The sequence below is a fragment of the Diabrotica virgifera genome, chromosome 9 (genome assembly GCF_917563875.1).
Source record: "Diabrotica virgifera virgifera chromosome 9, PGI_DIABVI_V3a".
Taxonomy (NCBI): domain Eukaryota; kingdom Metazoa; phylum Arthropoda; class Insecta; order Coleoptera; family Chrysomelidae; genus Diabrotica; species Diabrotica virgifera.
The window spans coordinates 69,599,751-69,671,839 of NC_065451.1; the positions used below are offsets into that span (position 1 = coordinate 69,599,751).

At 33.8% G+C, this 72,089-nt stretch overlaps 2 protein-coding genes across 2 annotated transcripts; one reads left to right on the forward strand and one right to left on the reverse strand.

Moving 5' to 3' along the window:
• Positions 1 to 5,263: 5,263 nt before the first annotated feature.
• LOC114338141 (cyclin-C) lies at positions 5,264 to 28,449 on the reverse strand. The gene is made up of 4 exons (XM_028288718.2): positions 28,286 to 28,449; positions 28,124 to 28,230; positions 27,860 to 28,066; positions 5,264 to 11,969 (listed from the first exon to the last, which is right to left on the reverse strand). The coding sequence occupies exons 1-4, from the start codon at positions 28,315 to 28,317 to the stop codon at positions 11,515 to 11,517; spliced, it is 801 nt and encodes a 266-aa protein (XP_028144519.1). The 5' UTR covers positions 28,318 to 28,449; the 3' UTR covers positions 5,264 to 11,514.
• A 299-nt stretch (positions 28,450 to 28,748) lies between these two features.
• On the forward strand, positions 28,749 to 50,068 carry LOC114338142 (uncharacterized). The gene is made up of 2 exons (XM_028288719.2): positions 28,749 to 29,416; positions 49,732 to 50,068. Exons 1-2 carry the CDS (start codon positions 28,981 to 28,983, stop codon positions 50,019 to 50,021), a joined length of 726 nt encoding a protein of 241 aa, XP_028144520.1. The 5' UTR covers positions 28,749 to 28,980; the 3' UTR covers positions 50,022 to 50,068.
• Positions 50,069 to 72,089: the final 22,021 nt, after the last annotated feature.

The following is a 72,089-nucleotide window of genomic DNA, read 5'->3' on the forward strand; positions in this document are numbered from 1 at the left end:
ACTATTTCGCTGCCTCTCCAAAACGAAATTTTTAAACATCACGAAGTGTTCTGAGGGACTAGAATCCTCAAATTGTTTTAGTGATAACAACTTTAGCATGGTTCTGATTAACATTCGTTCTATAAGATACAAAACTGATGAATTGTTTTTGTTCCTAGAGGAATTAGGATTTCCCCCGGTAGTTGCGGTTACAGAGCACTGGCTTGAAGTCAACGAGCCTTTGTTTGTAGATAAATACACCACAATTGCTAGGTATGATCGTCCAAGCTCAGCTTATGGGGGGACACTAATTTTGTCTACGAGTAATGATTTTTCTTTGGTAACAAAATATGACTTTCTGTTAAGTGAAGCCTCCTTTGAGTTTTCCTTATTTACAATAAGAATCTTAATCTTTATATTATTTGCATTTATAGATCACCTGCTTCTTCCGTGGAACTATTTTTTCAGAACCTGCTAAATTTGTTAGATGACCTGCCCCATAAAAGTAGAAAAATTTTATGCGGGGACTTTAACATTGATTATGCTGCTGTTTGTGCTACACGAATATCCTTAGTCAACATATTTGAATCGTATGGTCTAACAATGCACGTTGATTCTCCTACAAGGATTACAAAAACTTCATCTACCATAATTGATTATACAGTCTCAGATTTCTCACCACTTGATGTCCACTCTACAATTATTAATGCTGGACTATCTGATCATGAAGCAGTTTATACGAAGTTTAATATCTCCAGCAAACCCTCCTCGAAAACCCGACGTTTAGGCAGGATTTTTTCCACCCGGAACTTTCGTAAATTCCAAAATTTATGCTTAACCTCTGAGTGGCGCTTTCCTGCCATGGACGTGAATAATAATTTCAGTGAATTCTTAGATAAGCTTATCTGTAACTTCAATAAAGCATTTCCTTTAATTGCAATTAAGCCAAAACATCACAAACCCTGGACTACTAAAGGTATCCGAATATCTTCCAAGAATATGCGTTCTCTTCTCTATATCAAGAAATTTACTACCAACGTCTCTATCACTGAATATATCACCAAGTATAGGGCAACCTATCTTAAACTTATAAAATCAGCTAAAAAAGTCTACTACCAGAACCGTCTGGGAAGCTCCAAAAGTGTTGCAAAAGAAACTTGGTCCATAATAAACGATCTTCGAAATAAAACCCACACTGCTCAAACATTTTCCCTTCTAGACCCTGAAAATCTAAATGAATACTTTGTTAATGTGAGTAAAAATGTTACATCAACTATTTTGCCACAACAAGATCCCATTTCATATCTCCCTAATTCAAGAAAGGTCTCGAATTCATTCTTTATAAAACCAGTCGTTAAATCTGAACTAATCCAAACAATTAATAGTATCAAAAGCAAATCTTCCTGTAGTACTGATGGTCTATTGATCAAAATTTTTTCTAATCTTCCAGAAAATGTGTTAGAAGTCCTCATCTCACTAATTAATGATTCTTTTGAGAAAGGTAAATTTCCAGAGTGCCTGAAGACAGCCATCATTATTCCTCTTCATAAGGGTGGTGAAATATCTAATACCTGCAATTATAGACCTATTGCGCACTACTACCGGTACTCTCCAAAATTATTGAGAGACTCATAAAAGCCCGACTTATGTCCTTTCTAGTTGAAAACAACATTTTATCACAAAATCAGTTCGGCTTTTTAAATAATAAATGCACCACTGATGCCATGTTTTCTGTACTACATGAGGTTTATCAAGCACTGAACAATAATATTTACACTGCCACCGTTTTTTGTGACTATGCCAAAGCTTTTGATTGCGTAAATCACAACATTTTGATAAAAAAACTAAATTTCTACGGAATTCGAGGCATTTCTTTAGAATGGTTCCAATCTTACTTGGAAGATAGGAAACAACTGGTTAGAGCAAATAATAAAGACTCTAGTCTCAAAAACATTGTATGTGGGGTACCTCAAGGTTCAGTATTGGGTCCTCTACTTTTCCTTATCTTTATTAATGACATCACTAATTTAAAAATCGATGGAAACATCTTTCTTTTTGCTGATGATACCAGTATCACTTGGAGCAACTCAAATATTGCAACTCTTCATGTTACTAAAACTTCTGATCTACTTACAATAAAAACCTGGTCTGACTCAAATTTACTCTCGTTTAACGTAGATAAAACAGTAGCATTGTCTTATAAAGGAGCTCTTCAACCCTTACCTCTTAATAACAGCCAGATCAGTACCGTTGATTCTGTAAAATTTCTTGGCATTTTTTTAGACAGCAACCTTAAATGGTCCCTCCATATCGATTTGTTACGGAAGAAACTCTCTTCAGCCTGCTATGCTATAGATCTGTTTCAAATGAACTCAATTTAGCATCTTCCAAAATAACATATAGTTCTTTGTTCGAGTCACATCTTCGTTATGGTCTTCCTTTTTGGGGTTCTAGTACAGCTGCCCAATTCGATGTTATTTTCAAATTACAAAAAAGAGCTATAAGATATCTGTTTGGCCTCAGAAGAACAACACACTGCAGAAGTTACTTCAAAGATCACGGAATTTTAACCCTTCCATCTTTGTATATTTTAGAAACTGTTTGCTTAATTCGTAAACATCTACATGTCTTTCCACCAAGACCTAATCATCACTACTTCACGAGAAATTCTACGTTTGACGTCTATTTGCCGACCCCGTCCTCGGAGTTAGTAAAGAAATCGATATTATATTCCGCAAAAAAAATGTACAACCGTCTCCCCCTACAACTAAAATCTGCACCATCTTTTCCCAAATTCCGTAAACTGACAAAAGCCTACCTGTCTGAAAGACCATATTATTCAGTAGAAGATTATTTTAGTCAATATAACTAAGAAATTACAGTACAGTAGTATTTTTATTATTTTTTTTCTATATTTGGGTGTCATATGCAGCAGCTTAACTTTTTAACTTTTAAACCTTTTTTATTAATTATTAGGTAGACTATGGATTTGCAATTTATTTAAATTTTTGCAATTGATTATTTCTGTTTTAACTTCGATTTATTTATTTATTTTATTTAACTTATTGACGATTTATGTAATTTTAGTAAATTGGATTGTTACTGTTTTGTTTTTTTTTTTTACTATTTATAAGCTTTGTCGATAAAATTGTAAAATTTTTCATGGCAATAAAGCATATTTCTATTCTATTCTATTCTATTATTACCACCAACTTCTGCTTTAAATGAACGGGATTTCTCTTGTCCCAAAAGAATTAAAACATCTAAACACCATGAAACAAGAGAGAATGTCAAGTAAACCAAACAAAAAAATCTCCTATGATGATTTAAGCCTTTTAATTAGATGGTATACCTATATGAGGAGACAAAAAGACCTTGCCGACCCTGTCTCTAAGGCCACGAGCCGCCACTGGAGTCTTCAATCTTTCTTCCAGTGGCGCATCTAGAGATTTGCGTGGGGGGGGGGGGGGGGAATTCCAATGAAACACCAATCAAATGTCATAAAAAAGATAAACCCAAACTACATAAGACAAATACTTAAATGCATTAAGTTCACTTAATTTTGCTAACTAGCGTATTTATTGGGTTGAATTTGTCTGTCTGTGGTTTAAATTTCATGGCAGCTAATACCAGGGTGGGGGGGGGGATTTCCCCATTTTTCCTTCCCGTAGATCCGCCACTGCTTTCTTCCAGTTTTGGCGTTAAAATCTCCCATTATTATTATTTGCTTTATGAATCTTTGTTTTTTGATTCTGTAACTTTTTTAAGGTCTTTGTAAACAGCAACTATTTCGTCATTGTTTTTTCAGTTGAAGCATAAACTTGCACAATCTTTAATCTGGTTTGTCTGAAATGCTACTGTTTGAATTTGTGGTTTTATCTTCCAATTGATTCCTTCCTTCTACCGATGTTTTCCTTGCCTTTATAGTATAGAGCCTCTTGCCTGAATATTAGTTCACATACTTTTCGCACCTCTTCTTTTAACAACTGATATCCCATTTTTCTCCTAGTTTCTTTTATTTTGGATCAGGTTTTCATGTATTTGGATCAGGTCTTATTTGAAAATAATTTTTCTTTTCTGTTTTCTTCCAATATTTTAAATTTTATTTTTCTTGCAAGAACTCTCAAGATCAAATTATCCTACCTCAGTTTTATTCGCATATATCCTGTTTTATGTGCAATTTTGAAACCTAACAAGTAAATTGACTTCATAAGTCCTAGATTTTCACTTAAAGTGACTGAACCTAGAACTGGAAGTCGATGTTTGAACTCTTCGTGTAACTTTGCGTGGATTGATATACGATTTCACTAATTTTGAGTCTTTTTACTAAACTTTCGGTCATAATTGTTTAAACGGATATTATTTCAAAACCGGGACTAAAGAGTCAAACTCGACTTTTCAATACTCTTCGATTTATATATCACATGTACTATTTCTGCGACTATAATATGGCACTTCCGATTATAACTTTTTAACCGGAAATTATATAAAAACCGAAAGTACACATTTGTTCTTATATTGCTGAGGCACGTCGAATAATATATCGCTTATACTATTTCGGTAACTTTAAAACAGTACTTACGGTTGCAACTCTAAAACCCAAAGTCCGATACATTTCTCACCTTCAATACCATCATTGAGTTGTAAGCTTCATTCGACACTTCATTTGTCATTCTATCTGTAGGTATTAATAACGGAAGAATTCATGTTGTTCTGAGGCTATTTCCTTGTGGCATTTTTATGATTAACTATTTATATGGGAAATAAGCCACAAATCGAAAAAATCATTTTATTAGCGTTTCGACGCCCAAATCGGGCGTCGTTGTCGAAATATTTAGTAGTATTTTGTATTTTGACAACGACACTCGATTTGGGCATCGAAACGTTAATAAAATTATTTTTTTCAATTTAATTGTGGCTTATTTTCCATATAAATAGTTAACGGAAGAATTATATTCGCTGACGGACGGACAGACGGATAGGCAGTAATGAAACCGGCTGTATAATATATATTGGTCCTCGTCTTGCGAAAGGTGCCTATTCCAGTGACTTTAAAACAGTACTTCGGCTCGCATTTCTAAAACCGGAAGTCCTAGGTCAAATTTCTCACCTTTAGTACCATCCTTGGATTATAACTAATATAAGCTTACATTCGACACCTCATTTGTCATTCTACCTGGTATCATGACGGAGGAGTTGAGTTTACGGACAGCGAGACGGACGTGGATAATTCAACGTTTTCACATTTTTTCAAAATTGGGTGAAAACAATAAATAAAACACAATTTCAATTGAAATTTATATTACTAGAAATATTACACTGTTTAAAAAAAGTTCTATTAAAAACAATCAGACCCACACAGGATTATGACTCATCAAATTTTACAATTATTTAAAAAATATTGATCAGATTCATAGTCAGTCCAAATCCCTATTTAAAATTAAAATTAAGCGTACAATTGTAATACTTGCTTATAGTTTCCAATGACAATAAACTCAAATATTTATAATTACGTATTTTTTTTATGGGAAATAAGCCACAATTTTACTAAAAAATGAATTTATTAACGTTTCGAAGCCCAAATCGGGTTTCGTTGTCAAAATACAAAATACTATTAAAATAAAACAAACCTATTTCTTAATAAAAAAAATTCTTCTAATAATTTATTTAATCTGACTCATTTATATTGGCAATTCAGACGTATATTATACATTTTAAAGTAGAAGACTTTAAAATGATATCGCCAATATTTATGAGTTGCGTTCCTGGGACGACTTTACTAAAAGATAGTTCATTCGATTACATGAAATCAATCCCAACTCAAGAATATCCGTCGCAAAAAAATCATAGCATGTGATCTGTCTTTAAAAAGACAACCAAATGCAACGATGACAGTAAAATTCTCGCGTTAGAGATTTCGTAGTAAATCACGAGGGAAAACCAGGAAAAAACCTCGTGATACTATCCTGACATCGTAAGTATTTGGCCTTACATTTAATCTACCTTCAAAAAAAAAAAAAAAAAAAAACTAATACCAAATTCTGACTTTAATATGCTTAAATTATAAATAATATTAATATTACATAGATATACAATAAGTAATACTAAAATATAAAATTTTTATGGGCGATTCCATTTCAAACCACTCAATTTAGATACAAAAAAATTTTTGGTCTCCGATTTATCTGAAACTTGATGCATAGATTCTGCGCAACATAAAAAAATTAAGTGCTTTAAATATCATTTGAAGCAATTTAACAGTGATTTGGTATTTATTTAAATAAATTTGTATATTTTATCAGAAAGTATCAATAGGGAACTTGCACATTTTTTTTTTATTACATAATAATGTTCAGTTTTGTATAAAAATGAGATTTACAAAATTATAACTTAGAAGTACAAATTTAAAGTCTTCTTTATCTTAAAATAGTTCAAACGACCCGTGACGTCACAGAGTTTAACTATGTGGTTCTGTTTATGGTTATATTTACGTATATTTTTCTTCTTTAGTTTATTGGCCTCCACCTACTTGGGTATTTGGTCATCTCGTCGTCGGGGAATAAAGGAAAAATATTTATATTCTAATGACATTTATCGTATGTTGTTGTAATATTATACCAGTTTGTTGAGATTGGAGTTTGATACAGTTTTTGAAGGAAAGGAGGTTTACTATTGAAAATAAAACCATTTTGTAAAAGTACAAATTTTCTATGAATAGTTCAAACGATCAAAAACACTTTTAACGTCACATAACTGTATTTTTTACTGACGTTTATAATGTCTAATTTAAAATTATATATACAATAGACGGCCGGAGTGATGACGTAGAAGTGTCAATTTTTATTGACATATATGTCAGATTTTTACCAAACCTTTCCAAACAAACGTTGTTTAGTATGTTTTTTCAGTTTTTACACAGAATATTTCCGTTTTTTGCAATATGTAAGTATTGTTATAGTTACAATAACAATTTTACAAGGTTTTGTAAATAATAAAGCATGATGTTTTATATAAATAGCAATAAAATGTATGTATGGGTGAAGTAACGCCTAGGAGACCGAATTAAGGTAGTGAAATTAAAAAAACACTATAATTAAACATAAAAAATAGCACAGGAAGCAAAATTTTAACTTTATACTAATTAAAAAGTCTTGAGATTCGGTAAAATCTATCTTTTCAACGTGTTTACAATCTTTGTTTGGAAAGTGATAATAACACTGAATATAGCCGCAGTTGGCCGTGACGTCACACTCCAGCCGTCTATTGGTGTAGAATGTAAACATACAACCCTGTGACGTCACGACGCGTTTTGGGGTGGCTGGTATAAGTTGAATTTTTAGTCGTCTTTAGGGGCCAAACGAAAGACAAACAAAACTTTTTTATCTTTGATACAGGTTCTAAATTATGTCATGTTGTGATTTATACCTTTTTTTCGAATTTAAAATTTTATGCAAGTTCCCTATTAAAAAAGGGTTTTTATCATTTTACAATACAAAAAATTACATGCAATAATATCCGAGTCAAAAATATATAGTCCAGCCAGCCTTGACCTTGCATGCCAAGATGTCCAAAATTTAATTTTTCTAATCTTTAGGGGGTCAATAGTAGTGTAAATTTAAAATCGCGAATGAATTCCGCCTTTGCGTTAGCCGCCATGTTGAATTTAAAGAGAGCCGTTTTTGCTCAATATCTCCGTCATTTTCAACTTTTAGACAAAAAGTGTGACGACTGAAATTGTTGAAAATATGATTTTCTATAATGTCTTTTATTAGTAGTGTGACCAACTCCAATTCAGTCGAATTCGGGACATGGCTGAAAAATAGTACCTGAAGGGATTTTTCAATGAAAATCGAGCCATTTTTTTTTTAAATATTATAGAACCTTAAGATTTGATTATTTAACATTTTTATGTTGACAAAATTTTTTTTGATCGGATGGGTTGTAATGATAATCACATTTTTGTTAGTTTTTGACGTTTCGACTTCCTTTCCGGAAATCGTCCTCAAAAAAGCAAAAAATTAGAAAATCAACTGATGTTGGACTTCCATGTAAATAGAACCTTAGGTTAATATAAAAATATAATTATCATTATTACATATTCATGGTTTTGAATCGTCTTTTCGGAAGACGATAATTAAAATACGGAAACGGGAAAAAGTCCAGAGTTTTCGTAGGACTATAATACCACGAAATAAAATGCATGCGTTTTGAATGTGGTATTTTACACTCTAGAATTCTTAGAAGTATAACGTATTCAAAATTTAAAAATAGAATTTGAACGTTGAAAATTCGGATGGCCCGGAAGCCTTGTCCGGGACGCCGGGACACGACCTCGTAATTCGGACCATGTCTCGGATTTTTCGGGCTAGTTGGTCACACTATTTATTACACATTTTTTGTGCGGTCGATATTTTCCAAGTAATGGGGGAAAATAGTAACAGAGCAGAATTATTGAGTTATCTCGTTTATTATTAGTTTTACGACAAAAATGTACGCTCTTAAAGTACGCCTAACAAAATGTTACGTATATAGTGTACTATACTATAGACTGGAATCATGGACGTTAAATGTAGAGACAATGAGACAACTTAACGCCTTTGAAATGTGGACCTATAGAAGAATTATGAGGGTTTCCTGGGTAAATAGAGTTACGAACAATGAAGTACTGAGAAGAATAGGTAAAGAGAAGGAAGTTGAACTTACAATTAAAGAAAGAAAACTACAGTATCTCGGACATGTGATGCGGGGCGAGAAGTATGGCATCCTGCGACTCATAATGCAGGGAAAGATAGATGGCAGAAGAAGCATCGGTAGAAGACGAATTTCATGGCTGAAGAACCTCAGAGAATGGTTTGGATGCAGCTAAAAACAACTATTTAGAGCTACTGCCTCAAAAATTAAAATAGCTATGATGATTGCCAACCTCCGTAGCGGAGATGGCACCTGAAGAAGAGGAAGACAAAAATGAACCTATACAAAAATGAAGACAATTAAATTTTATACAATTTTTATCTCTTTCATTTTTTTGGTCGTCTAGCAGTTGTTTTTGTTCAATATCTCCGCCATTTTTAACTTTGTGACAAAAATGTTAGGAACTGAAATTGTTCCAAATAAATCGCATTTACAATATATTACAATGTCCTTTTAACAATTTTTTTTGTGCGGTCGATATTTTCCGAGTTAATTGTACTTACAGTAGACGCCTATATTTTGGACTCTGATATTATTGCATATAACTTTTTTTATTGTAAAATGATAAAAGTCCTTTTAACCGCTTAACCCATTCGCTGCTCATCACGCGCCAGCGCGTTATATGGTTACCTCAGTGAGGTGCCGTTCACACGCCAGCGAGTGATATTATTACGACTGTCAGGTGCAGTTCCACAAAATGGCCCACAAAATAAGTTCCATCATCTTCGATCGGCAGCGAACGGGTTAAGACCTATATTTTGGTTATCTGAAAAATATTTCCGTCATACACTAAAAGAATATCTAAATGCCAATAGAAATATTGTTTATCATCAAAGAATTTATATAGTCAGTTCGCTCAGCTTATTTTATTTTGACAGATTCATTGTTGGAAACATATAATATAAAGATTCCTACCTCTCACTATTAATAGCTCAACTTCTTTCATTGAGAAAGGCACACTTCTTTCTTTGAGAAAATAAGAATAATCGTGCATAATGGGAGTGTATCAACAACTTTTGTAGTTTTATTTTGTTATTAAAGTGCATGTAAATATTTTTTTGGTTTTTAAATTATAATTCAATCACTTCCAGCCAGTCAAAATGTATTTAATCAGCAAAAAAATTAATACAGTTTATCCCAAGCCCTTCTTTCAGAGCGTCATAGTTTGTCGAATTCGCTCTAACGCATTAAGCTCGAAGTGACGGAAAAAAAACGTACGTCCGTGATTATTATATATAGAATTTTGAAAATTATGTATTCGTTGAAGGGTATTTCTATATTAAAGGCGACGCATACTTATAGAGGTATACTTGGTTGACCCTTACAATACTCTAAATAGATAACCAATCCATGATGCGAATAAGACAGAAAGATAATTTGAAACAAAAGTAATCTATCGTGACAATACTTTCACAATGTTAATGGATAAAATGACAATTGCAATTCTAGGTTAGATATTTGTCAACGACGTAAATATAAATATTTTATGTCATTGGTATATTCGGACATTGTATTCTATATTTATTTTTTCCTTAAAATATTTTAAATATTAATATTCTGGCAAATTGATATTTATATAAACATAAATATAATTATTCTGACAACTGTCAGATTTAACTAAAATGTCATGCAGTGATTCGTGACAATAAAAGCTTATAGAACGTCAAAATTAAATGACGCACTGAAAAAAGGGTTTGGGATCACGGTTATTAGACTTTATTACGGTTGTCTTGCCGACGGTGGTGGGGAGACTTATATTTTTGACTTTACGTCACAAGAGTTTACATTCCCATATTTTTAAATGATTTTCGATCATTGAATGTGTGTTATTGTGTATATATGTGTATTATTTGTGTTATTATGAAATAACTAGACAAATAGTACACATTTTATCTTATACCGGGTGATGAATCGTAAAAAGGGCCATAGGAAACTCGATGTAAAATTCTGAATTGTTGAATTCCTGCTTCCCTAATTATTTTACATCAAAAGTCATGAGAGAATACTTGTAGAGAATTAAAATCTGTATTAAAATCAAAAGTTAAAATTGTTCTATGATTTAAATGCATTCCAAAATTTTGAAAAATATGATACATTTGCCACAATAGGTATGCGTGTAAAAGTAAGGCCACACGTTACTATTTAACTGACAGTGCTCACACCATTGACTGAATAAAAAAATCTTTATTATTAATCCTTTCTCCGCAACTGAGGGTATCTTATCAACTGTATTGTTTTTAAACAATAGATGATAAAATAAAAAATATTGACAGTTCAAAAATGTGAACATTATTGCATTGTGTGTGGCCTAAGATTGGGCTGAGAACTAAAATGTACCTATTACATTTTTACAAAATTTTGGAATATGTTTAATTACGTAGACCAACTTTAACAGTTATTTCCAATACAGATTTCAATCCTCTACAAATAGTTTCTAATGTCTTTTGATGTAAACTAATTATTAGGGAAGCTAGAATTCAACAGTTCAGAATTTTACATTCAGTTAATGCAAAATTTTGACGCATGTCAAAATTCTCAATGTGTTTTAATTGTATTCATTTTTTTCGAATCCTGAGAAAACTAATAAATATTTTTGAAAAATTTAAACTCAGAATGAAAGACTACATTATTACCGAGGGCTGAAAGTCCCTGAAAACTTTGATTAATATTGTCTGCTCAACAGACTAACTGAAGGAGTTTTATGGATGAGAGTGATATTTATGTACACGTATCATCCCAAGGTTCTTTTTTTGCTTGTATATTGGAAACTTTTGTTTTTATCCTTAATTGAAAAAATAAATTATTATTGTCAGTGAAAACTAGAAATCTACAAATTTATTGATTCTATCTTTGTGGAGCTGGCTTTGGTTTAGGCATTTTAGCTAAAAGTCCTTGTATTTCCTTCTTTTCATCGTAGGTTTTCCACAACTCAAAGAGATTAATGACATACCTCGCTATTTCTTGTATTTTCTCTATATCTACGTTCAACTCCGCAAACCAAGACTTATGGTCTTTCTGCAAAATAACGCAGGCGATCTGTAAACAACCTATAGCTATTTGATACGGTGGATAGAGTAGACAAAGGTCTGTTCGAAGGGAGTCATTCACTATCCTCCAAGCGAGAGTTAGTAGTTGTTCTTCGTGCCCCATATCTTGGACCAGTTGTAGTAGAGGCCTATAAGGTTGATAGACTATTAGGCAGCAATCCAGGTTTTCTAAGAGGTAGAATTCGCATTCTAGTATATGGTTAGTGCGGTAAGGAAATTCCTGGGTGTATGCATATCCAAATTTATTTTTTACTGAAAAGAAAAACAACTATATTAGTCCAGGAATCCAAGGTCTTCACCTCGCAATTTTTACAGAATAGATCAATTTGCTTGAAAATTTGAGAATAAGTAGTGGTAGTCAAAGAATCAAAGTCTATAATCCATATCGAGGGTGGAAATTTTTTTATTATATTTTGACCGCAAAAACTGGTAAAAAAATTAATTCTAAGCAAAAAATGTTCTATACATTTTTTTGATAAAATTAATATTTTTCGATTTATTGGCTATCGAAAGGGTTACTTTTTTACCGAAAAAATCAAGGTTTTTAATCAGTTTTCTGCTAATAACTCAAAAATTAATCGTATTATCAAAACAACTCTAATTGACAAAAATGTACCTTTTGAAAAAATAAACAAAATGATTTTTTTGTATTTTCTTTAAGACCAATAGTAACCGAGCTATACTTTATTATAGGTCAGCTGTTCTTCGCCAAATGCTAAATTTTAGAACAGGGGTTCAACAAGTCCAACTTGCAATGCCTCAAGGGCCAAAACTAAAACCTTTGATGTTGTCGCGGGCCATATAATAATTTTGTTACAAGTAATAACAAAATAAAGTGAGGTATAAAAATAATTAAAACAAAAAAGAGTATTATTTCTTTTATTGCTCAACAACTACATTTTTTTATAAACGGAAAATTTATTGATAACACTTTTAAATAATCAAGACAAACATTGCAAAAGCAACGAAAAAGATGGATCCAATTAGTGTGAGGACTGTGGTCGATCGGCTTCATCCACCAATGAAGAAATGTCCACCTCCAGTTCAGTTGTAGACAGTCTCATAAGATGACGTAAGGAAGAATCGGTAAGGTTGCTTCTGTTTTTGTTTTTTATGTATTTCATGGAGGAAAAGGCACTTTCACATGTATATGTGCTTCCGAACATTGACGTCATTTTCAGTCCAAAATCTCGCAGGTTTGGGAATTTCTCCTTTGACAGTAATTTGAAAAATTCAGGTCCCTTTTCTTGTCTGGTGATTAGGAACATGTCTGCTTGAAGATCACATAACTCAAGCTGTAAGTTGGGTGGTTGATCATCAATGGTTGCTCCAAGAGGGTTATTATAAAGTAGTACACTGCTCTTGAGACTTTCAATTTCTTCAAATCTTGTATTGAATTCATCAATAACTTGTTCAATTTGTGAAATGCAGGATGAAAACTCAATATTTTCCTCACCGTTGAATTCTTCTGCTATTTGCAGACAGCTAGGGAAGTGTGTCAGGTTATTCTTTTCCAAAGCACGTTTAAACACGTTCAGCTTATTCCGGAATCCGTTTATCATTCCGATCAAATCTGAAACCGTCTGGTTTCTTCCTTGAAGACTCAAGTTTAACATGTTAAGATGATTAGTCAGATCTGTTATAAAAGCTAACTGTCTTAAGAATTCTGGATCCTTAAACTTCTCTTCCAGTTCAGTTGTGTCAGATGAAACGTATTTGTTGAGGAATGTAGGGATTTCCTTTCTTATGGCAAAAAATCGTTCCATGCACTTTCCTGCACTCAGCCACCTTACATGGTTGTACATTAGCAAGTCTCCATACTCAGCCTCTGTTTCCACTAAAAACTGTTTAAGTTGCCTGTGTAAAAGAGATCGATTTCCACCTCTAATCATATTTATAATCTTAATCACGGTTTGGAAAACTTGATCTTCCTTGACTGATTTTCCACATAAAGCTCCCTGATGTATAATACAATGAATTATTGGGCAAGTGACACCATTCTCTCGAAGCAGACGCACTAATCCAATTTTTTTACCTGTCATTGATGGGGCCCCGTCTGTTGCTATGGCTGAACATTTATCAAAGCCTCCAATTCTGTCAACTGTTTTCTTCACAGCCTCATAGATGTCTTTTCCTTTTGTTGTTCCATAAAGAGGACAAATATCAAATAACTCCTCTTTACTGGTAAAATCATCAAAAGTAGTGCGCACAAATATTAACAGCTGACTAACATCGGTTTGATCAGTGCTTTCATCCAAACAAAGTGAGAAATATGAACTTTTCTTAACCAGGCTAAGCATAGATTTTTCTACTTGCTCACCCATAGCAACAATCCTTCTTTGTATGGCTTGATGTGAAAGTGGCACTGATTCAAATTTCTCCGCCATTTTAGAATCACCGAAAGCTTTGGCCATTTCAACAGCACATTTTTTTATCAAATTGCCATCAGTGAAAGGTTTTTTTGCCTTTGCCAGCTCAAGCGACACGGCATAAGATGCATGCAAAAATGCGTATGAGAGTGTAATATTTTACTGAACATACCAGTTTGCTGTTTAAGCTTTTTCTTCAAATCTGCAACTAGGGCACGCCGACTTTCATTTGTGTACGTAGCATACTTATTTTCATGCACTGTTGTGTAATGTCTTCTCACATTATATTCTTTAGGCACTGAAACGACATTCATGCACACTAAGCACTGCAACTTTCCATTATTGTTAGCAATCAAGTAATCACTCTCCCAACTTTCTTTGTAAATTCTGTTCTCACTATCAATTTTCCGTTTTACTGGTTTTACACTCATTATTGTATAAGAGGAATCAAGACAAAGAATTAATCAAGTTCACTGTTCACTAGCAACGTAATAGATTAGCCGACTAGCCTACGTGTCAGTAGCACACTGGCACGATGGCGGCTGGCGACGGATGGTAAGCAGTGGGAGGTGTGGCCTGCGTGAACTGTGATGCGCAGTAATCAGTGCAGTTCTCATAGTGGTGGAGGACGATGATTGTGTTCGTTACACGTCCGCGAAGCGGCACGCGGTACAGTACTTGTGATGTAAAAACACTGCTAAACCATAAAATATAAATTAAAAAATCTTTTTTCACAGTGGCAGCATTTAAAGAAAATATATGCTTTTCGAAAATCTTACGTGGGCCACAACAAATAGCCTCGCGGGCCGCATCCGGCCCGCGGGCCGCCAGTTGGACAACCCTGTTTTAGAATTTCAAAGTCAAAAGACGGGAAAACTATATATTTTTCGAGGATAACTTATCGAGACTGATTTAAACTATCTTTAAAAATTATCTATCTATTATCTATTAAAAAGATCTATCTTTAAAAACAAAAAAGTGTCCAGCTCAAAAATTGGGAGACTTATGATTAGACTTAGGCAAATATGCAAATTGCATATTTTGCATATAATGCATAAAAAATGCAAAAATGTCAAACTTTGCATATTTTTATAAAAGTGAGCATAAAATGCATATAATTTGAAAATTTGTTGGCTATATATTTTTATATTCAAACTTACAGCATGAAAATGCCAATATTTAATTTTGTTTTATAATCACTTGGTATTCAAATTCTTGGTATAATAACTAATAAAAGACAGCGGCTTATAGTTTTGTCACGTTTTGTCCTGGAATTTGTGTTTGCCAGTTTGTCTCTAGGTAAAAATTTTTATTTTGACGGTCAGTTTCACTTGGCTTCATTTTTGTTGTAAAATTGGAGGCGTAAACAACGTGTATTTCTAATTGTGAATAATTATTGTGCTTTGAAAATGCCGAAAATAAGCAATGTTTCAACTTGGATAAAACCTTAACAAAGAGCTATCTATGGATATGGATAAAGTTTATTGCTCATGTCGTGGCAAAACCGTAAGTACATACGTATTATTTTTTATTTTATTTTAAAAATTTACACGGTGGTACAAACAAAGATTTTAAAATTGGAGATTATGTTTAGGAAAAGTACCGACACAAGGATAGTTCGCAATAAATCGATGTATTTTTTCTTTTTTCAAGCATTTTTTAAACTCCTTGCGATAAAAAATAGGATACCTATTTAAAATTCAAATCATTCAATAGTCTACTGAAAGGTCGCTAACATTTTTTTTCTAACAATAGCATAGTTTGCTTTAATTTTGCTAAAAACAAAAACATATCATATATTGGACTTAATTAATTAAGTGCTTTTGATTTACGCTCACAGTATTTTTTCTTTAAATGTAAACAGAAAAGACCAAGAGCCTCTTGTAAATATTTGGGGTTCTTCTTTCCTTCACAGTCATTTATTGACATTTTCAAGATTACTAAACCGATTTTTATTTGATTTAATTTAAATATTTTAATTTTTATGCAAAAACGGTTCATTTTTAGTTTATTTCTACAATCTTAGATTTTAGAAATGGGTACAACTATAGAATATTTATATTCTTTTTTAGATTTCATCTGAAAAAAATTTTCAAATAGATCAGCATGTCAGAACCGCGAAACATTTAGCTAAAAAAGTAAAAACCACATCCGGTGAAAAATATCAACCCTCAGTGTCCAAGTGCTTTCAGTCAAGTTCCAAAAAACAAACCGAACAAGAAGCTTTTAACGAAGACTTGCGTCGTGCATTAGTATCTTCTAATATACCGCTTTCAAAATTATCTAATGAAAACTTTAGTTCTTTTTTAAAAAAATATTGCAAACAAAACATTCCCAGTGAACGAACTCTAAAGAAATAATGTCAATTTGTTATACTCCTCAGTTATCCACAACATAAAAGCCGAAATAGATAATAATTATTACTTTTACATATGTGTGGACAAGACCACTGACTCGTCAGGAAGATACATTGTGCGCTTATTGATTGGTGTACTTAGCGATGAAACCTTTCCAAAATCGTATTTAATTTCCTGTAAGCAAGTGGAAAAAACCAACGCTCTAACAATATCACGGTTTCTACAAGAAGCATTAGCAAACTTTTTTCTTCCTGCTGCTGTGCCTAATGATAAATTATTGCTTATTTTATCTGATGCCGCACCATATATGGTAAAAGCAGCACAAAATTTAAAACTATTTTATCCAAACTTAATACATGTCACTTGTTTAGCGCATGAAATAAACAGAGTTGCGGAGGAAGTAGGAAAAAAATTTCCACTATTTAACAGTTTAATAGTGAGCGTCAAAAAGGTATTCCTGAAATCACCTGTATGAATACAATGTTACAGAGATATATTTCCTACTGTTCCACTGCCACCGCAGCCCATTTTAACACGTTGGGGAACATGGTTGGAAGCAGCTAATTTCTATGCTGATCATTTTGTTGATTTAAAAAAAATAATTAACCTTTTAACGGATGATAGTTGCCAATCTTTATTGGAAGCTAAGCAAGCCTTCCAAAATAACATCCTCAAACAGCAACTGTTATTCATAAAATCAAATTATAGTTTTGTTCAGAAAACTATAACTCAATTAGAATCCTCCAAATTATCATTGTTAGAGAGTACAGTTTTAATAAAAGAATTTGAGTCATTGTATCAAAACGTTCAAAGGACTAACGTACTATTGGAAAGGAAATTTTTCAAAAATTTAAAGTAACCATGGAAAAAAATAGTGGTTACCAGGTTCTTTCTGAAGTGGTTCAAGTACTAGCTGGGACATTTTCTGAACCACTTAATTTAGAACCATCTATTATAGTAAATTTGAAAAATGCCCCAGTTACATCATTTGATGTCGAAAGAAGTTTTTCTATTTACAAATATATGTATTCAGATAGAAGCCATAAGTTTTTGTTAGAAAATTTTGAACATCATTTGATAATCTATTGTTACCACAATTCAAAATAATGTTATACATATATGTTAAAATAATTTTATATGTTATGTATTGATAATATTGTAAGTATTTTTGTAATATTTGCTTATTTTCTAGATAAATATGCATATTTTGCATAAAGTACTGCATATTTTTGCATAAAATACTGCATATGTATGCGCATATTTCATACTTTTTTATTTGCATATTTGCCTAAATCTACTTATGATGAAAAGAAAATCAGTCCCTATTTTTTTCAGCGAGAAAATGAGCAGAAACAACCCCCTAATTACCACCCTAACTAAAATTAGTTGCTGGTCTTACCCAGTCTTCTTTAAGAGGAAACAGTAGCGATCGACAGGTAGCCAAAACGCGTTCCAAGATTGCGGCTGTAATTTTGAATATTTTTTCGAGATATTTGGCACACCTATTCGTAATCTAATAAAGAATGGCGGTACAGAGCCCAATTTGAAAAACATATTAATATGTGGAAATTACTCTGTAATTAAATACAATATTAAAAAAACAAGCCTGTACCGCCATTAAGAAGAACAAAAAAATACATTTTCTTCAAATAAACTTTTTTATCCGATGCTTAGATTTTGTGTCATTTTGGAACTACTAAAATTTTTTATTTCATTAGTAGTTCCAAAATGAAAAATGACACAAAATCTAGGCATGGGATAAAAAAGTTTATTTAAAGAAAGTGTATTTTTTTGTTCTTCTTAATGGCGGTACAGGCTCGTTTTTTTAATATTGTATTTAATTACAGAGTAATTTCCACACATTAATATATTTTTCAAATTGGGCTCTGTACCGCCATTCTTTATTATATTACGAATACGTGTGCCAAATATCTCGAAAAAATATTCAAAATTATAGCCGCAATCTTGGAACGCGTTTTGGCTACCTGTTGATCGCTACTGTGTCACCTTATTGTAGAAGTTTGGCCGGCTTAGAATGATTCGTCTTTAAAAAAAATGGAGCTAAAAGTGAATAACGAATTTTAGTAGTTTGGTAAAAAATACTCTTTTCTTCAAGATAGAAAGACTGGAATAAGAGATTCGAAAAAAAATGTTTACCTATATGTAAAATTGTAGCCGTTTTAATTACCAAGAATTTGTTTTGCGAAAATTTTTTGTACTGCAAAAATTGAGTGAGAGATTGACAATTAAAAGACTGCCTTTACCAACCCTTAAAAGTCAGCCCTTTTTGAAACTGAGGGTTTTAAAAGAGTTTTATATTAATAGGTTCGCAGCTCTTGTAAAAACTACAATATGCTTGTTTACAAAAATTTCTAAGGTAAAAAATAAAAAAAGTTACGGTTAAAAATTCAATAATTTTTGTTGGAAAAAAATCAAGAAATCCAATTGGAAGCATAAATAATGTAAGTTAGCGGTGTTTTTGTATTCTGTAAGTTAGAAACTTATATACACACATACATTGATTCATACTTGGCCCATGGAACCATAGAACCCATACGAATATGTAGATGCTTTAGATGAGCACTCAAATAGGACTTCCCTTCAGGTCCAGCAGTGTCTTGGAAACTACAATATTCAGCCAACTGACTGGGGGTGGTTTTCAAAAGATGGATGACGTTGAAAATGTGCTTTACAATTGCTTTTAGTTTCGTTATAATCGGCGTTCTGAGAAAATCGTAATTATCAATTTATTATTTGTTGTTTCCGGTGGTGTACAAAATACGACACGATTGTAGTAATTTAAGTACATGTTTCAATTGTTTTTTAGTCATTTTGGCACAAAATATATTTTTCTATATAAAAAATACTTTTTCTCATGTAAAAAATCACATTTCAAAAATATTTTTATTAGTCATTTTATTTTTCAATGGATCAGATTTCAGTTAGAAACCCCAATTGACTTACTGAGAAAGAACTCCAAGCAGTCGCTGATGCCGAATAAGGTTTATAACAAACAACTAAGTGTATTTTTTCAAAAAAAAAAAACAAAACCGTTGGTTTTAAGTGTATTCTCTTGTGGTGTATAAAGTACTCCACGAGTATACTTATGTTATAACTTGATGCGCGGGTAGTTAAAGGACCTTCAGCGCCACGGGTTGTTCACAAAATTTTCATTCTGGGCCAAAATGTTTTTTGGATGAATAGAGTTTTTTTATGGTGACTGAAGCATTTTTTTTTATTTATTTGCAGTTTATTTTCGTATTTTTATATTTTTGTATGTTTATATTAATTTCTAGTTACATACAACCTATCTTTTCATGTCTACGTGTCTAAAGCCAAACCCAGTTATACCAGGAAATTGGCTCATGCCATAACATTACTCTCTACATATAAAAACTTAAGAAAGTGTGTCTTTTAGGAGACACAACCGACCGAACACAACGAGCCATGTGTCTCTTTTTCGGTACACAGCGTTGAGGACAGTGTGTATCTAAAAGGATACACTGGCGCTGAGGGTGTTAAATAAGCATTTGACAAAATAAACAGAAGAAAAATGATCCAAGACTTACAAGAGAGTAAGATACCAAATAAAATTATAACAATGATAGAAATGACAATGTAAGGTTCGCAAGCATCAATATACGGGTCATTCTACGAAAAAGTGGTAATTCTATGTCCTCCCTAGATATGTCCTAGTAGGGTTGTAAGTGGTACCTTTTCTTACACCTACAGTGTAATACCACTTATATAGGTCAATAAAATACATCAGTTAAAACCGCAACATTACATACACCATGAAAATTGTTTCTCAAACACACCGATTTTCTCTCCCCTGCCTTGTCCCAACTGTGACTTCCTAACTTCAACTTTATTTTTCCTGAGTCTATTGCATATATTTGTACTTACTTTTTTCATAAATCGATTATGATACACCTCAACAAGCATCCCATCACATTGAAGACAAAACATAAAATGCACCAAGAGAGTATTACCGATAAAACCTTCTGTCCACAATTTTTGTTTCTTTCCCCTGTCCCATTTCAAATCTCCCGCCCGAGTAATCAATATGGTTTCCAGTACAAATCAAAACAGCTGATCATAGACTCCATTCTGTTTTGAATCCACCAGTTGACTCGTGATGTGCATAGAGTGAGTTTGTTTTGTTTAGTGTCAACAAGTTTAAATAAAAATACAATCTTAGTTTTCGTTGCTTTCTTTCCCCGGCCACAATAAAAACTGGTAAGTTACACCTTTACCTACAATTTTTAAAAATATTCTGATTCATTTAGTGTAATAGTTCAGGGTTAACTCGATTTCTATTCTTCTTTTTCCATGTGCTTTGAGTAAAATTAAAATAACCTAACTTTTTTCTCTCCCCGGCTTTTCTTTCCCCTGGCGTTTAAGAGGCAGGGGAGAGAAATAAAATGACCGGGGAAAGAACATTTTATAAAACATTTTTAAGTTGCATGCTTTCCTTTGCAGTTGTGCTTGTCTGTGCATGATATTTCATTTAACTACTTAGTCGAATCTTCTCTGTATTAACGCCGACGACTCTTTAAAACTCTGAGTCGCATTAGGTGGGTTGTTGTGTTTTAAGGGGCAGGGGAGAGAAATACAATGACCGGGGAAAGAACATTTTCTAAAATAATGTCTAAAATATTTTCTAAAATAATTAATACTTACCTACGCTTCATATATATATCAAGTAAGTATTATCTTTTATTTTTTTTTGCAGGCTCAATAATCCTGTTGGAGTATATCCGGAAGAAAACTTCATAAATATTTGCTTAATTAAATAAATCATTATATTGTCCTAATGGCACGTGTGAAAAAACTCACTAAAGAAAAGTTGCTGGAGAGAAAAAGGGCTAGAGAACGAGAACGCTACAGACGAATAAAGTCAGATCCAGTGCAAAGTCGAATTCAACAAGAAAAGGAGAAGATAAAATATGAAAACAAAAAGAAGAAAAAACTGGTCAAATTGGTGGCAGATATGAACCCTAGAGAACATAGACAAGCAAAACGGATGTGGAGAGAAAGAAAACAGAACACAAAAAAACGAAAGAATGCTCAAACAGAAACCAATATTGTAACTCCTCCTGATTCTGGTGATAAAGAAAACCAAGAAACCAATGAAAAATCTGTTCAAATAAAAACAGCAAAGAAGAGAATCAGACGCGACAGAAGTAAAATAATTCAAAGGAACAAAAAACTACTGAAAGAAAATGCAATCCTAAAACGACAAAGGGATATGTATCGGAAGAGAGCCGAAAGAGCTGGGGAAAAAATGGCCACGAAGACACTCCAAGGATTACGGTGAAAAAACTAATGACTAGTCAAAATAAAAAAGTGATTGGTAGAAAACTATTATTTGGCGAAGCTTTGCAGGCTCAGTTGAAACATAATTTCGAACACATTCAAGAACGGCAGAAGAAATTCATGTACGTATCCTCTATTCTTGGTGATAAAACCATCCTGAAAAAATGTAATGCTATCAAGGATATCTCTTCTTTACTTCCCAGTCACTCGACAAGATATACAAGGGTAAATAATCGTCTAAAAAGAAATAAACAAAGAGCTCTAAGCTATAAAGTCAAACACAAAGTTCGCTGTTTCCTTGAAGAAGATGAAAACAGTCGATTGGCACCCGGGAAAAGAGATACAAAAACTGTAAAAAAAGAGAAAAGGCAGAAAAGGTATCTTAATGATACATTAACAAACCTACATAAAAAGTTCAATGCTCAAAATTTATACAAAATCAGTTATGCATTATTTTGTCGGCTGCGGCCCTTCTGGGTGACCTACCAAAGTCCAGAACTTAGAGATACATGCCAATGTACGATCTGTGTAAATACAGATTTTGTAGTAGCAACCCTCTATCGGAACAAGATCATTAATAGCAAATGTGCTAAGGAATTTTCAACAGAGCTATCATGTCCGGATGCAAGAACAGAGTGTTTACTGCGAAAGTGCAATGAATGCAAAAACAATGTTCCTCATTACAATACATTAAACGGCTCAATAGATGTGTATTATGAAACATGGACAACACAAGAAGTAACATACAAGGACAGAAATGGACAACAAAAGAAAACTAAGCACACAATGAAATTAAGGAAGAAAATAAGTGCTTACAAACTTGTTGAACAGTTAGAAAACATGATGAACAAATTCATGGTTCATCAAGGTATCATCAGAAATCAGTATGCTGCGTTAAAGTACTTGAAGGTACATTTGCATCCAGATGAAATCTTGGTTCATATGGATTTCAGTGAGAATTATTCTTTGAAATATGCAACAGAAGTACAAAGCTTCCACTTTGGCGGGAGCCGCGAGCAAGTTTCTCTGCACACTGTCTCAGTTTCATTCAAAAATAGCATACACGATGCTTTGAAAATAAAATCGTTCTGTACATTTTCCAAAAACCTGAACCATGGACCCTCAGGAATAATAGCTCATTTAGAACCTGTGTTTTCATGGATAAGAGAACAGAAGCCAAACTTAAAAATAATACATTTTCTATCTGACGGCCCATCAAGTCAGTATAGAAATCAGTTAATGTTTTAGATCTTTGGAAACATGTTGGACTCGTATTTTCCTTCACTTGTATATTCCACTTGGAATTATTATGAAACCGGACATGGAAAGGGGACCTGTGACGGTATAGGAGGCACAGTGAAAAGAACCGCAGATCGGTTAGTGGGTGAAGGTAATGATCTGAGTACTTTTGACATTCTAGTAAGCAAACTGAGGGAAAGACTTAGAAATATAACAATACATGTTATAGAAACAGATAGTATGACAACGATGGCAACTAAAATAGAAGCTTGTAGATCAAAAACTATTCCTTTTCTTGGTACAATGAAGGTGCATCAGGTTACTCAAAAGCATATCATGAGTGACCCCATAACTCTTTCTATGAAAACAATGAGTTGTTTTCAGTGTTGCAGAGACGTGGATTTAAACCCTGAACACAAAGACAGCGAGTGCTCCCACTATGAATTAGGAAAAATTAAATATCCTTCTAGAAGAACACAACTTCAAGATTATTTTAATGAGGAAGCTGAACTTATTTCTTGTGAACCACTGCTGCTTGAATTGTCTCCTAGTCCATACATTGAGCAAAACAACGTACAGGAAACACATTTGGAAAATGTAAAACCAGGAGATACCGTTTTGATAAAGATGAGGTTCAAAAATCAAGAATATCGTTATGTTTGTTCTATTTTGGAAGTACAATCTAAAGAAGAAGAAGAAGAAGAAGGTCAAGAACTGAAAGTTCAGGGATTGCGCGTTTCGAACCCCGAGAAGACTGATTTTGTCATTAGAAATAATGACATTTTCACCGTTTTTCACAAAGACGTAATTCAAATTTTGCCTGCTCCTACTATTCTTCTGAAGAAGAGGGTAATAACCTATGTGTTCCCCGAATCAATCAATGTGAATGAAAAATAAATATATGCTCAGGTGTTGCATACAATTTATTTGTACTTATCGTTTTTTGTTTATTCACATAAAAGTATTATGAAAGTGAAAAAATGTTTCTTTTTAATTTGAAACACGGAATCCATTTTTGTTGTGTTTTTGCAAGTTGTTTCTTGTTTTTTTCTGTTTTGTTTTGTTTGTGTTTATTTGTTCATTGGTTAAGTTTTGTTTGTACTAACTTATAAGTATGAAATCAAAATTTGTTTAATTTGTTTGTTATCATAATAAATAAACATACGCCCGTCGTGTGTATTTTCTTTCTCTCCCCTGTTTCATAAGATAAAAGTGAATTTTTTTTCATTATAAGCCATCAAGTTGAGCTATCAACTTTCTTACATGAAAATATTATGATAACACTACCTATTTCACCAAGTATAATAAGTTCATTTGGAGAGATTTACATATAAAAACAATTTCTATGAGAAATTATTCTCTCCCCTGTGCTTTCTTTCTCTCCCCTGTCACCACGCACAAAGAAAATGGTCATTGCAGGCCATCTGGTAGAGCTACTGATTTGCTGACTTTGGATTATGAAATCTCTAGATATAATCTAGATTTTATTAGCAAATTGAATTAATTTTAACACAAATTTAAAATATATATATATATATATATATATATATATATATATATATATATATATATATATATATATATATATAAATATCTCAAATTACCACTCTTTCGTAGAATGACCCATACACTGAAAGAGAAAGAACAGAAAAAATTAAAATGGAGTAAAACAAGGAGATCTGTTCTCAACAGTACTATTTATTCTATCACTAGGCAAGATAATAAAAAAGCTTATGGTGGTTGGGGTGGATTAAGTTGAACACTATTTACCAGACATATATTTATTTGCCAACACTAGATATACCAGTAATGAGTTGGTGGAGGAAAGTCTATATTCTAACTACATTGATGGTTAAATAATGAATGATGAATAATGAATGATCTCCTGTTTACTTTCTCTATCTATAAATAAATCGTAATTGTTTTGTTATGATTTATGACCATGAAATATTAATAATACCAAATTGCTGACTCCTTTGTTTTTCAAAAAGAGTGGTCTACATTGCAGAATCAATGTCACCTATTTATTTTACTTTAAGGAGGGGGTATGGTTTGAAATCAACATATCAAGCACATTTTTGTGAATTTTTTTCGAAGCTATGGTACAAATATTTTATTTTTAAATTAAATAAACATATTAAGTACAATTCAAAGAATGCTTAGAAAAAAATCCAATCCAAAATATTGGAAAATAAGCCATTGGTGACAAATTTTGACAGGCAGCTCACAAAAGAATGGATTTTGCGGTGGACATCAGAACTCGTCACTCGATCATACGAAACAAAAAATTCAAAAAGATTTAATAAGCTTATGAGTTTCACGAGGTCACAACGTCGAGTTTTTTTTTATTTTTAATGATTTTTGAATTTTTGGTATCACTCAGAAATCAAAAAAATTAAATTTTTGGTAAAAATTTTGTGAAAATCAACAGACTTATAATTGTTGAACAAAAAATAAGCAAAAAAAGAAAAATATCTCGACGTTGTTACCTCATGAAATGTCTAAAAAAAATATGTGCAAAATATCAGATAGATCGGCCCAGTAGTTTTTCAGTTACAATGTCCACCGCATTTGAAAAAGCAGTTTTGAGAAAAATGCGTTTAAAGTTTTGACAACTGCATCTTCATCTTCTTATTTGTCTGCCAGATCGTAAAGTGATGCACATTGGAATATGTTTTTTAAATCGAGGAGTAATCTACAAAAGAGAAGGCGAACAGTTGTTTAACGTTTCTCACTACGCTCAAGCGTGCTGGCGCGAAGCCGCGGCAACGCAAGTCGAAGGTAGGGATATTCAACACCCTGTATCTCTGGTAATTTTACTCCGATTATTTTGAAATTTTCAGAGAGTATTCTTGGAAGTATGCACTTTTATTTGAAATAATAAAAAACATTAAATATTTCAAACCATACCCCCTCCTTAAACAATAATGTTTGTGTAAGACCTTTAAAAATTAAATCAATATAGATTAATCTTATTTCTTTTGATGCTAATATAAATCCTGTACAAGCTGTCAAATGCAGGAAGTATAAATTAATAAGACTGCAGTACAAATAATAGGATATGCAGACAATATAACCATAGTAGCAACAGATAAAAGGCCATTAAAGAAAACATTTCAAGAAATAGAAAATGAAGCCAAACTGAGAGTGGAAAAAATGAAAATAAAACACAATACATGAATGTGGCTGCATAAACGTACACTGAAAATATCATGGACGGCTATGCTGTCATATGCGGCAGTCCTTAAGAGAGTAAATGCTGCCCGTGAGCTGCTTGATGACATCAAATGTAGAAAGATGGCTTATTTTGAACACATTGTAAGGGGAAACCCATATAATATTCTTTAACTTATTATAATTTATTAACAACACTTTATTGATGTTATTTACATTACATCGACTTTATTTACATTAATTATTTTAACAACACTTTATTGACAATATAGAACATGTGAATAGATTCACGTACCTAGGAATGGATCTGGTCGCAAGCAATGAAGAAGAACCGGAAATAAATAAAAGGCTTGTGCTGGCAAATAAAGCCTATTTCGCGATGGGCCACATATTCAAATCGCGAGACGTACACCGGAAAACAAAACTCCAGGTCTATAAAACAATAATCAGGCCCATAGTAAGTTATGGCTGTGAAACATGGGTGGTGACACAGAAATCTGCCAATGCATTAGATGTGTTTGAAAGAAAAATATTACGTAGAAAAATATTATTAAATTTACAGAAATCTGCCAATGCATTAGATGTGTTTGAAAGAAAAATATTACGTAGGCTACTGGGCCCAATAAGTGAAAATAACAACTGGCGAATTAGGTATAGTAGAGAAGTACATGAGCAATATAGCAAACCAACTCTAGCACAATACACTAAACTGCAGAGATTACGGTGGGCAGGGCACGTGGTCTGCATGCATGAGAATAGAATCCCCAGAAAATTGCTAAATGCAAGAATGCAGGGAAAAAGACCTGTTGGAAGACCTAAAAAGAGATGGGAAGACGAAGTCGATGAGGATGCCAGTAACTTCCTGGGAATGAGGTCAAGGAAAAGAACAGCAATAAATCGAAATGATTGGAGAAGCTTGTTGAAAGAGGCCAAGGCTCGATTTGGGCTGTAGTGCCATTGGATGGATGGATGGAACTTATTATAATGGGTTCGAAGGATGCAAAGGAATTGGTAGAAATCATGCCTCTTGGTTGAAGAATATCAGGGAGTGGACAGGAATAAATAAAGCAGAACAACTATTTAGAATAGCTCGAAACAGAGACAGTTTCGCCATGTTAACTGCCAACGTCAAGGGGACTTAATAGGGCACGTTAAGAAAACATGAATGTAAGCAAAAAAAAGACACACAGCTTCAAAGAAGTTGAAACGTTAAAATATTTGGAAGTATTAGTCAACAGATGAAATGAAAGTGTAGATATGAAAAGAAGAATTGACATAGAGAATTAGATGGTATGAACACATAATGAGAAGAGAGAAGAGCCCATCTGTTAAGAGATAATAGAGATAAGGAATGGATACCACCAGGTAAAAGAACCAGAGACAGACCTAAACTGAAATGGAGACAACAAGTGGAAGAAGATTTAAGAAGTATGAAAATTAGAAATATAGGAAGGACAATCAAAAAGAGAGAAGAATGGAGAAAAGTAGTGGAAACAGCATAGTCACACTAGCAACCGTAAAACCAAATCCAGAATGGGATGATCCCCACATAAAAAGGATCTTCCAAGTGAAAATAGCTTAAGCTTCCTCGGAAGCGTATAGTATGTATACATATTCTGCATTTTAGTTCTTAAAACTATACATATAACGAGCTTTTTAAGCAATACTTGAAAGATATACTTACTAACTGTTTGACAAGTTGTTATGAGTCTTGTATTTGATATAACCCCAAATTCTTCTACTTTAGATGCAAGGAAAATGCATGTCGGAGCTAGTAAAAGCGGATCGATACATTTTAAAGAGTTTCTAGCATAAAAACGCTTAAAATACACAGTGGCTGTAGCAATAACTTGCTGTCTAAGTTTGAGTTGTTCACCCAAAGTTTGTATAACTAAAATAAACAAAGGAATTACTGAAGCTCAAGTAAATACCTACAACACGACTTTACCGCTAGAAAAGAATATAAATATTTTTTGGTATTCATCTTCAGCCAAAATTGTTAAATCATGGTGTCTTTCCCTAATGAGGTCTTGTTTGTCTAAGAGCCACTGTTGACTAAAACAGAAACGAAATTGTATATACTAGAATTATTAAAAAACAACGTACTTACTAATGTGAACTTTGCCAAAAGTTTCCAGCCATATTATATATTAAAATTAAAATAAAATTGCAAACTAAATTATATACAACTAAAACCAACTATTTAGCTGTTAGTGACAACAGAGCTAGGACATTTGAACTACACTTAGGTCTGCCAGCTGTCAGTGTCATTTATTTATTTCAAAACACCTAAAAAAAACATGAAAAGTGAAGAGAATATAAATTTTTATCCCACAACAAATATTTAGTAATCCGAATTTATTACATAAAAATAAATCAGTTTTATATTTTGAACTATGATATTTTAATTGTATATAACCATAACAGGATATATGTCATTGTATATAACTTCCCGTTATATTTATGTAGGCCCTCTATTTGACAGCTCAACACTGTTGCCACATCTACGACGGAGAAAATTTTGACAGTTTGCCTACTGTCAGTGATGTGTCAAGTGTCAACATTTTCAAATCAAAATATGTCAAAATGTAAACAGCTGACTGAGTGAGTTGAAGACTGAAACACTGAAGATATAATATATAATATAATATACTTTTATGTTGCCTTTATTCTAACTTTCTTTATGTTTATTTTTTATATTACTTGTAGTATTTATTAGTATAAAACTACAAACATGTATTATTAAACAGTTATATTTTGTAACGATATTCCTACCTTAAGAGAGATCAGATGTAAAAATCTACAATGTTACTTAAACTCTTAGAAAACAAATATTGCATTTTTGGCTTAACTGCTCTAGCTATAATACCATGGAAGATATTTTACAGCAAATATAAATATTATCAAAATCAGTACGAAGAGAAGTTGTTATTCCAAAATAGGCATAATTGTGTTGTTACTTACACAGCTACAAAAGGAATTGCTGGATGGCCCCCACATAATGATAGAATACTACCTGACATTACATCCAAAGACGGTCTGTGTGCTCTGTATGACCCGTTTATATATTTTATTAAAACTTCAGAAAAGAGTATAGAGGTAGCTTACATGTTCATTTTGATTCAAGAAATTCTTGATGCACTAGTAGAAGCTCATGAACGCGGAGTTAAAGTTCGTATATTATTAAATTTTGAACATAACAAGACTGATACTGGACCTATCCATAAATTAATCAGTAAAGGTTAGTAGTTTATATTATTCAATATTTATTTATAGGCACAAGAGGCTGTAACCCTTTCAATGCGGAAAGCGCACTGGTTCGCTTTGTTAATTTTTGTTAAATTGCGTAAGGTGCACAGGTGTGCTCTCGTCACATTAACTTTTAATTCAAACAAAGCATGGCCGCACAGCGCAACACCTTACTATTTAACGCCACACTGAAAGGGTTAGGACCTATAGTGCAGTCACTGAAGGTATTCACCTCCGATTTCGTTGAACCTCCATCGATTTTCATAAAAATTGGTGAGCAGTTAGAGGATGCCTCAAGGAACAAAGGTGACATGATGCCAACTTGCGCTTTTATCATGGGGGTGGATGCCACCCCTCTTTTTGGGGGTTTTTGTTTTTTTATTTCCATGGGACAAGCCCAATACAGTTACAATTTCTACAAATTTTGGAACAATTTAGTAGATACTAAATATAAGTCATATACAGCGTGTCTACTTGAGTTGGAAATATATGGGAAACTTTTTTATTATTAATTTTACGAAAAAAAGTTATTCTTTATAAAAAGTTCTGCATGCCCCAAAACCTAAGATTCAATCATCAGATATCAAATTTTCTGAATATTATACGAGGTATGTCAAAAAATATGAATTTCGGTCAAGGGTAAAGTACCTTTATTTCTCTCAATATCGAAAATTCTTATGATAAAAAGTTGTTTGGAATTAAAAACTAAGATCAAATATGCAATTACATGCTTCTTATTGAAAAAAAAATTTTTTTCTCAAATTTAAGGATACCCAACATTGTTTTTAATTATTACAAATATGATAACTCGTTTATTATTCATTTTACGAAAAAAAGTTATTCTTCGTAAAAAGCTTTGCATGGTCTAAAATCTAAGACACAACCATGTTATATCAACTTTTATTAATTTTATACGAGGTGTGTCAAAAAATATGAAATTCGCTCAATATTATAGCACCTTTATATTTCACAGTATTTCAATTAGAAGGATGTAATTGCATATTGACACATAGTTTTTAGTTCTAAACAACTTTTTTAATAACTGTTTTCAATATTGTGAAAAATAAAGGTACTTTACTCTTGAGTGAAATTCATATTTTTTGACATAACTCGTATAAAATTAATAAAATGTGATATCTGTTGGTTGCATCTTCGGCCTTATGACCTACAGAGCTTTTTATAAAGAATACCTTTTTTTTGTAAAAGTAATAATAAAAGAGTTATCGTATGTGTAATGAATCAAAACGAAGTTAGTATCAATAAATTTGAGAAAAATTTGGAAAATATTTTTTTCCAATTAGAAGCATGTAATTGCATATTTGAGCTTAGTTTTTATTTCCAAACAACTTTTCAGAATAAGCATTTTCGATATTGAGAGAAATAAAGGTACTTTACTCTTGAACGAAGTTCATATTTTTTGACATACCTCGTATAATATTCAGAAAATTTGATATCTGATGATTGAATCTTAGGTTTTGGGGCATGCAGAACTTTTTATAAAGAATAACTTTTTTTCGTAAAATTAATAATAAAAAAGTTTCCCATATGTTTCCAACTCAAGTAGACACGCTGTATATAACACATAAAATATAATAGTTAAAATAGTTAAAAGAAATAAATTACATAACAAATTAGAGACTGGTAAAGGTGGACAAGACAAAACAATTAAGAGGCAATATAAATTTGTTGCAAGTCACATATAAATTGGTTTGGTGTGGAACTAAAATTAACCCTCTCAGTATTTTGAGTTGCTAGACGTAACATTCTAGTTATAGGTTCATTGAGGCCATAATTACATCGATGAAATGGTACATGAAAAGTGGTTTCAACTGCATTTCGAGTACTGTATGAAGGAACTTTAAAACCAACCTTAGACAATAAATAATGACTATTTGCTGTACCATTTAACAAACTATACAGAATTTTCAAATCATGGTGATAAGTGATAACGGATAATGACGTTCTTCCAGGGTATTGATATTTATATATACTCTAATTTCGTCATAACTGTAAAACCTGTTACTCCCATTAATAGCTCTAATTTTAAATCTCAAAACCCTAAGGAATTTATTTTGAACTTTTTTAATTTTTTCTGCATAAACATTATAGTAAGGTGACCAAATACTAGAACAGTATTCCAAGTGAGGTCTAACAAGAGAACAGTATAACAATTTTAGGGTATTGGGACTTTTAAAATCATAGCAGTTTCGTTTCATGAAGCCAAGCAGCTGTAATGCCTTTGAAATAATATAATCGATATGATCTGCAAATTTTAGCGATTTGTCAAACAGTATTCCAAGATCTCTTATTGTATTAACACAATCTAGTGATGTGTTATCAATTTTTATATTCAAACGGAATATACATTCTACCTTGATAAAAACTAATTTTATGTCACTTTTGACATTTAGCACCATTTCGTTTTCTTTACACCAACCCTGTATTTTATTTAATTGAAATTGTAGATTTTCGGAATCGTCAGGACTAGATATTTTCGAAAAGATCTGCAAACATCATCCGCAAACAAAAGCTTACCACAGTTTATATCTGCAATATCATTTATAAATATAACAAATAATAGCGGACCCAGATGTGAACCCTGAGGGACACCAGAACTGACAAATACATCCCAAGATAGACTATCCTGAATCCTTACTGCTTGGCACCTTCCTATTAGGTAGCTTTCCAGCCATTCAAGCAGTTTCCCATTTACTCCAGCAGCTTCTAATTTAGACAATAGGATATTATGATTTACCCTGTCAAATGCCTTGGAGAAGTCTATAAATAGAATCAATTTGATACCCACCCTCCAAAGCACTTGACAACGCATCCAAATAGCAAAGAAGATTTAATTCCGATGATTTGTGTTTCTGAAAACCATATTGCTCATCTACTGGAAACAATTTGAAACATACCGAGAGGCAGTCCTACACTAAGCTTTCAAATAACTTAGGAATAGTACTTAATATAGAAATTGGTCTGTAATTTGTAATGCCGGATCTACTACCAGCTTTATGTATTGGCGTTAAAAAACTTAATCACAATGGTCTTGCTAAAATAAAACTGCATTTCTTTAAAACTAAAGGAGGTATTTTGTCAGGACCAGGACCTCTGTTCACATCTAACGTCATCATTTTTTCATATACTTGAGATATTGTAATATTACAGGAATTAATCGTTATATTGGTGGTGGGAGGTAAAACACGTTTACTGATTGCTTTCTCAGAATAAACTGATGAGAAATATAATGTAAAAGCATTTGCAATATCACTTGGAGTTGTATAAGTGATATTGTTCAAAGACATTTCATTTGGTAAACCCGTCCTCATTCGTTTGGAATTTATGAATGACCAAAACGATTTAATGTTACTATGAATGGAATTCTCAGTTTTTTGTGTAGAGTTATTATGACAAGTTTTTGTTAGAGTTTTACATTTATGTACTTCTAAGACTCGAAAATGCATTATAATCATTTAGAGAGGAACTGACTTTAAATTTTAAATGTGATAACTTTTTTTCACTTACTAGTTTCTTTAGTTCTGGCGAGAACCATTTTGGAAACTTTTTTGTTGACATCATTTTTTTTGGCACAAAAATTTCAAAAGCACAGTACACGACTTCGTATGATCTATTTAACATTTTATCTAGACTTTGATTTTCAAGAATTTGATCCAAGTTAATGCAAGAAAGGTAATCATTCAAGGCATTAAAATCAGTGTTATTAAATCCAAATAGTAAGAGCTGTTATGGTTTGTTGAGCAGTTATTACTACAATGAAAATCTTTTATGGCAATGTACAAGGCAGGATGATGCCTATCTAATGGAACTAATTCCTCATCAGAAGCTACAACTTGAATAGAACTGTCGTTAGCAAATATCAAGTCCAATAAAACCCCACGAGAATTGGATATTGTGTTGATTTGAAATAAATTGTGAAAATTACATAGATTTGACAATATCCAAGCAGATTGAGTTTCACTAGGAGTACAATATTGACTAAAAGTAACATTGGAAGACAGTTCATCATTAGACCACATAATGTTTGGCAGATTAAACTGCCGTGCTAAGCCCAAAGGCAGTAACTGATTTTTTATCGAAAATGACATTTTTGTATTTCTAGGTAGGTTTCATTATATTATAATGCTTCTACAACTCGAAAGACTTAGTAAATATATTCTAGATACCCATTATAATAGTTCTGCAACTCTAAGGACTTGGTAAAAATATTCTAAATACCTATAATCTACGTAGAAATACAACAATCTCATTTTCGATAAAAAATCAGTTACCGCCTTTGGGCTTAGCACGGCAGTAAAGTCTCCGAACAAAAATAGTTTGGAAGCTGGATACTTCTCACTAACTCCATCAACACTTTCACTGAATTCAGTATATACAGCTGGTTCTGTTTTGGGCGTAATATAAACAGTTCCAAGTATTGCCATAGACTGACCACTGCCAATAGTAATAAACACCTGTTCAATATTACTGGTGCTTACAAATAGGGCACTCGAGATTTACTTCCTGACCGCAATCAAAACACTGCCACCCCTAGTGTGGATGCTAGTTTCACTTGATCTATCTTTTCGGTACACAATGTAACTTTCCAAACAAAGTTCAGAGTCTAGAAAATCAGCAGTCAGCCAAGTCTCAGTTAAAATAATTACGTCATAGGAACAATGTGAAATATTTAATAAAAGTGTCTGAAGTTTAGTTCGAAGCCCATTTGTATTTTGGTAATAAACATTTAAATTATTATGAAGCTTGCCACGTGGAGACTGACTTAGTTTTTTTGAACAATTTTGGGTATACATATTGTTGAAATATTAAATGGTTAAATTAAGTTCACCTTGGTCTTGTCTCTTTAATAATTCATTTCGAGTTTTACTAAAAAGCTCAAAGTTGCATTTGAGTTTGATCGAGAATTATAAAAATTTTTTGTCTTTGTTGGTATTGTGTCTATTTTTAAATACCATAAAAGCTTCTTGAGCAGAAGATAGTGTTATTTTTAGTGGTCGATTGCCATTTTTATTTTTCTTACCCACTTGGATTATTTTTTTAACTTCAACGCTGGATGGGTTTTCTACGATTTGAGTTAGGAAACTCTTAACTTCTTGAACATCAGAGTTGGGATTTGTTTCTGGAAAATTTAAAATCATGAGATTATTCGCTCGTTTTTGCCTCTCCTGTATTTCTGTAATCACTTCTTCGGCACATAAGATTTGACCTCTCTTCTTTTAGATTTTGAATTTCCACTTTCATTTGCCCAACTTCTGCCTTAAGCCGATGCCGCACTGCATGATGCTAGATGGTGGCTTGGAGGGTGGATTTTAAAGGTGGATGGTGGAGGGTCGCTGCATCCTGGATGCAGTGAAAGAGTGAAATGAAGTCAGAAGTCAGTATCCAACTGACTGCTGAGGAATCGTTTGTTTCATTTGTTACGTTACATTTGGTTTGTTTTTTTAGCATATCGTCATATTAGAGGTAAAACTCACTCACTAAACTTTTCAGAAAGTGGAGAAAAATCGACTTAAAGGCAAAAATTGTTTTTTAAATTCACCTGACTTGAATATTGGATTTTTTTAAATGCAACTGCAAAGAATAAATAAAACAGATATTTTAAGCCATGTTTCGTCACATAGTGGGTCTGCTGGGTCCCAAATTGCCCTTCTTTTATAAACAGCACTTATTACGCTTTCATCCATAACGAGGCTACCCGGATGGATTATCAAACACGACTGATATGGGTGGATAGACGCCTGGCGGACCACCGGATGGTTAGATGGTAGTGGGAGGCCACTGCGGCTACCGTCGTTGTATTATTCGTGGTATAAGTAGCTGGATGGTCGCCAGGCAGGTATCTACCATCCACCGTCCTACCAAACTTCCTGCACTGCGGCATCGGCCTAAGAGCTTCAATCTGCCTCACAAGATTTGGCACATTTTTAAACGCAAGCCTAGTCAGTACAGAAAAAGTATAAATTTTGGGGGTGAAAATTATTTTATTAAAATAATACCATAAATCGATAGAGGGACAAATTCTAAGCGAAATTTGTTATATCAAGTTATGTATTAACGTAAATCAATACTTTTTGATTTATTAAATATCAAAGATTTTATTTTTTCATACAAAATGGATGTTTTAAAGTTGTTTTTCACGTATAACTCAAAAACTATGAGCTTTTACAAAAAAGTTATTATCAAAATTGAAGATAATAACAAATTTAATACACTATTCACTTAAAGAACTAAACTAATGTTAATTCAAAGTGAGTTGTGGGTAATTGAATGTATATTTTTTTCGACAAGTACTCAAATCTAAGTTCATTCAAGCTTAAATAACGGGGAAATGATGCATTTTAAGAAATATATCTGCTAAACACTTGTCACAGTATGTACTTGGGAATACCTATCAAATGAGCTCCAGAAGAAGTTAATAGCATCAACATTAAGCAAGTTATGATGAAGATAAGAGAACCCTTTTGATTTTTTAAGGAAAAAGTGGAAAATAAAACATACTCCATTTATACAAAAATTAAAATTTATAGTAATCCCCACAACAATTTCTTGGTATTAGCATCAGTAATGATTTCAACAATGTTCACCGGTTTAGAATGCATATTTTTGAGAAAAAGATATAATTTAAAAAAATCAGAATTTTTAAAATTATCGTCATTTTCATTTTCTTTTGATAATAACTCAAAAAATACTCAATACAATTTTTTACTATTTCTGTAGGGTGAAAAATAACCAAGATAGAAATGTTTAAAGCTTAAATTTTGCTGCGAGAACCATGTAACCGTGGCCATTTAACATTTGATTTTTTTAAAAAGTAAGGGGTGTAAAAGATTAAATTCAACGAGTTTTAATAGCCTTTGCAATTATCTTTCAAATCGTTTTTAGGTGAACCTGATATCATAGAAATTAACGGAGTTATTAAAAAAAAACGATAACATTTTTTTGGAAAATTTTTTAAAAGATAAAGTTTGACAAATTTTTGGAGCATAAATTTTAATGCTATCAACTTGTTCGGAATCTCATTTGATAGATATATCTAAGTACTTTCACAAAAATGTTTAATAAGTTTATGTTATAAAATGCATCATTTTCCCGTAATTTAAGATTGAATACTTAGATTTGGGTACTCGCCGAAAAAAATATACATTCAATTACCTATAACTCACTTTTAGTTAACATTTAAAGGTTTTTTTAGCAAAGAGATTATTTTATTTGTTATTAGCTTCAATTTTGGTAATAATAACTTTTTTGTAAAAACTTATAGTTTTTGAGTTATTTATGAAAAATCGGTTAAAAACATGCATTTTTCTCACGAAGAATTAAAATCTTTGATCTTTAATAACTCAAAAAGTTTTGATTTACTTTAATAACTTTATACAACAAATTTTGCTTAGAATTTGTCCCCCTATCTAACTATGGGGTTATTTTTAATAAAATAATTTTCACCCCCGAGAAGGGGTGGCATCCACCCCCAGGGTAAAAGCGCAAGTTGGCACCATGTCACCTTTGTTCCTTGATAGATCCTCTAACCACTCACCAATTTTCCTGCAAATCGATGCAGGTTCATCGAAATCGGAGGTAATAGCTCATATCCCCCTTCAGCGACTGCACTACTAGGGCATTTTTATAAAACATAATCATAAGATTAACTAATTACAATTATTTTAATCAAAACTCAAACTTAGGTATATAAAAAATTCTTAACTACTCTAAAGGACTTAATGAACAATATTTCTCCATTCAATTCTGTTTTTCTTTTACTTTTTCGGACAATCGCCTTCACATGTTTAAGATCTTCCTTCATTTTATTAGTCCACCTTGTTCTTTGATTACATCTTATTTTGGGACCTATTAGTTTTCTGATCATTACTAGTTTAGGCATTCTGTTCACTACCATTCTTTCTACATGGCCAAATCATCTGGTTCTTTGTGACTTGACGAACCTGGTGATGGTTCTTTGTACAAAGTCATCAATATGTTGTTGGTTCTTCTCTCCCAAGCGTCTTCACTCTTCTGTCCTCTGAATATAATATGAATAGAATAGAATAGAAATATGCTTTATTGTCACTGAAAATTTTTACAATTTTATGGACAAAGCTTACATACAGTCAAAAGAAAAATAATATCAGCAACAAATAACAACTACAATTTAATAAAATTAGATAAATCGTCAATATACAGTAAATAAGATATAAAACCAAAGACAAAAACAATTGCAAAATTTATATACATTGCAAATTGAAAATTGAACATACTTACAACAAATAAAATACAACATTAGGAATTGACAGTTTAAGCTACTGCGTATGAAACCCAATTTTCTTAGTTATTCATTAAGAAATTCTTCTATTGAATAATATGGTCTTTTAGATAGATAGGCTTTTGTCAGTTTACGGAATTTTGGGAAAGATGTTGCAGATTTAAGTTGTAAAGACAGATGGTTGTAAAGTTTTTTTGCGCAATATAATATAGATTTCTTTATTAACTCAGTGCATGGGATCGGTAAATAAATATAAAAGATTGAATTTCTAGTGGAGTAAAGATGATTGGGCCTTGCTGGAAAGGCATGAAGGTGTTTACGAATTAAACAAACCGTTTCTAGAATATATAAAGATGGAAGTGTTAAAATTCCGTGATTCCTGAAGTAACTTCTGCAATGTGTAGATCTTCTTAGGCGAAACAGATACCTTATTGCTCTTTTTTGCAATTTAAAAATAACATCAAATTGAGCAGCTGTACTTTTTTTTTTTTTTTTTTTTTTGGGAGGTGAGAATCTTCAAAAGACCGTCTGGGAAGGTGTCCCAGGTGTGTCGGATTCGATCCGTCACGCTTCACCGTGCCGAACCGCCTACCGACTAAACTCACCTCCTCTTCCTCCAGCCGACAGGTCTGGAACCGCTCTTGGCGAGCATGTCTGACTCGTCGACCTTACTCATAACTCCCCCCGGGCACCCTCTGCGTGCACTCCGTAGATTAAGCGGCCACCCAGCCGCCCCGTCCCGCACACACCCCGCACAAAGACCGGTCGGTGAAGACGACCGTCCCGTGCAGACCATGTGCGGGTGGGGCGACCGGGGTGCCCCCAATCAAACATGAACTAGCAAAAGGATACCAGTCGACAGTTACGAGCAACTCCAAACATTCGTGCTTTCATCAATTCGCACTCACACTCATACCCATTCATTCTACAGTTAACAGGAAGCAGTCAGTGAGGTTGGGTGTAAAAATCCTCCCCCACTACCTGATACAAAACAAAAAACAGACTAAAACAAGACAAAACAGAAAGTAAACAAAACAATACAAAGGCAGTCAGCATGGGTTAGATGTAAAAGGTCCTCCCCCTGCTGACTACCGCTTACAACACGCAACACATTTGAGTAATAAAATTGATTTAAAATGATAAATATTGTATAAATAAGATTGAAGAAGTAAATAAGAAGATAAAACAAGATAAAATAAATAAATAAGTAAAACTAGTTAAAATAAGACAGACAGCGCAGGTTGGATGTAAAGGATCCTCCCCCCACTGGCTGCCATCTGCGACACAAAAATAAAAACGTTAAAAAAATAAATAAATAGACGGTCATCCCGCTTGCAGTCGCCTCTCTTTCTCCTCTTTGTGCTTCATTGTCTTCGTGACAAAAGCAATGATCAGGTCGAAGTCTCTCTTGCTATTGATAGCTTTATCAATTAGCTCGTGAGGCTCGCCTAGAGGGGATCCCAGTCCCAGCTGCAGCTCGGTACGTCCCGCCTGGTATGCAGGGCACACGAAGACGACATGCTGCGCGTCATCCACTACTCCACACTCAGGGCATAGATCGTCCATGGTTTTCCCTATACGATGAGTAAACTTCCTGAACGATCCATGTCCCGTCAAAAATTGTGTGAAATAGTAGCCGACGCGCCGATGCCGGCACTCGTACCACCTCACCACATCTGGAATCAGGGATCTCGTCCAGGCCGCCTTCTCGACTTCGGCTGCCCATTCCCTCTGCCACATCTCTAGACTTCTTTTCCTTTCTTGTGGACCTGAACCTATTGCCCCGTTGCCCCTCTGGTACATTCGGACTCTTTCTCTGGCCAGGATGTGCACCGGTACAGACCCAGCCACCACCTGTAAGGCAATGGTTGATACGGTTCTATACGCGCTGCACACCCTGATCAGAGGTTTCCTTTGTGTCCTAAGAAGCACGTCTTTATACTTTTTCATTCGAAGGACCTCGTGCCACACTGGGGCTCCGTATAAAACTATGGATAAGATGGATTGTGCCATCACTATTCTCTTCTGGGATCCAGGACCCCCTATATTTGGCATAAATTTATTTAGTATAGAGGTCCTTTCTTCTGCCTTCCGACATGCTTCTTGTACGTGTTGTCCGAATTTAAGCTTGTCGTCGAAAATAATTCCGAGGTACTTAACCGTCTTTTGGGGTCTTATTACAGAGCCTTTATATCCAAATATTATGTCATCTCTCTTTCTTGGTCCCCTCAAGATAATGGATTCTGTCTTCTCTACTGCTAACTTTAGATCATTTCTCTCTATCCAATCTGCGGTCTTCTGTATTGCTTCGTTTACTTTTTGTATTATTCCCCTATTCATGTCGTCTTCGACCAGTAATGCTAGGTCGTCCGCGTATGCAATCGCTCTCACTCCTCTCTGCCTGTTTACTTCTAGTACCCCGTTGTATAGTATATTCCAAAGTAAGGGTCCCAGGACTGACCCCTGGGGTACACCCGCGGTCATTTCTTTCTTCTTTTTCTTCGATATGCATACGGTTCTTTCAGATAGGTAGTCCTTTATTATGTTGGACACATACTCTGGAGCCCCAAATTCGACTATTCGGTCTACTATGTGACCCCAGTTTGCTGAATTAAAAGCATTTTTTATGTCCAACAGAACAAGGACCACCCATCTTTTTTTACTTGCTTTAGCCGCGTCCCTTATCCAGGTCGCGGCATCGACTGTCGATTTACCTTTTCGAAATCCATATTGTTGATTTGATAGCACTCTTTGATCTTCCAACACGCCCTCCAGCCTCTTCTTGATAAGCCCTTCGTAGAACTTACCAAGGCAGTCCAGAAGGCATATTGGCCGATAAGAGGCTGCTGAATCGGGGGGTTTCCCAGGCTTTAGGAGTAGAACTAAGTTCGCTTCCTTTAAGTCCCTGGGAAACTCTTGCTTCTGCAGTAGGTCGTTGTATATTCTTCTGATCAAACCTGGTTTCTCCGTTGCTATTATTTTTATTGCCTCTGGTGGCAGCCCGTCAGGGCCGGGAGCTTTCCCTGTCTTCATCTCCTGACCAGCTATTCTAACTTCCTCTTCCGTGAACTCCTCTACCATCGTTGGAAATATCTTAATGAAATTTTGATGATCCTTGGTAGGAAAGAGGAGCTCAGCTGATTCCATCCGCTGGTCTTCGTCGAGTCTATATGGGGCGATTATTTTCAGCGTCTTCATAGTGATCTTGTACGCATCGCCCCATATATCTTCGTCCAATGCTTTTATCAGGGTCTGCCACTTTTCTTTTTTCTCTTGTTTTATTTTTTTATTTAAAGTTTTCTTTAGATCTTTATATATTTCCTTGAGCTCGAGGCTGCCCTGGCTTCTCGTATAATTCCTTCGAGCTCTGAGGCATCTCTCCCGTAGACCTTCTATCTCATCCGTCCACCAGTAGGGGGATTTTTTATTATCTTTTCTCTTCACGGTGGCCAAATTTGCTGCACTTTGCAGTGCTCTTCTCAGTTGGCCAAGGTCAGAAATCTCTTGTTCATTAATTTTCCTGACCTCCGATAGGTACTTGGTTTTGTTAAAATAAATCTCCGTGTGTCCTATCGGCCGCCTTATTCCCCCTTTAACCTTTATTTCGTATTGTATATACCGGTGGTAGGTGAATAACTGATCGTCAAGGACATCCCAGCCGTGCACTCTCCTGGATAGCCCTTCACTCGCGAACGTAATATCAATGTGTGTTCGGCTGACCCCCCTTACGAATGTTGGTTTGTTATTGTTTAATACTTGGAGGCCAGCCTGGGCTATCCATTCATTCCATATTTCCCCCTTTCTGTCGTTTATGGGGGCACCCCACAACCTCGATTTCGCGTTAATGTCCCCGGCGATCATCACTTCTTTTTCGTTCGTGGCGGCGCTCATTATTTCATCTACAATTGCTTTGTATCTTATCATAGGGATATTTGGGGACACGTAGCATGCCAGCAGGCTGAAATCCCTCAGTTTTATGAGGATATGATTTCCTCCCCTGACAATACCACGCACCCCCAAACCCCTATTTCTAAAGAGCACCGCCACATTCTTCCCATTATCCTGGACCCAACCACCGGCTGATGTTATTTTTTTGTTCGGTTCCGGGACGATGAGCAAGTCTATTTCTAGCTTGCAGGCTTTTGCGTGGACAAGGTCGTGTGCTCGGCGTGCCCTGCCCACGTTCACCTGCAATATCCGTATACCAGGTTGATCCTTGAGGTCCACTTTGGTTCAGTTCCCAGAGGTCGTTTCTGCGTCGGACTCACGTCTTTCGAAAAAATTAAAAAGCATAAAAGCTAAAACAAATAAATTAATTAATATAAATAAAATAAATAGATACGGTATATAGATAAAATATGTAAAAGTAAAAGAATTCAATAAATAAAAGCGGTTTAGTAAAATTGAAATAATAGAGTAAAATAGAATAAATAAAATAAATAAAATAGATAAAATAAATTTTAAAGATATAAAATAACACCTAGGTGGGCTGTATATGGGCCCACCTTCGTTTTCCAGGGAGTCTATTTTATGTTTGGTCAGTTCGTTTTAGGGGTTCCCCTCTCCTCCCCTACCGTATACAAGGGCTCGGTACGACGGACAGGCCATCCTGTCCATCCTATGCCCTTCTTCTTTGCATACCGAGCAGTACGGTTTATTACCGCAGCTTGCAACGGTATGTCCCGTTTGGAGACAATTATAGCAGCACGCCGCCCTGCTCTCTTCCTTGCATTCGTAAGTGTTGTGCCCGAACTTTAGGCACTTAAAACACCTAACTGGGTTGTGTCTCTCCATTATTGGACACACAACCCACCCTATTTTTATTGAGCCGTACCTCCTCAGCTCTTCCGCTATGGAGGGGCGTACGGCTATCGTAGCTACCTGCTCCCCATATCTGTTTGTTCGTAGAACCTTGACTTCTATCTCTCTCTCAGGAACGCCTGTATAGCTCTTTATCATTTTCTTTAGAGTTTCCTCACCAACCCCAGGGTCCAACCGCGTAATCGTGAAGAAAGTCTCTTTTCTTCTGATTGCCGTGTCCATCCCGTTCATTTTGCTGTCCAGTTCAGCCCTCAACTTCTCCGCAGCCCCTCTTCCCTTTAACTTTACAAGGAGATCTCCCCCATTCGTTCTTTTTAACTTCTCCACTTGTAGACCGATTTTTCCAATGTCGATTTTTTCTCTCATTTCGCTAAGAACTTCGTTATATTTTTTCCCCCCCATCTTTATAAGGAGGGCTTCTTCTTGTTCTGACTTCTTCTCTACCTCGAGTTCCTTCCCTCTTACTATCATCTCCCATGAGATACTTTCCCTCCGCCCCACATATTCGAGGGCTTTCCTTATGATCTCCTTGTTAAGGTCGTTACCGGCTACGACCCGTACAACCTTTGGTGTTTCATCCATCTCTTTCTTAATTTTAGTTATAGCCTTTTCTGCTAGGTCGTATATATCGCCACCACTTTCTTTTTCTATTCCAGCGACAAACGTGTACCAAATTGTTTTTTTATTTTCTTTCCTCCTAAAGTTCTCAAGGAATTTGATTTCTCCCTCGTTCACTTCCTCTAGTGTTTCTGCCAGATCCTCTCCCACGTCCTTTATTATATTTTCTACCCCTTTGTCCTTCGCATCCTTTTTTGTTACTATCAGACATGTTTTCTTCTCGACCGTTTCTCGTAACCCCCCTTGTTCCCAATTTGTCTTTATATATGCTTTCTCCTCCCATTTGCTATTACATATACTCATGAAGGTTTTTTTTCCTCCCCCCATGTTTAGAGCCCTTTTAATTTTTTCTTGCTCTTCTCTCTGTCTTTCTTGTTCCACTTTTAGCTTACAGTGATCGCATTTTACTTCTTGTTGTGTTTTTTCGGCTATACTGTCGTCTTCTTTTTTGTTGTTAGTGGATTTTATGACCCCTAACAGTTTTTTTAATTCCGTATCCATCTCCACCTTTTCCCCCTTTTTTTCGCTTAGGTTAGTAAATATCTCTATTAGTTTTATATTTAACTCTTCGAGTTTCCTGTTTATTTTTTGTTGTTTGGTTTCGTTAGGAAACTTAATACTCTCTTCCAGTCTCTCCCTCTTCAGATCATTTATTCTCTCTAGACTGTCCCCTTTCCTTTTCTTCTTATTCATAGTTTCATCATCAAGCAAGAAAGAGGCTAACACCCTCTCCTGAATATTTTGCCATCCTTTTTCTATTTTTTCCACTTCCTCTTGTGATCTTTCCTCCCCTATCTCATCGTCATCATTTTCACTGCTTTCCAGCATTTCATCCCCTACTAGTGTCGACTGTTTTGGGGCAGTCGACCTGTTCATCTTCTGTTTCTTTTTATGTGAGTTTATGAGCTCCCTCTCAAAACTGTTCATTCCTTCTTCCCATTTCAAGTCGTCAGGCGACTGTTTTTTCCTATTCTCATTTTCCATATCCGTTCCATTGTCCGTGTCTCGCCGATGGTCGTCTTCACTCACCCCCGTCTGTTCATAATTGTGTTTATTGGTACTCATATAAATTCCCACGAGTTGGGACGTACTATACGTCTGGCGCGGCAGTGCGCCCTTACCACGCCAAGGCTTGGTTACTTCGGGAGGTCGCCAGGTATCCCGAAGGGATCGTTTGTGATGCTCTAACCCTCGCATCTCTCATATCTTTGGCACGATGCCTTCCACCGTGATAGTGGGGATTGTTTTATTGAGGTTTACTCCTCTAGGCTTTTTTTCACGGTTGCCTCCGGACGCAGTGGCAGTTTGTATTCACAGGCTACCTGGAGTTTCCGCGTAACTGCTGCCTCCCCTGTTACGCAGGATTTGGAATGGATGTGTGGTCGGGTAAGACATGACGGCTACTCGTAGTGGGTATGTCGAAGAAGTTTTCGAATAGAAATTTGTGATCAGAGCCCGATGGCGGAGCCCCCCGCACACTGCTTTGGGGCCCCCCATCGACCCCCGGTCACAATGCTGAGGTGGACGAGATTAACTTTTAGGGATTAGAGTAGCCGTAGGGAAGTTGGAGGGTGATATACATCTGCTGAAGGCGAAAGGCGTCGCAACTGCTCGCCTCAGTTGCGACGCCTTTTTAGCGTCCAGCGGCGGTGTCCGGCGCTCACCCGGTGCACAGTCGCTGGACGCTGGGACTGTCCTTGGTTTCACCGGTCGTGCTCCCCTCACAACTTTAGGGACCACGATCGGTTACTCGGCCCTCCCACCGTCGTCGAGGTAGAAATACAATCCCAGGAGGGGAGCAGCTGTACTAGAACCCCAAAAAGGAAGACCATATCGAAGATGAGACTCGAATAACGAAAAATATGTTATTTTAGAAGATGCTAAATTGAGTTCCCTTGAGACAGATCTTATTGCATAGCAAGCTGAGGCGAGTTTGTTATTTAACGAATCGATATGAAGAGACCATTTGAGGTTGCTGTCTAAAAAAATACCAAGAAATTTTACAGAATCAACGGTACTGATCTGGCTGTTATTAAGAGGCAAAGGTTGAAGAGCTCCTTTATAGGATAATGCTACTGTTTTATCTACATTAAAAGAGAGTAAATTAGAGTCCGACCAAGTCTTTATCGTCAGTAGATCCGAAGTTATAGTTTCATGAAGAGATGCCATAGTTGAGTTGCTCCAAGTGATACTGGTATCATCAGCAAAAAGAAAAATTTTCCCATCGATTTTTAAATTAGTGATGTCATTTATAAAGATAAGGAACAAAAGACGACCCAATACTGAACCTTGCGGTACTCCACATACAATGTTTTTGAGACTAGAGTCAGTATCATTTGCTCTAACTAGTTGTTTCCTATTATTCAAGTAGGATTGGAACCAATTCAAAGAAATACCTCTAATTCCATAGAAATTTAGTTTTTTAATCAAGATGTCGTGATTTACACAATCAAAAGCTTTGGCATAGTCACAGAAAACAGTGGCAGTATAAAAATTATTGTTTAGTGCTTGATAAACCTCATGTAGTACCTACAGAAAACATGGCATCAGTGGTACATTTATTAGTTAAAAAGCCGAATTGATTTTGAGATAAAATGTTGTTATCAACGATATGTCTCAAATTTTCTTTTCCCATCTTTCCAGAGTATTCTCTTCCTTCTTATTTAATGCTCATCCTCACAGCCATATGTTACTGTGGGTCTAATTGAGGCCATGAGAGCCAGAGTGGCCTAACTGATTTTAACATTACTTTACATAATCAAAGAAAATGATCAGAAGCGATCAATGTCTGACTGTCTTAGTAATTGTTTGTTGACCAATAATGATTCTTGGTCAACATAAAACTACTAAAACAATCGGACATTGTTAGCTTCTGATCATTTTCTTTGATTATGTAAAGTAATGTTAAAATCAGGTAGGCCACTCGGGCTCTTATGGCCTCAATTACTGTTTTATATATTCGAAGTTTGCCTTGTTTAGAAACATATTTCAAGTTCATTAGGGCTCAACTACCTAATTGTATCACTTTTCCCTCATTTTTTTGTTCACCATAAATGCTGTACCATTCGTTCCCTGTTTGTTTTCTCCAGAATAATATAAGTATGCTAAAGTTTTTCTTCTCAATTTTTCCTTCTTTATTCCATCGTATTTCCTGTAGGGCTAGGATTTCTAGTTCGTATTTTTTCATTTCAAGGGCTATTTCTTGCATCTTACCTACTGGTTCTAATGCATGGTTCTAATATACCAAGATCCCATTTTAATGGGTTTCGTTCTTTTCTTCTTATTGAGATTCTTTCTTTCTTTTGTATGCGTTATTTTGTTTTCGTTAACCGTTTGCATTGCCGAGTCTGTTTCCAGTGGTACTATCTTTTGATTTTAATCAGCTAGTTTTTTGGGAATGTTTCTACTTTACCGTCTTTTCTCCATCTCCATTTTTCATTACGTCCTGTGTTTTAACATTTCTCCCCATGTTTCTTAATTCCTTACACTTTGCTCCTATTTCCTTCTGAATATTTCTTTCTAAGACTGTCATATCCTGGCCCTGGCATATGAAACTCTTCTCCCCTTTGATATGTCTCAATTTACTTTTCTTCTTCATCACCTTATTTTTTTCTTCTATACTTTCCATTTTTAATAGACAGGTTCTATCTCCCAGTTTAACTGCTTTCTCTATTTTTATGTTCTCTTCCAAGTGCTGTTTGATGAAGTTTGTCATTTTTTCTTTTAGTGCAGCTTCATCATTTATTACTATGGTTTGTTTTTTAACCAAGAGGAGTGATTCAAATTTACCGCGCTGTATTGCTTGTTTGTAATTGGTTCAACCGCAGGCAAGTTTACTCCATTGTTATAAAATTTTGACACTAATGACATTTATCAAATTTTGACACTAGTGACATTTCATAGGTTAATTAAGTTATATCAGCGATTTTTGTGTTTTCTGTGTTATTCCTTTATTTTTAGATTGTTAGTCTGCTTTTATATAAAAAGCAGTTGTTTTTGGAACTCTTTAGTGACGTATTAATTTAATATAATATTTATGGATTACCGTTGAGGGTCGACTAGATCAACCAAAAAAGAAGATGTATTTGGTTATTATTCTAGTGACTTTCTTGGGTGTGAATCTGTCTTTTTAGTTTACTCCTCCTGGTTAAAAAATAAACTTTAGATTGTTTTGCTTCATTTTCTTTTCACAGTTTCTTTTCATTTTACCCTAATGTCCAAAATATTTAGCTTTTTCTTTGTTTCCTCGAGTTATGTCTTTACTTTATTGTTTTCTTTCTTTAATTCTATTATTTCATCCCTAAAAACCTTGTTTTCTTCCCTCGTTTGTCTCATTTCATTCAAAACTTGCTTCAGTAATCTATTTGTTGTTTCTTGTTCTGTGTTCATTGTTTTCTCCATGTCTTCTGTTTTTCCCTTTGCGATTTGCAGCTTTTTTGTTGGGTTTGAGGGAGATACTGATTCTTTGTCTTTTCTCTTCCGATCTTCTATTTTTTCTGTTTGCATACCTTATTTTTTAGCGTAAGGGATTATGCCCTCCTCAACGGATCAGAGGCTCGTCCCTATCCAGCTCCACCAGGTTTATTATTTTTTTATACCTATGTAACATGATATACCTAGTTTAATTTACCTACTTATTATTAAATATATACTGTTTTTAGAACTACTAGTTTACCAAAGAACCGCGGAAGGGGTTAATTTCGGATCAACTCCTCAGGAAAATTAGCCCCTATCGGTTTTCAATATTATTAATTTTTTGAAGTTATACTTCTTTAGGCGCGATTGGGAGTGAATTTTTATTATTCTGCGCGCATGCGCACAGACAGTATGGAGTTCCTTGCTAAATGTTTTATGTTATGTATGTATAGTCCAAAAAGGGTGTGGAAAGAATATATTAGTGTTTTTAGTAAATATATTTATTATAATTTTTGTATCTTTGGATTTGTCTACCTCGAGAATAAGGTAATAAATATTAAAGTATTTTTATACTTCACTTGGTCTATTTGACACTATGTCTCATCTTGTAGTCCGCACCCGCACAAACAAAAGGAGTATAGCTCAGTGGTAGAGCGTGACTGGAGATCAAGAGGTCCCCGGTTCGAATCCGGGTGTTTTCTATTTTTTTTTTTAATTTTTGGTATTGTTTTAATAAACATTTTTGGAAAGTACTAAGTAAAAATTAGTTTAATCTTTAAATAAAATATAAATAAACTGTTCGAAAGTATATTTATTTAGTTGAAATCATATAATAGAAGTATAACTTCTTACGTGCACACAAAGTACGCACACATTCTTTTTTTTTGTATTTTCTACTTTTTTATATTTCTCATGTATTCTTACGAAAAATTCTAATATTGATTGAAATAAAATTGAAATATAACTTACTTTAAATTAACATTACTTAAATGGTTTTTCAAGTAGGGATTTTATTATAATTTTTTATTAGCTTCAATCTTAGTGATAACTTTTTTGTAAAAACTTACAGTTTTTGAGTTATTTAAGAAAAATCGCTTTGAAGCATGCATTTTTTTTCACAAAAATTAAAATATTTGATCTTTAATAACTCAAAAACTATTGATTTATTTTAATAACATTAATTATAACAAATTTTGCTTAGAATTTGTCCCTCTATCGATTTGTGGGGTTATTTTTATTAAAGTAATTTTCACCCCCGAGAAGGGATGACATCTACCCCAGGCTAAAACCTCAAGTCGGTACCATGTTACTTTTGTTTCTTAAGGTATCCTTTATCCACTCACCAATTTTCGTGATAATCGATGAAGGTTCACCGAAATTGAAGGTAATAGTTGATTTTTACCTTCAGTGACTGCACTATACAAAAGGAATTGCAATTTAATGGTCTAAATGCGCGTATTTTGGGAGCTCATAACGCCAAATAATTAATTTAATGCATTTTAAGTACAACTCTCTCTTAATCCGGGAAGATGGGGTGGTTTTCTTGCTGAGGGGTTGTAGCTCAATAATTGAAATACGAATTATTTAGATTTATTCTTAGAATATATTATAAGCTATATGAATCATATCCGCGATACAACATATTTTAATTTTTTCAGCTCGTTTCTCTAAAGTTAAATCAATTAAAGGGTTGTTTGGGGTGAAGGGGATGAGCTCAAAAATCGAAACTATATCATTTCAAGAGCTCATAAATACATAGCTCGTAATTCTGCCGCAAAGATCGATTCAATATCCCTGTTTTTAAGGGGGGCTGACTCAGCCCCCCCACTAAAATATTAAATTCCTGCTCAGTGTAACGAGCTCAGAATTTTAAATTGGCGGAATATGAAAGCTCATAATTAGCTCATAAATCAGCGCTAATTGTTTGTTAATTTTTGCAAGGGGGGGCAGCTCAACACGGGTGATTTGTTTAGTTCGTTCAGAGGTAGTCATATGTATATACATCCTATGAAGATCTCTAATGAGAGTGAAATGTACATAAGGGCGTTTATGGCGCTCTGTGAACGAACTGAAATATAAGCCTTCTCTTAGTTTCGTTTTACAGCGAATTATTTAGTAAAATATACATTGAACATTTAAATAAACATACGTATGTTTATCATAATTTTATTTTTTAGGAATTAAGGTTCAGCTTTATATGTACCCCAAACAAAACCTAGAAAGCATCATGCATTATAAATATATGGTAAAGGACTACATCGAGGAAAAAGAAGGATATACATTGATAAGTTCCTTGAATATTAGTATAACTGCATTCACAGAAAATTATGAAAACGTAGTTCTCAGTTCTGACTACTACTTAGCTACATCTATACACAAGAACTTTGAGGATTGTTGGAACTATGTTGAACAAGAAAATCAGAGTCTTCTAAACAAAACTATACTGTTAGATCTTAATTTAATATGATTGTTGGCCATTTTTTTATCAATATATTACTGTTAAACCCGTACAAAGTTTTTTATTACCCAGCTCTCTATTGCCCTATATTATTAGATACATTTGGATAACAGCCGGTGTAAATTCCAATTTGCTACTGTTACGACCAGCTTTTCTATACAACCTCCATGCATTTTTAATGTTCGCGTCCACTAGGTATGTAAAAATAAGTCAATAATATTTTTGTTTGGAACTGATTTCAATTCGATAGCAAGATACATCGCTCTCCATTAAATCAGTGTACCACCCATATTTTGTGGTATTTTAAAAACAATATTTTAGGCCTCGGAACACCAGTGTTTGTTTTTCTCCTGTCTTGAAAACCTTTAAACAGGTCTAGTTGGTGTAAACTAAAAAGTTCTGAAGAGCTTGAACCAGCATACTTTGAGTAATCAAACTCTGGAAAATCATATACTGTAGTAACCAAATCCCCTTTCTTCGCAAAAATCTGCATTATGCTGCCGCGTGAACATAATTAGACCTCCATCAGTTGGTGCATATGGAATTGATCTCCTAGTACGAGGTGGATCTAAGTGGTTTCTTCTACGATCGTGTCTTCAGCAGTGCCTTCGATTCTAGCATTATTCGAAAATACAATTTCCGCGTTTGAGGACAGCTGGTTACGTTTCGATTATCGATAAAACCCGCGTCATCTTCATCTGATGAATCTTCGTCTGACAATATGTTAGTGCCTGGAGATTCTATGTAAACGGCAGAAACATCATTATTACTTTCGGTTTCCTCAAAGGCTATATAGAGATCTTCTTTCAAACAAATTCCTCTAAAAATAAGAAAAGTAAAAAAAGAATAGTGAAAACAACATAACCAGCAAACCGCTCCATTTGGGAACACCCATATTTTTGGCCTAATTACGAAAAAACCAAAAGATGAAACATTACGAAGACCCGTATAAGTTATTTAATAAAGTTTGTAGAATATTTTTTGAAAAGAAAAACGAGGATTTTAGTGCAAAAAGTAATAAATAAAACACTTAACGAAACAAATGTCCATATTTTGGCACAAATAAAACTAACCGTAAATTCAAAAATTTATTGCACTGGAAAATAGATATAAAACTAAATTTGAGTTGTTCATTCAAGAAGAGGTAACCTTGAACTACAAATAGGCCGAATCTCTGCGAAATTTTATCTAACAGTATGGTAAATAGACTCAGATGCGCACGCAATTTGTTGAATCCATATGGTAACCGTAGGCGTTAATAAGTTAAACCAGGTTTTCTTGAATTGACAGAGTAATAAGCCTTTTTCTAGAGGTGACTATCTTCTAGAGATGTTGGCGACCACATTCTATTCACAGCAGCTCGAAATAGATCAGTTGACGTTAGATCAGTCCACTTCCTAAGACTGGCCAGCCAGGATATACGTCTACATCCAGAGCCTCTTTTGCCCTCAATCTTGCCTTGTAGAATCAACTGTAGAAGTCGGTATTTATTATAACGCATAATGGGGCCAAACTAAGTCAATTTTCTGTTCTTTACGGTGTTAATAATTTTTTTGTCCTTTCTTAGTCTCTGGAGAATAGTTATGTTAGTTGTGTTGTGTATATATGAGGGTTCCATGACAAATGGTAACGGACACTTCGTAACGGCAACAGTTCGTAACTATACAATTTCGTAAACGTCCAAATTGAATTATTCTGTTTATTTTTATATTAACGTGGAAACTAAATGTTAGTACAATTTTAAGTGAAATTATGTTTATCAATATAATTAATCAGTATCAGAATAAACATTTTTAAGGCATTGCATATTACGTGTTTCAGAATATAATAAAAGTACCTATTTAAAACCGCAAACAAATATTTAAATAAAATACTTACCTGCTGCAAACTTCTAAAACTATCTTTAAATATTTTGAAAACGCATTTATCTTCTTACCACTCCTTTTTAAATATATTTCATACACATTTTTGCATACAGTGTGTCAATTTTAAAACTTACAATGGCTATATCTCACGAACAAAAGCTGAAAACGAAAAATGCTTGAAACCGTTTCTAGGATAGTAAGGGGGAACTAAAATGGCATGAAAGAGAACTCACCCCCATCAACCCCCTAGGCCCCACCCACCACAACCCAAAAAGTTTAAATTGCAAACCCCCACTTGTGATACATCATTGAAGAGGCTATAAAAAATGCTATCCAATGGTATAAACAATAATTATACAGGGTGAAGCAATAATTGTGAAACTTTGGCTTAAATGAAAAATTTAATGAGGTTTTGTTGAATTGCAAATTTGATAAAAATGTCAATTAAATAAATTTGCAAAGTGGGTTCCGTTGTTTTGTAAACAATAATACAATCTATTTTCAAATTCTGCACGAAATTTGGCAAATGTTTTTCTAGTAATAGGGCGACATGCTTGAGTAGGTAATTACTTCTCGCAATTTCCCAAGTGACGCAAGTTAAGTTTTATAAACAACTGATTTAAGGTAAAAATAGCAAATTAAGTTTTAATTCAACAAAAAAAAGTTCGAGCGGACATTTACCATTTAAAATAATAGTCCGGGAGATAGCATTACAAATACAAAAGTCATAGTAAGCCAGCTGATATTAACACCCTGTATAATTAATTTTTATACCATTGGATGGTACTTTTTATAGTAGAAGAGTATATTACTTTTTTCTATGGGGTTACCTTAAATCAGTTGTTTATAAAACTCAACTTGCATCACTTGGGGAATTGCGAGAAAGAATTACTCAAGCATGTCGCCCTATTACTAGAACATTTGCCAAATTTCGTGCAGAATTTGAAAATAGGCTGTATTATTGTTTACCAAACAACGGAATTCACATTCAATATTTACTTAATTGACATTTTTAATCAATTTGTAATTCAACAAAACCTTAGTAAATTTTTCATTTAAGCCAAAGTTTCACAATTATTGCTTCACCCTGTATAATTATTATGTATACCATTGGATAGCATTTTTTATAGCCTTTTCAATGATGTATCACAAGTAGGGGTTTGCAATTTAAACTTTTTTGGGTGTGATGGGTGGGGTCTAGGCGGGTTGATGGGGGTGAGTTCTCTTTCATGTCATTTTAGTTCCCCCTTACTATCCTAGAAACGGTTTCAAGCATTTTTTGATATCAGCTTTTGTTCGTGAGATATAGCCATTGTAAGTTTTTAAATTGACACACTGTAGATTAGTTTCCACGTTAACAAAAATAAACATAATAATTCAATTTTGACGTTACGAATTGTCCGTTACGAAGTGTCGCTGTTACGAACTGTCGCCGTTACCACTTGTCCGATTAGGAATTGCCGCGTTACGAGATGTCTGGTCACGATATATGAGATCCTCAAATAGCACCATATTTCAAATGCCTCTAATCGTTTTTAGCATCTTCTGTAAGACTCCAACTCTCTACTCCGTAGAGGACATTAAAAACGTAACATCTAAGAATTCTTATGCATGTATTAATACTTAAAGATGTTGCAGAGAATCTTCCTAAGACCGCTAAAAGAGCTTCTGGCTTTTTCAATATGAGTTTCTATTCCGTAGCTATATGATCCCAATATAAATGGAGAGATGCTCAGTCATTTGAGATTCGCAGATGACATCGTCGCCTTATAGCCGATCGTATGGATGATGCAATAATAATGTTGAACAAGTTATATCACGCTTCCTTAAAGAGGTCGGACTAAAGATTAACATCAACAAGACGCAAATAATGACTAATCTGGTGCTAAATCGTAATATTGTTGTTGATGGAATGGATATTCAGCAGACTGCATCTTATAAGTACTTGGGACATGAAATTCGGTTGGGAAGAGATAACCAGACGTGCGAGCTCCTACGTCGCATATGATTAGCCTGGGCAGCGTTTGGTAAACTGAGCTATGTATTTAAATCGGACTTACCCATATGCCTGAAAAGGAAAATCTTTGACCAGTGTGTATAGCCTGTACTCACTTATGGCGCGGAAACATTAACACTCACAAAAAAGGTAGTGAACAAGATTCGCATAACTCAAAGGGCTATGGAGCGTCAGATGTTGGGTGTCTCCCTGAGGGACCGAATCTAAAACGAAGAAATACGTCGTACAACAAAAACAACGGACGCCGTCGAAAGAATCGCGTCGCTCAAGTGGAATTGGGCAGGACACGTCGCCAGATTGTCAGACAACCGATGGACAAAACGTATTGTCGAGTGGAGGCTACGAGAAGAACAGAAGAAGCACTACTGAGCAAAGGACGACCACCAACCAGATGGGCTGACGATCTGAAGCGTATTGTCAGCAACTGGATGCAAGCTTGCACAAAACAGAGAAAGATGGAAAGAGCTGAGGGAGACCTATGTCCAGCAGTGGACTAGTACGGGTTGATGATGATGATCCCAAGTATCCTTAATATTGCAACCCAAATAGCATATATTCTCTCCACTCTTTCTAATGGTGTATCGCTTATTGTAATTTGGACGTTTAGGTTGGTGTTCTTACCTACTAATGATCATTATTGTTGTCTTCTTACAATTTAGTCTTAGGCCGTATCTGTTACATGTTTCTACAACATTATCCATCATCCTGTCTTCTTACAATTTAGTTTTAGGCCGTATCTGTTACATATTTCTACAACATTATATCCATCATCCTTTGGAGCCCCTGCGCACTATCTGCCAGCAATACTGTAGCGTCTGATATCTAATATTGTTAATAAGTTGGCCATTTACTGCGATACCATCTTCTGATTCGTCCAAGGCCTCTCTAAAGATGTTTTCAGAGATTCAGAGTATATGTTAAATGATGCTGGTGACACTATTCAACCCTGTCTACAGTTGAGTCTGGGAATCTTTCCCCGCGCGTCATCATTTAAATTTAAAGCAAACGAAATAAGTCAGAAATTGAAATTTACTAAACGCAACAGCAAGTGACTTGCTGTTGCGCTTCGTAAATTTCAATTTCCGACTTATCATCGACTTATTTCGTATGCTTTAAACGATGACGCACGGGTAAAGATTCCCGGACACAACTGTAACTATTTTTCCGACTGTGAAGATTTAGGACAGTTTTTGAAGTTATACTTCTTTACGGGCGTAATGACGGTGAAATTTTATATGGGAAAACCTAGCGACCGGGCGCATGCGCATTATAACTTTGTTCTGATTGGATGTTCAAATCACATGACAAAAATTATTAAATATGGCAGCTGTGGCACAGCTGTGGGACTGTGCGGTTTGGTTATAATGTATGCTTGTTGCGTTTTAAAATTTGTAGGAAGAGAAACAACAAACAAAAAGTTAGTTAATGGTTATACTGCCTTTTTAAATAGTTTTCATATTATATTTTTGGACTTATTTACATAGAAGAGATGATTGTTGCATGCCAATGTGAAAGCTCATCAAACTGTGCCTAGTATGAGTGCCGCAGATCTCGCTTATTCAAAGCTAAAGAATTTTTCACTGGTAAGTGTTTTATAAATAGTTGATCAAATTTTGTTATGATATTTGAACATAGCCACTTTGCACGACGCAAGTGATTGCGAAATTTATTAGTCGTTATACGGGCTCCGATACCTACCTTGAACCTACCAAAATACATAAGTAGTATGTAATACTTTTATTTACATAATTTGATTACCATCAAAATTTCTATCAATATTCACCTAATATATTGTCTTCTTACTCTATGTTTTGTTGTATTTTTTCAATTCTAAATCATTTCAATTCAAAATCAAAATAATTTGATTTACATAAGTTAAAAATGTCAAAAGGTTAATCTGTTTAGTTAGACGATCTTCGCACATAATGACAAGCTGTCTCTGTGGCGAAGTTTTAATGCGAGTGAATCCCAATACAACGCAAATACCAGCCGCGTGGTAAGTTGGTTCGAATCCCAATAGAAACTTTTATTTTTTTATTTTTTTTATACATTTTATGATTGTAAGTATATTTATTATATAATTTTATTTTCAGAAAATACGTATTTAGTTAAAAAAATTTCCGACAATTAATGTTCAGAAATCATTTGTGGCATTTTTAATGTGTTTGTGTGTGTTTTATTTTTTTATTATTTTAATTTTTGGCACTGTTTTAATAAAAATGTTTGAGAAGTAGTAAGTATAAATTAATTTAATATTTAAATAAAATATAAATAAAAAGTATATTAATTTCGTTTATAATCATTTAATCATATAATAGAAGTATAACTTCTTACGTGCGTACAAAGTACACACACATTCTTTTTTTTTAATAGCACAGTCTACTATAATAGCACAACACTATAGTCTTATATTCTTACCATCCAGACCTGATGTCTTTATAATATCGATTAGTTTTCCATGTGGGACTTTATCAAATGCCTTCTCGAAATCAATGAAACAGGCATACACATCGCAGTTGACATCCCTGGCTCTCTGTATTAGAACTTGCAGAATGAAAAGTGCTTCCCTTGTTCCGAGTCCTGCTCTGAATCCAAATTGAACTCAGGTGTTCTGCTAATTTGGTGTATATGCGCGAATGAATTATTGTAAAGAGTACTTAAGTGCATGGCTCATCAAACTAAAGTAAAAAGGCATTATCGAAAAACCTGAGTCACTACCAATGTATGTTAAAATGAGTTTCCGTCCTTTGCCCGCTGGTCAGGCAATAAATGCTTGTCGATGGTTTCTAACTTCAAAACTTGCCACACCTTTGGGACAGTATATATGGCCTTGATTTAGTCAATTTCATCTAAATAATAGATTTTTCTTCCTTCACAATAGTCTCGAATTTTTGTTTTCACCCAATTTTGATAAAATGTGAAACCTTGAATTATACACGTGCGTCTGTCCGTAAACACAACTCCTCCGTCATTTCGTCATTATACCAGGTAGAATGACAAATGAGGAGTCGAATCAAAGATTATAACCCACGGATGGTACTACCGTTTACTTCTAACCGGAAGTACTCGTTTAAAGTCGTCGAAATAGTACAAGCGATATATTATTTGATATGCCTTAGCAAGACGAGAACAAATATATACTTCTGGTTTCATGACTGTCTGTCCGTCCGTCCGCGAATATAACTCACCCATTATTATTTATTTTTTTTATTTATTAATACAGATAGAATCGACATCCCCATCGAACAAGGTTGTAACTCTAGTTAGACCTTTTTTCAGATTTTAACACAGGCAAATTCACACGTCAGTATAAACGACATAGTTTAATTCTCAATAGTTTGGCTAATACTCCATTGAAAAAAGTTGTATTTTAACTTACGTGTGCCATATTAGCGTGAAAAAAGCAGTAACACTGGATACTCCCTATGTTAAATATTTACTTTCTTTATATGTAATATACTTACATTAATATGACTATTAACAAGGTTTTTAAATGAGTTACAACTTTGTTGCACGTATGTTTAATTTATAAAGTATTCAAACATATGGTGCATATCATAAGTCAATTTATCGAAATATAAGTAAAAAAGGATTTACGGACTTCTTTTTCCTTTTTGATATTTGCGGTGGATAAAATAAATATAGAATAATTTTTGCTACGTACTTCTATGTAGTGAAAAAGTTTAATAATAACATTACACATGTATTTTTTGAAATAGCACATTTACAAAACGAGGGTGATTCAATGCATGCCCTTATAGAAAAACGGAAAAAACACTAAGTCATATATGCTCCACACCAATGGATAACCATGATACGATATGGCAAAGCATCAGGCAAGTTCTAAATTTTAACCTATTTAAGGACATATATGTTAATTTTAAATAGATATTAAGAGTAAAGTAATGAAGTAAAATGGTTTAAACTGAAATATTTAAAGATACGCAATAAAAATGCAAAAAATTTGAGATATGTACTTTATACCATGTGTTTTTTTTATGAATACTCATGTTTAGTCTCAAGGTTGTATCTCAATCAAGCTCAAGATTTTCAATAGTTAATAAAATTACAAAACATACATCTCACAGTAATCCCTTATTATGTTACAAATATCATATCAGATTAGTGTAAAAGAGTCATCATTTCGCTGAAAATTTTTAAAAATTCATGTTTTCGTTTTTTGCCTCTCCTGTAAAATCGCTAAAAAGGAGTTACAACCTTGTTCGATGGAGGTGTCGGAATGACAAATTAGGCGTCGAATGAAAGCTTATAACCCCAGGATGGTACTAAAGGTGAAAAATTTGACCTAGGACTTCCGGTTTTAGAAATGCAACCGGAACTACTGTTTTAAAGTCAACGGAATAGTATAAGCGATATATTATTCGACGCGCCTTAGCAATACGAGAACAGATGTATACTTCCGGTTTCATGACTGTCTGTCTGTCCGTCCGCGATCATAACTCCTCCGTCGTTAATACAGACATAATGACAAATGAGGTGTCGAATGAAAGCTTATAACTCAAGGATGGTATTAAAGATGAGAAATTTGATCTCTGACTTCCGGTTTTAGAGTTGCAACCAGAAGTACCGTTTTAAAGTCACCGAAATAGTATAAGCGATATAGTATGCGACGTGTCTTAGCAAGATGAGAACAAATGTATAATTTTGGTTTTTATATAATTTCCGGTTAAAAAGTTCTAATTGGAAGTACCATATTATAGTCGCAGAAGGGGTACATATCCCACATAACAATGATGTTCGCATCACGTTCTAAGCATATCCTACCAACATTCGTCGAAGTATATCCTTTTTAGTATATGCGTAGTACAAGCATAGCATGTACCATAAAAAACATTCTAAATTTCATGTTCTTTGCATGTGCTTCGAAGAATATTCTTGCACCGAATATACTGAGCACATTCGTGTACGTAGTATCTCGGAATGTTCGTAAAAGTTTATTCTTAGAATATACCTTAATCGAATATTCTTAGTATATGCAAAAGTATATGCTTAACACATACTTGTATATACTTTTAAAATATCTTAAAAAGAATATACTGTATGTACCTATAGGAACAAGAATAATGTTAGCCTATAGATTATCAACTTCGCGTTAAGAATAATTAATAAAATTTAGGTATTTTGGTAGGTACTACTGAACTATCTAATTCATTTTTTTTAAACCGTTTTAATTGTATGGTAAAAAAGTTTAAAACTTAAATATTCTATTGAAGAAAAATGAGAAATTATCGTTTCGTTTTCAATTGAAATGAATATAATACCATTTTGATTTGAGTTTATACCATAAGTATTTTTACCTATAATTTTCGGGAATCCGGAAACGGCTATTCATTGTCATTCTGACCCCATGCATTGCATATTTTATACCTGCACAAGGGTAGGGGGTAGGTAACAAAAGGGCAAAATATGAAAATGGTTTCCAGAGTACAGGAGTACAGTTATGCATTTATGTTTACGCTGTTAGGACGAAGCGAAGACTAAATATTTCTAGCTACAAGGACTAAAACATTTTTAAGAACATAAAAAGCAGCTTGAAAATAATAAATTCATATTGGTACTTCAATATTTCCTAAATACCTAGTAAGTAAAAGTATGTATAATGTATATAGATACCTATAAATTTTAGTAATTTACATACATATTATATATATTTGGCTATTACATAATTATATAAGCAGCATTTTTATTTTTATGTGCACATAATAACTAAATATATTACTTATATTTTATATATAGGCTACTTACCCATATAATTATTATACATAGGTACCTATATAACATAACTAAAGTTTATATATTTTATACTTACTTTTTACGTAATATTGTAGAATGTAATAACTACATTCTCATATGCAATTAGAATATGTAAATAATATTAGTAGAACCTAGGATGAGATTGGGTGATGTTGAAAACATACTTCTGAGAAATACAGCACATCCTTGGAATATTCTTCCCATATACTAAAAATATGTGCGATAGTACATTCTAAGTATATACATAGAAGGTATATAGCACTTCCTTGGAATATTCTTCCCATATACTAAAAATATGTGCGATAGTACATTCTAAGTATATAAATAGAAGGTTTATAGCACCTCCTTAGAATCTTCTAAAAAGTATGTTCTTGGTATATACTGAAAAGAAGTGCGGTAGTACATTCTAAGTATATACATAGAACGTTTAAGTACTGTAATGTAGTATATACCCAGTATATGTTCTGCACATTCGCAATGGTAATTACGCATATTCTAAGTATATACTTTTTCTGAAAAGTATGTTCTATGAATCTACTAAGAACATGAAATTGTTATGTGGGATGTGACATATCAATCGAAGCGTATTGAAAAGTCGAGCTTGAATCTTTAGTTCCTATTTTGAAGTAATTTCCGTTTAAACAATTATGACCGAAAGTTCAGTAAAAATTATTCAAAATTAGTTAAATCGTATATTATTAATCGAGGCAAAGTTATACAGTTGGTTACACGAATATTTCAAATATTGACTTCCGGTTCTACTTTCGATCACTTTGGGTGAAAACCTAGGATTTACGAAGCCTAATTACTTGTTTTTTAGGCATTAATGTCTCCACCACAGATTCATATTTTTTAAATTTTATAAGAATACTGTCCCTACTTCTATTCATATATGTTCATTTGCCTTAATGCTCGCAATAATACACGTGATATTTTGGGTATCAAATCATCATCTATTTTAGCTGTGACTTATTTTAAGGTTGGAATCATTTTGTAAAAAGGAAGCATCGAATTTTCTTCGAATAACATACTTAATATCATCAAGCTGAATACGTTTTCTTCCTCTGGTTTCAATTTTTTCAAAAGACGTAACTGACTTACCTACACATTGTTTGAATTGTTTTCTCACTCCTACATTAGAATTTCTATTCCATACATTAGAAGTTGCCCACTAATAGGTTTTTTTGAGCGTTCTTTTTTTTATAAGTAGTGGAGTCAATATACAGGGTGAGGCAAATAAAGGGCCTATTAGAAATATCTCGAGAACTAAAGGCAACAGAATCATGAAAAAACCTAAAGATGGCCGCCGCCGATAAAGTTCGCGGTTTAGATATCCTAAAGAAACTTTGTAAAGGTTGTAGCAAAAATGTAAAATCTGGTGTGTGTTGTGCTAAATGTAATTCAGTTTATCACTCCAGTTGCGCAGAGAGAGCAAAAACGTGCTGCAGTGAAAATATTACTGAAAATTTTCATGCTGAAAAAGGTGATGTCAACCTAACCTCAACTTCAATAGAAGAATATTCTTTAAAAGAAGAAAATAAATTATTAAGAGCAACAATACAAGATAAAAACACTATAATAGTAGACAAGGAAGTCTTAATAAAACTTTTGAATGAGAAAATAGTATCTCTAGAAGAAAAAATGAATCAGTTACAAAAAGATAAACAGATGGACAAAAAACAGCCCAAGGGTAATAAAAACAATAGTCATGTTGTACCACAGCAATCTACCTTGATTTTAACAAAACAACAAGAGGCTTCAGCAGACAAACATGGACAACTTCAAGGAAACTCTACGAAAATTAACGAGAATGTCATACAAGGTCAGTCAAAAATAAATGAACAAGTTGTTAGTTTAGAAATTATGAAGACACAAACTCAGCTAATAATGAATGATGTGTTAAACATTAATAATGACGAGACAATAAAACCTGATGATTCAAGACTAACTGTTAAGTCTTCACATGAAAATCTTGTAAAACAAACTCAAATTAATAATACAACGAATCAAAATGCTCCATCATCGTCAAGTAAAAATCAACATATGGATGGTTGGGAAACTCAAAGAAAAAGGGGTTTCTTAAAAAATAAACGACCAGCACCCATTCAAGGCAAAAGAAATGGAACTTCCAATCTTAAAATTGCCCCCAGTGTGTCTAGTTATAGTTGGATTTTCTTGTCAGGTCTCACTGACGATTCAACAGCAAAGGATGTGCAATCATACATGCTAGAAAATGGGGTTCAAAATAGTGTCATAGAAAAGTTACGCACAAAGAAAAAGTTCATTAGCTCTTTTAAAATTGGAGTAACACAAGAGAGCGTGCCCACAGTCCTAACTCCTGATTTTTGGCCAGTCGGTCTTTATGTTAGTGAATTTTTAAACCTGAAGAATCTAGCACCTCAATAGATAGGTTAAATAATCAACTTGAAAAAATTGCTTCTGACCAGGTGTGTATAGTGCACCAAAACCTTCAATCTATAGGAACAAGTCATGATGCTCTTCAAGAATTTCTAAACGATGAAAAAAATGTTCTTGCTATGTGTGTGAGCGAACATTGGAAAACCATCGATCAATTGTCCGCATATAATTTGGTGGGATATTCACTGGCATCAGCATTTTGCAGGCAAAATGGATATGGAGGCACAGCAATTTTTTTAAGGAATGGTATAGAGTATGTACATAGAAGTGACATAACCATATTTGGCGATGAAGAATGTTTTGAGTGTTCTGCCGTAGAACTCTCATTTTATAAAAAAAAGGTCATAATCATATGTATATACAGAACAAGCACAAAACCTGTTCATGACTTTTTAGTAAAACTTGAGTCAGTTCTAAATATACTACTGAATGAGCAATGCACATGTTTTATTGCTGGAGATTTTAATTTAGATATAATGAATGTTAAGGACAGTAATGCTAAAGATTTCAGTGAATTGTTGCAGTCTTTTAATTTTGCTCCTTCTATTTTAGAATATACACGGGTAAGTAGGACTTCTCAAAGTTGTATTGACAATATTTACACTAATATAAACGTTTTTGATGCAGAGGTGGTGGGCACTCATATGTCTGACCATACTGCCCAGAAGGTGTCCTTTACTTTGCAAATAAGTGGAAAACTCAAAAAAGTTAAAAAAAGAATTTTTTCAATTACAAATAAAAATAACTTCAAGTCTATGCTTTTTAGTCAAAAATGGGACTCAGTGTTTTTTACCCCTGAATCACTGGTAAATGAGCAATGGGATGCTTTTGTCAGTATTGTTGGGTCTACCTTTGATTATTGCTTTCCTATAGTCTCAGTTCAGCAAAAATGTACGGCAAAAAAAATACTAAAACCTAATCAGCAGGTTGCTGCATGTAAGAATGAGCTAGACATCCTTCTAGTGCTTAGTAGGTCTGACAGGGCCTATAGTGAGGCTTACAAAACAAAGAAGCAGGAATACAATCGTCTCCTGAGCGATGCAAGAAGTGCTCATTATGAAGAGCGTATAAATAACAGTGAAAGCAAATCAAAATGCGTTTGGCAGATTGTTAGGGAAATTAATGGTACAGTTACAGAATATGTCGATCAAACTTCGAATATTAGTGGTAAGCCTGAGGATATTTGTAATAACTTTAACAAATTTGTACTTCATGCAGGTCCTAATTTAATAAAAACTCAACCTCAAGCCACTTTTTCATGCAGTATTCCATATAACACCAAATCTTTTTTTCTTATACCAGTAACTATTTCTGAAATTCTTAATATCATCTCAAAGCTAAAAAATAAAAAAAGTGCAGGTTATGATGGGATCTCGGCGAATCTGTTGAAACATTGTGCAGAAGAGATTGCAGAACCATTGTGCCACATTATTAATAACTCTTTTAAGTATGGTATTTTCCCTAACCAACTAAAGTTAGCTCTAGTGAAACCTTTACATAAAAAGGGAGATAAAACCAAATTGGAAAATTATAGACCCATCAGTTTACTACCGACATTTTCAAAAATTTTCGAAATAGCAATGTGCACAAGACTTATAGCCTTTTTCAATGATGACCACCTAATTGCTGAATCACAACATGGATATCTCAAGGGAAGGTCTGTTGAAACAGCTACATACGAATTCGTGGATAAGATTTTGAATGGATGGGAGAACGGGGAGATTTCCTTGGGAATGTTCCTGGACTTATCAAAAGCGTTTGACAGCATAGATCATCATATTTTGATCAACAAACTAGAAAGATATGGAATTCGTGGCCCTGCTCGGGACTGGATAAGAGATTACCTCACCGACAGACGACAAAAAGTTATTATAACTCGAGAAGGACAACAGTTTTCTTCAGAAGAAGGGAATTTACAACTTGGTATTGCTCAGGGCAGTGTCATGGGACCACTTCTTTTTGTTTTCTACATTAACAATCTTGGTAGCGAAATACTGAGCAGTGAGTCTCACCTTGTAAATTTTGCAGATGATGCAAACTTATTAACATTAGCATCAACGTTTGAGGATCTTCTGAGTATTTCTTCAGATCACTTAAAAACAGCTCAGAATTGGTTCTTAAAAAATAAATTGGTTTTAAATACTGAGAAGACTAACTGTGTTTGTTTTCACACAAAGCAAAATAATGAGCTAATTCCAGAGGAGATTGAGTTGGATGATCAAACTGTTGAATTATCAACAAATACAAAATTCTTGGGTATTTACATAGATCAACATCTAAATTGGTCAGAGCATCTGTGTGTTGTTCGCAAGAGAATCAACATGGCATGTTATTCATTACGAGTAATGTCTAAGTATTTGAATTTACAACACCTTAAGACAGTTTATTTTGCAAACATCTACTCAGTGCTCAGATATGGTATTATTTTCTGGGGAGGAGGAACTGATGTTGATAGAGTATTCATTGCTCAGAAGAGAGCAATAAGAACAATGCTCAAGATAAAAGCTCGAAGGACCTGTAGGGGAAAATTTAAGGAGTTAAGATTATTAACTGTGGCAGGGCTTTATATATATGAGTGTTTACTGTTCCTGTTCAAGAATAGGGATAGGTTTACACATTCTGAGCCAAAACACAGCATACCCACTAGGTATGTAGGGCTCAATTTTCCTATACATAGGCTAGTCGCAACAGAGAGAGGACCTACATATTCGTGTATAAAATTTTTTAACAAATTGCCTGTTAGAATTAAATTGCAACAGAATTTTAATATATTTAGAACTGAAATAAAAAGCATTTTATTGGATTTAGAACCATATTCTGTGTATGAGTTTTTAAATCACACATTTTAACTTTTAACTCATAGTATTTGTAATTGTAATTTTGTATGTATATTAGACACTTATTATTCAATTGTGACAATTTGCTGTAAGTGTGTTGTTTACAATTTTTTTTAATAAAAGATATTTTGAATTTGAATTTGAATTTGAATTTGAATGAAAATTGGAATAAAGGGGTTTTGAAGGATGATCTATTAAATGAAAATATTTTCATCTCTTTGCAACTTCCGGTTATACCGGAAGTTGCTTATAACTTCGTTTTTTTTAATGGGACACCCTGTATATTTTCACATTTTTGGATTCTCTTCGATGTCTTCTTTCTTAAAATATGAGGTTTTGTAATATTATACAGGGTATTTTAAAAGATAATTACGTTTTTTTATTAATTTCGTAGCAAAATTAACACCCTGTAGAATTGTAGTAGTTTGACATCTAAAACTCTACTTAGGTTCAAATGATTTTTAATATACTCTACCATTGTTTAGAATCACTAGTATAGCTAAATTTTTAATTTTAGTATACAGGGTTGGTCGAAACTCGGAATGAGTATTTTCTGAGTTTTCTTAAATGGAACACCCTGTATTTTAGTATTGTAATGAAATGATATTTTATGGTACTTTTTTATTTCTTAAGCATTCCCTATACCTAACTGGTATATGGTAGCGGGTAGGAACTCTTTAAATTCTTGAAGATAGTCCTATCAGGGAAAATGAATCAATCCCCGCCGTCCGCAGATTCCGGGGGTTTCCTGACCCGGGAAACTAGTACCTGTTTAGGGTCCCTTGTCCAGGGTTACGGATGAAGTCCACAACGGCAGCTACGGCGGAGAAGTGGAACTTCGGTACGGTGTAGATGGCGGAAGTGGCAACCCTCGATTTTAGGGGTAATATGGAATCAAATTACTCACCGAATGATTGCCGGAATAAGAAATCCCCCACTTACTGGCCAACGGCTTTGGGCGGATGAGTTAGAAAGTGGTAGGGCACCCTTTTGCCCTGAGGTTGAGAAATCGGCCCCGAAGGCGGAAGAACCACGTAATGGTCAACGGCATAAGGATGTAGAAGGCAAGGGGAAACCACTACATTAAAGATCCCTATGGATATCCCTAGTACAATCATCATGGTGGTAGAAACCAACAACAGTGATACTGATTATGGCCCTCGGAAGCCAAGATCCGGCAGGGGAGGAAAAGACAAGGCCTCTCAGGTCGTTAATCAGCGAATTCCTTATCACAAAACCGGAGATGAGAGAATAAGACTGTCCAATACTAAAATTGGAACCTGGAATGTTCAGAGCATGTTTCAGCCTGGTAAGATGCACAATACAATTCAAGAGATGAACAGGTTGAATATTGATATACTGGGTATCAGTGAAGCCAGGTGGCCTAACTCAGGCTGCTTCTCAACAGCAGAAGCTACAATATATTATTCAGGTAGCGATGACAACCTCCATAGACACGGAGTGGCAATAATTGTTAATAAAATATCTAATAGAGCAGTGAAAGGGTTTGTCCCCATCTCAGAAAGAGTAATGTTACTACAATTAGAGACATTAATGTTGTTCTGAAGCTATTTCCTTGTGGCATTTTTATGATTAATTATTTATATGGGAAATAAGCCACAATTAAAATGAAAAAAATAATTTTATTAACGTTTCGACGCCCAAATCGGGTGCCGTTGTCAAAATACAAAATATTACTAAAATAAACTAAAGTGTTGTTGCTAAGCAAAAAAAATTCTTCTAATAATTTATTTAATCTCACTCATTTATATTGGCAATTCAGACATATATTATACATTTTAAAGTAGAAGACTTTAAAATGATATTGCCAATATTTTATGAGTTGCGTTCCTGGGACGACTTACTGAAAGATAGTTCATTCGATTACATGAAATTAACCCCAACTCAAGAATATCCGTCATAAAAAATTATAGCATGTGATATGTCTTTAAAAAGACAACCAAATGCAACGACAGTAAAATTCTCGCGTTAGAGACTTCATAGTAAATCACAAGGGAAAACCAGGAAAAACCCTGTGATACTATCCCGACATCGTAAGTATTTGGTCTTACATTAATTTACTCTCAAAAAATAATACCAAATTCTGACTTGTAACATGTTTAAATTATAAATATTATTAATAATACTAGATATATAAGTAATACTAAAATATAAAATATGTACTAGCTCGATATTATTGACTTACTAATCTTGGTATTTTCTTTCTATTGACTTCCTCTTTCAGTATGGGTAACCACATCCTACTGCATTCTACCGAGGAATTTGCGACACAATTGGTTTCATTTAGCATAATTAGAGCCGCTTCTTTGATTTTTCTCTTTTTACTATCTGATTCTTTCAGGACTATACTTGAATCTCTCCACTGAACTCTATGTTCATTATCCCATGCGTGTTGACATATTTGAGATCTCTCAAATTCTCTATTTTTAATATAAGATTGATGTTCACTTATTCTAACGTCTAATGGTCTTGATGTCTCACCTAAATAAAATTGTTCGCATTCACAAGGTATTTTATAAATGCAATTTTTTGTTCTTTCTTGATCATTGTTTTTTTTTTTTTTTTTTTTGAAAAATGGCTTTGGCAGAGCCAATTAGCCAGACTTGTTTGTGATTGATTGCAGATTCATAGTCATAAATTTCTTATAAACATAAGTACATTCTACAATATTATTTTTATAGATACATTGGTACATTGTGTAGCTTTCTTTTTTTTTTTGTTTTTTTTTTAATTATTTTACTGTTTTTTTCTTTTTGTTTTTGTTTCTTTTTTTTTGTTTTTCTTTTTTTTATGTTTGTTTCTATTTTTTTTCTTTTTTTATGTTTGTTTCTATTTTTTTTTTTTATTTATTATTTTATTATGTGTTTTTTTTATATATATATATTTTTTTAAATTTTTTCAAACCACATTAACAAATTATGCCTATTATATTACGTTTACAACTTGTATTTACATAATTTAACATGTTTATAAATGAGATGAAGAATTTCCATATCATTTGTAAATATTAAAGTATTAAGGTTTATTGGGAAAAAACATTTTAAATCTTTTAATTCCTTATAAAGGTCGTTTATGTTATTTATGTTTAAATGACATTCTAATATGACATGTGTTAGATCTCCGATTTTGCCACAAGTACAATTGGGAGTATCTGCCAAGCCAATTCTATGCATGTAATATGGCGTAAGAGCATGATTGGCTCTCATCCGATTAATGGTCTTTATAAAATGTCTGTTATATTCTGTGTAAAACCATCTTTTTGAGAATATCCTAGGGTTACAATGAGCAAAATTTGAGCCAGTATTACATTCTCTGTAATGCAATTGCCAATTATTTTTAAGTTTTTGTCTGCTAAAAGTATCAATATCTGAAGCTGGAATTAAATTTTTGTTTATTTTTTCTCCGATTACATAAGCTGATTTAGCAAAATTGTCAACTATTTCATTGCCTTTTATTCCCGAATGACCCTTAATCCAAGCAATTGTTACATTTACTCCTAATTGTGTAATTTCAAACAGAGTTTTAAGTATATTCAATTCAATGTGGTTTATGTGTTTGACTGTTTGAATGTTACTTAATCTGTCCACCACGCTTTTACTGTCAGTAAATATAACATAATTGCTAGTTGGATTCAGTAGTACATACTGAACAGCAAACATTACTGCTATCATTTCTGCTGTGTATATTGAGCATTCAATAGGTAGGCTATATTGATGATGGTAATTTTTATTTTCGTGGAATACTGCACAGCCCGTTCCATTTGCGTCTTTTGACCCATCGGTAAATATGTACTGAAAATTTGACCATTTTTCTCTAATAAGTATATCAAACATATTTGGCAGTAAATGTGAGTTTAAATAACATGTTTTAACCTTGTTAGAAAATAATGTTTTTGTCATTGCACTGTAGTAAGGCGGAATTTGGCTTTTATAGATAACTTCACTGTACTTTACCGTACTTAGATAACTTTCTACCAAAGGTATAGATTTTTTAGTTCTCCAGTACCTATGAGTGAGGTCTAAAACTGATAGCTCATGTAGATCTTGAAGGTATTTACATTTTTTGGACAGAATTCGAGTTGTAAATTTATCACTGAGAAATTGGCGGCGTAAATGCAATGGAGGTTCCACTGCTTCATTTTCCATTATTTGGACTGGAGTGGATTTTAAATAACCTAGGCATAATCTTAAGCATTTATTTTTTTGAATTTCAAGTTTATTTAGAAGTGTATTGGTCGCTGATCCAAATAAATGACAGCTATAGTCGAGAATGGGTCTGATCATGTTACGGTAAAACATCAAAGCAATATTTGGGTCTGCTCCCCAATTTGTTTTACAGAAAGCTCTTAAAATATTTATTGAGTTTTCTGATTTTTTAACAATATGATGAATGTGATCTTTCCAAGACAATTTCCTGTCTAGATAGGTACCAAGATACTTAACACAGCTTTTAATTGGAAAATTAAATTTTCCAACGTTAAGATTGCCTTGTGGAACTCTACGCTTTTTTGTAAAGTAACACACCTCAGTTCTTGTGTCAGAAATTGATAATCCTACTTCTTCGTAGCACTGATTTACGATTTCTAATGCGACTTTTAAATTATCCTCACATCTACTTAACAATTTTTCTTCTGTATATAAAACAACATCATCAGCATATTGAAGAATTTTTGTATTGTTGGGTATACTAACTTCAAGATCTATGTTGTACAGGATGTATAAAATCGGGCTTAAAATACTCCCCTGTGGCAATCCAATATTAGTTAGTCGAGGATATGAAAATTCATCATTATTAATTTTTAAATAAGTTAATCTGTTGGAATATAAAGATTTTAAAAAGAGAGCAAATGAATTAGGGACTCCAATATACAACATTTTTTTGTAAAGAATGTCTAAATTAACATTATCAAAAGCAGCGGAAATGTCAAGGAACGCAGCTGCTGTAGACTTATTTCTTGTAAAGTTAAGTTGAATTGCCGTAACTAGAGCTGCAGTTGCATCTTGAGTAGACCTAGACTTGCGAAAACCATATTGGGATCTTGGAAGTATACCATCGTGTTCTAACCAATGTTCAAATCTATTTTTAATTATTCTTTCGAATGTTTTTAAAAGACATGAAGACAAGGAGATAGGTCGGTAAGAATTTGGATCACGGTCTGGTTTGCCAGGTTTTTTAATAGGAATTATCAGGTATTCTTTCCAACTATTTGGTACTGGTATCTTATTTGTCCAAATATTGTTGAAAATGTTTAGTAGTGAAATTTTATGTTCGATCGGTAAGTTGTACAACAGCGAATATGACACATTGTCTATACCTGGAGAAGTATTATTTCTTTGTTCAAGGGCTCGATGCAATTCCCATAGATGAAAATTTTCGTCAAAATTGTGGTTTTGTCTGGATACTGTTTGAATATCTTCTTGTACGGTGTCGTCATTTGGAACCCATGCCGGAGCAATTTTTCTGTGGAAATCTTGCAACCATGTATCTTCTGGATCAATAGGTACTCTGTTGGCTTGTTTGCGATTTTTAAAACAATTAACTTTTCGCCAGACATCTTTTAATGGTGTTCTTGAGTTTAGTCTTTCGCAAAAATCAATCCAATTCTTCTTTTTTTTCTGTTTGAAGATTTTCTTTGCAACAGCGTCAAGTCGTTTATACTCTATTAAATTTTGGAGCGTTGGATTCTGTTTATAATTAATGAACGCATGTTTTCTACTTTCAGCTGCTAGTTGACACTGATTATTCCACCATGGTTTCGGAATATGGCTTCTGTTTTTTTCGTTAATGGAGGAATATTTTGGAATAGCGATGTTGGCTGCCTGGTTTATATGTGTTAACAATTCTTCATAGATTAATGGAACTTCCATTGCTTCCAAAGTACTGGCATAAGTCATCCAATTGGCTCTGCTAAGGTTCCATATTCTATGTTTTCTACTGGATGTGGCTTCTGTTGCGGATAAACTTTGTGATGAAATAATGATTGGCACATGGTCAGATCCATGAGGTTCTAGTAGAGTATTCCAATGGAAATAAGAAGCAATATCTCGGGAACAAATGGTTAAGTCTACAGCAGAAGGTTTTTTGGAAATAGCGAGAGTGGGAGACCCATCGTTTAAATATTCTAAATTACAATATTCTGTAGCATCTAGAAGATCTTTACCTAATCTATCATCAACTTCGCAACCCCACGCCAAATTGTGTGCGTTAAAATCGCCTCCTATTATAAATGGTTTTGATATATTTTCTAAAAAATTTATCCATTGTTGAATTGAAACTTTATTATTGGGTTCATTATATAAAGAAATTATATGTAAAGGTTTTCTGAAAGGTGAAATTTTAATGGAAATACACTTATATGTAAACGAATACGTATTTGGAAAAATTATTTCTTCACATTTTATGTTAGATTTCAAAAGGATGGCACATCCGCCATATCCATCAGGGCGGTCAGCTCGAAAACAATTAAATTCTTTAAAATTATAATATTTTCCCGGTTTGAACCAGGTTTCAGATAATAGAGCTATACTGATGTCGTTCTGATGGAGTAAATATTCTAAATTATGTTTATTAGCAACTGCCGAACGACAGTTCCATTGTAATATGTTTATTTTAGTTAGGCCTGCGATTTGATGTTAGATTTTGGTTAAAATGGTTACTAATTAACTGAATTACATCAGATTTTGAAATATTAAAATTATTATTTTGTTTAATTGAATTAACAATTGTAAGAACTGATTCTAAAATGACATTTATTACAGAAGAATCTAACTCTTCTGACTGTGAATCTGCAACGTTTAAGTTTTGTTGATAGAATTGACTTTTAACTATTCCTTCAGAATGTTTTGGAGGGGAAACTACAGATATTATTTCTTTTCTGGCTATATCAGTTGGGTCTGGACTATTTGGCTTTTGCCTTTTATTTGGCCTACTGGTGTTGGTGTGAGGATTAAATATAAATTTAGCAAAGTTATTTCCTTGGGTAGATGTAGAAGGTTGTGAATTTTGTGAAAAATTTGTATCATTGTTTGTTATATTTGACCTAAGAATACTAGCATATGAATTCTTTGGTATATTTTTATTTGCATCGTAAAAATTAACGTTTGTTAAACCCATCGTCTCTTTTATTAACTTTTGTCGTGTGAAT

Excerpts from the sequence above, each read along its gene's own strand:
- LOC114338142 (XM_028288719.2), top strand. The coding sequence starts at position 28,981 with ATGTTACTTAAACTCTTAGAAAACAAATATTGCATTTTTGGCTTAACT. Across the intron at positions 29,417-49,731 it reads CCATAAATTAATCAGTAAAG|GAATTAAGGTTCAGCTTTAT; the intron begins GTTAGTAGTTTA and ends TTTATTTTTTAG.
- LOC114338141 (XM_028288718.2), bottom strand. The coding sequence starts at position 28,317 with ATGGCTGGAAACTTTTGGCAAAGTTCACATTA. Across the intron at positions 28,231-28,285 it reads TTTTGGCAAAGTTCACATTA|TCAACAGTGGCTCTTAGACA; the intron begins GTAAGTACGTTG and ends TTTCTGTTTTAG. Across the intron at positions 11,970-27,859 it reads AACAACTTGTCAAACAGTTA|TAAAAAATAAATTTGGATAT; the intron begins GTAAGTATATCT and ends TTTTCTTTTCAG.